At 37.2% G+C, this 72089-nt stretch overlaps 6 protein-coding genes across 7 annotated transcripts in view; 3 read left to right on the forward strand and 3 right to left on the reverse strand.

Moving 5' to 3' along the window:
* The first annotated feature begins 1003 nt into the window (after nucleotides 1-1003).
* On the forward strand, nucleotides 1004-5933 carry LOC104085887 (acyl carrier protein 2, mitochondrial-like). The gene is made up of 2 exons (XM_009590006.4): nucleotides 1004-1326; nucleotides 5504-5933. Exons 1-2 carry the CDS (start codon nucleotides 1117-1119, stop codon nucleotides 5678-5680), a joined length of 387 nt encoding a protein of 128 aa, XP_009588301.1. The 5' UTR covers nucleotides 1004-1116; the 3' UTR covers nucleotides 5681-5933.
* Nucleotides 5934-21901: 15968 nt separating this feature from the next.
* Nucleotides 21902-22255, forward strand: LOC138892092 (uncharacterized). Its single transcript, XM_070175786.1, has one exon. It carries the CDS (start codon nucleotides 21902-21904, stop codon nucleotides 22253-22255), a length of 354 nt encoding a protein of 117 aa, XP_070031887.1.
* Nucleotides 22256-31280: 9025 nt separating this feature from the next.
* On the forward strand, nucleotides 31281-32081 carry LOC138892093 (uncharacterized). Its single transcript, XM_070175787.1, has one exon. The coding sequence runs from the start codon at nucleotides 31281-31283 to the stop codon at nucleotides 32079-32081; it is 801 nt and encodes a 266-aa protein (XP_070031888.1).
* Nucleotides 32082-41820: 9739 nt separating this feature from the next.
* Nucleotides 41821-46325, reverse strand: LOC104085886 (uncharacterized). The gene is made up of 8 exons (XM_009590005.4): nucleotides 45947-46325; nucleotides 45769-45862; nucleotides 45549-45674; nucleotides 45291-45449; nucleotides 43625-43743; nucleotides 43333-43524; nucleotides 43038-43128; nucleotides 41821-42005 (listed from the first exon to the last, which is right to left on the reverse strand). Exons 1-8 carry the CDS (start codon nucleotides 46099-46101, stop codon nucleotides 41913-41915), a joined length of 1029 nt encoding a protein of 342 aa, XP_009588300.1. The 5' UTR covers nucleotides 46102-46325; the 3' UTR covers nucleotides 41821-41912.
* A 1557-nt stretch (nucleotides 46326-47882) lies between these two features.
* Nucleotides 47883-56439, reverse strand: LOC104085885 (phenylalanine--tRNA ligase, chloroplastic/mitochondrial). Its single transcript, XM_009590004.4, has 10 exons — nucleotides 56089-56439; nucleotides 53375-53565; nucleotides 52174-52380; nucleotides 51969-52086; nucleotides 51230-51306; nucleotides 49978-50157; nucleotides 49798-49842; nucleotides 49493-49597; nucleotides 48355-48468; nucleotides 47883-48252 (listed from the first exon to the last, which is right to left on the reverse strand). Exons 1-10 carry the CDS (start codon nucleotides 56273-56275, stop codon nucleotides 48202-48204), a joined length of 1275 nt encoding a protein of 424 aa, XP_009588299.1. The 5' UTR covers nucleotides 56276-56439; the 3' UTR covers nucleotides 47883-48201.
* A 5390-nt stretch (nucleotides 56440-61829) lies between these two features.
* LOC104085884 (uncharacterized) overlaps nucleotides 61830-72089 on the reverse strand; it is an 11128-nt gene continuing 868 nt past the window's right edge. The window contains exons 2-9 of one of the 2 annotated variants that reach the window (XR_011407743.1): nucleotides 68136-68347; nucleotides 66413-66694; nucleotides 66053-66175; nucleotides 64987-65137; nucleotides 64533-64862; nucleotides 63344-63615; nucleotides 62543-62579; nucleotides 62114-62257 (exon numbers count right to left, since the gene is read on the reverse strand). Coding sequence is in view for 1 of the 2 variants with exons in the window: in XM_009590003.4 (XP_009588298.1) it covers nucleotides 62139-62257; nucleotides 62543-62579; nucleotides 64633-64862; nucleotides 64987-65137; nucleotides 66053-66175; nucleotides 66413-66694; nucleotides 68136-68347 (1154 nt within the window). In the remaining variant the exon portion in view is untranslated. Of the gene's footprint in view, nucleotides 62258-62542; nucleotides 62580-63343; nucleotides 63616-64532; nucleotides 64863-64986; nucleotides 65138-66052; nucleotides 66176-66412; nucleotides 66695-68135; nucleotides 68348-72089 lie in introns of both variants that reach the window. The other variant, XM_009590003.4, reaches the window with a different exon arrangement.

Here is a 72089-nt window from a genome sequence, read left to right on the forward strand (position 1 = left end):
AAAAAAAAAAAATGATCAAAGAAGATGGCAATCGGCGCCCCGAAATCGAATGAAACTAGAACCTGACAATAATTGAAGGACAGACAAATTTATGCACTTTTACCATTGGGGATTTCACGGAACCATTCCAAAGTGAAGCAATAAAGAACGAAAATTTATCAATCTTTATTCCATTAGCACCTCTTCGATCAAAGTTACTTTTTGTTCAAATTCCAAATGACGAAGGGGAGCATACCATAGTGGTTGAAATATGCCAGCTCAAGTTGTAGGTAAAGACAAACAATTCATACTCCGATACTTTAGTCTCCAAATTTCTTCTCTGTTACTTCATTATGAGAAATACTTCATGGAGTATTTTTTCTAAAATTGAGGAAATTAGTGCAGGTGGAAGCATTGGCGGAGAGTAAGTATTTCTGGTAATGAAGTATTGTTTATGGAATTAGCGGTGGTGAAGCCATCGTTAGGTGGAAGCACTTTTATTTTGGGTTTTAATGATGGTGAAACAAATGTTTATCTTTAAGTAGGGTATTTGGGTCGGGTAATAGGTAAGATAATGGGTATTTTTTTTTTATTAGAGTCGGGTATTTAAAATTGGGGGTGGGTCTTTTTGTTCATGAGCTGCCATGTGGCACTCCGTCTAAATTAGGGGCAAATAAGTGTCAATAGTATAATGGTAGGAAGTTAATTGAACGAACAGTATAACAACGAATATATTTAAACTATTTTAGATAGTATAGGGATATATTTAACCCTTTTTTTGTATATTATTTGATAAATCTTCTAAGAGAATATTTCTAACGAGTCATACAATTATCGGACCAAAAATATATTTTCTAAATGCAATAAATAGAGATGTTAATATAAAATATTAGGTAAAAAGTAAGTAACTTTTTTAGATTGAAAGTTTATTATTATTATTATTATTATTATTATTATTATTATATTATTATTATTAGAAGATTAAAAAGTTTATTACATTTAGACCAAAACATAAAATTAGGGTAGAGTTGCAATCTAACGCCTAATTGCCAACCCCAAAACTCCATTTCCAAAACCGGTTTTGACAGCGCCCTTTGCCCTTGAAAACTCTTTAACATTGCGACAACTTCAATTTCAATGGCGGCGAGGAACGCATTGTTGAAGTACATGAGAGTGGAAGCTCGTTTACCACAACTCCAAAACCCTAGACTCATCGGAGGCTCATTCACTCAGCTGTTCAAACGTCACTTCTCGGAGGAGGTTAGGGGCTCATTTCTCGACAAATCTGAAGTCGCCGATCGTGTCATTAACTGTGTCAAGAACTTCCCCAAACTCGACCCTTCCAAGGTCCTCCCTCAACATTTCTCTTTTTGTTTTTTAAATGTTAGTCCCTTAAGTTCTAGCATGTTTACCTCGTTAGTCGTTTAGTTATTACTTGTATAAATGTGAGATTTATGGATACGGTAATTTGTGTATAAATTGGTTAGGATTTTAGTTATATACACTGACAGTAGGGGCATTATAACCCATAACTTTCGACGTGAGTATAAATTTATGTGTAATAATCTACTAAACAGATAATAAATATAAACCCATAACTTTAAAAATATAATGGGTTCAATGATAACCTTAAAGGTTGAAACATAGAGTTTTAATCATGGATCCGCTTTATGACAGAAAGTGTGATGATTTTTACACCGTCAGTGTATTAACCTATTATAACAGGTTACTTACAATTATTTAGGAATCAAGTTATATACATTGGCAATATGATGATTTTTACATCGTCAGTGTGTTTAACCTAGAGGAGTATCTAGAATTTAAACTTAATGGGTTCAACCTTGCACTGAACTCATTATATTGTTAAAATTATGTGTTCAGATCTAATATTTAATGAAATTTTAGTAGGTTTTACATATATATATCTATTTTCTTTGTCGAAAGTTCTAGGTTCATCAGAATCCGTAGCCAAAAGGCTACATCCACCACTGGTTTAACCTATTATAACTGGTTACTTGCGGTTTGTTCTAGGTTACCAATCAATGTTACTAAATAGAGTTACCTGCAATTATCTTTTTAAAGACATTTTTATGCATGTTTTTTTTGTGTGGGTTAAATCCGTTTTAGGCATGTGGAAGGCTTGTTTTAGACTTTCTTTTATGAGTTTGCTACATTGGTCCTTGGATGCTTATGTATTGTCTATTTGCGTGCTTGCTGGTCCTTTGGATTGTAGCGAGCTGATGTTTCCTTTTGATCTATAAATGAATCTACTACGTGCAGTTTTTTACGACTAAGAAATCTTTGAAGGACAGTGGCACACGGTTCAAAACTTGGTGGATGATGGCCCCACCCCTCTACCCTTCTCCACTTAACTATAGGCTTTTGATAAAAAAAAAATGCTAGGCTTTTGTTTGTAGTCAGGTTCGAACACGTGATGTGTGCCTAACCCACGCGCCATATGTTGGGCTCTCGATGCTTTTTTTTTTTTGATGAAATAAGTTGTATTTCATTAACAAGAAGCATCCAGGGGATGCATAGGTTACAAAAAAAAGGGAAATATCAGCCCAATGACAAAAAAACTATTGTAAGGCTAAGGAGCTGATAAATTCCAAATAAGAGTCAGGGTTATATACAGGTGTAAAATTAACCCAACTAAAAAGATTAACTAAACATTTGGCCTTGAGTGCATGGTTGGCAGTTGAAATGCCATCAAAACATCTTTGATTCCTTTCTGTCCATATGCACCACAAAATAAAAGCAGCAATCATAGACCGTATCCTTTTGATGGACTTACCAACTCTCCAGGCATTCCAACTCAAGAAAGCCTCCCTGGCATTGCATGGCATAGTCCAGTGCAGTCCAAAAAATGACAAAAACATGTTCCATATACTTGGCAATGAAGAAACAAGTGATTAATTGTCTCTGGGTTGCAAAGGCACACGTAACATCTGTTAGGTAGTTGAAAATTTCCCCTGATGAGATTGTCCTGAGTTAAGCATGCTCCCTTTAAAGTGATCCAGCTGAAACATGTGACTTTTGGTGGTAATTTTGCTCTCCAGACAAGCTTCCAAGGCCATTGATCAATTAAGTCTTTGTTGGAGCTTAACTGAAGATAGCTTGCTTTCACTGAATAAGTGCCTTCCATGCTATTGCCCCACTTGAGTTTGTCACTGCTCGGGGTGTTGAAAGAGCTGTTCTGAAGGCTTTCAAGAAGTGCAAATAGGTCTTCAATCTCCCAGTCATTTAGGTCTCTTCTCTGGTTCAGTCTCCATGTGTTGTCCTCCCTGTTTTGAGCAATAGTAGAATCTGGGTTGGTTGCAACTAGGAATAGTCTTGGAAAGGCCTCCTTTAGAGTAGTGTGTCCCAGCCATTTGTCTTTCCAGAATTGAATGAGTGCCCCATTTCCCACCTGAAGAGATGTGTTGCAAGAGAAGTCATCCCATAGTCTCATGATACCCTTCCATAACCCAGTACCATAAGGTGTTCTGACAACATTGGTACACCAATGACTATTAGCCCCATACATTGCTTGAACTATCTCCTTCCAAAGGCCAACATCTTCTTGGTTATACCTCCAGTGTCATTTCATTAACATGCTCTTGTTGTGAAGTGCTAGGTCTTTGACCCCAAGACCTCCAAGTGTTTTAGGAAGTGTGACTTTGGCCCATTTGACTAGGTGGAACTTGTGGCTAGAGCTATTACCTTCCCATAGGAAAGATCTCCTAATCTTGTCAAGCTGTTTCTGCACTTTGACTGGAATTGAAAAGAGGGACATGAAATAGGTAGGTATGCTATCCAAAACACTATTGATTAGTGTTAATCTGCCGCCTAGAGATAGGTACTGCTGCTGCCAAGAAGCCAACCTTTTCTCAAACTTTTCAACAACTGCATTCCATATTTCCGTTGATCTCTGACTGGCACCCAAAGGAAGACCAAGGTATGAGGTAGGGAAGGAACCGGTGTTGCAATACATAACATCTGCCAACTCTTCCAACTCAGGAACCACATCTCTGACCGGCTCTCGATGCGTTTTTTCACGGGAATTAGCAAAAGAAACACTATCCATTTGAGCTTCGCATAGTTGGGACATATATAAAGGAGAGGTGTGGTTGGTGAATGGATAGCAACAAAAAATGTTGAATTATGATGAGTTCCAAGTCATTGGGAAGTACCTACCTAAGCACATGATGAAATGAGGCTGAGTAGAGCAGAATGGATTTATGGGCTTCAAATAGCCAACACAACTATTAGTGTTGCGGCGAAGTTGATTGATTGGTTAATTAATTTTTTTTAAGTGGAGATCGCCTGACAGTAGAGTTGTTTGGAAGTGCGTAGAGGAAGTAGGAGCAGTAACGTAATTTATGAAGAAAGGAGGAGAAAATGGAATTAAGTCAAAATTATGTAAGGAATGTAGCAGAGAGAGCTGAAATGCTGATGATATGTTAGAGAAGTGAGAAATCCTATGATGCCTTAATTTCCAGCATGCCCGTTTTCTACAATTTGAACACTAATTTTAGGTATAAACCTTGAGATTTGAAGATGCATCTTTCTTCATCCCGCATCGTAAGTGTTGTGCCCAAATTCCCGAATTTGCCAGAGTTGAAGCAACGCTCATTCCTCCATCCCATATTTGACCTCTTTTCATGTGTACAATCTAGTAGTTTGTCTCCTAGCTCTTAGCAATTAGAAGAAGGATGGTGAAGGAGAGAACAACCAAAAAGCTTTGTTTGCTGGCTTGTCGAGGGAACAGCATCGAATTACTTGAATTACTCAGTACTTGTAAGATAGAGAACACCTGGTAAAAGAGTCATGTCTTTATATTAGCCTGACGTGCAGCACTTTGTAGTATATGAATTGGAAAAGACTTTGTGTAACTTTTTTGGTGGCATGCTATGTAATGTTTTGGTAGTTTTTAACATCATTTACCTGGGATTCTAGGATGTATACCTTTGCCAAGATATCTATCAGAGATGCCACAGGGACATCTCATATGTGCTGAATTTATTTGGAAGTATTCTGATTCACCTTGTTGCAGAATGGTTTCCGATTATGTTTTCTTACAAATTGGAAAAAAATTTCCCATTTCAGTTACTCAGAGCTTGTAGTGCGAAAACAAGAAGTGTTAGTACATATTCCACTTAGAGAACAGTAAGGATGTGAAAATCACAACAGCGTTTCTTCTTTTTCTGCTTAGAACAGGATCTTACCCGTTTCTGTTCACCCTTGTAATGAATTTGTTGACATTTACCATAGCAACTATTTCTGTGCAAGGAATTTGGTTGATTCAGTAGTTATAGGACAGATGTTGACATTACATTCTGTACCCCTTTGATTTACTCGTACTTAGGTTTGAAGTTGTATAGCTCAATTTGCTCCTTATGCTACTATAACCCAACCATATCATGCTGTACTTTTTATTTTATCCTAGTTATTCTTGGGAGTGGTTTCAGTTGCGCGCAGATTATTTTAGGTTGTTAACATTCTCTATACGATAACACTTCCAAAATGTTATTTGCACCTGCAGGTTACTCCAAATGCTCACTTCCAGAATGACCTTGGCTTAGATAGTTTAGACACTGTGGAAATAGTGATGGCCCTTGAAGAAGAGTTTGCATTCGAGATTCCTGACAATGAAGCTGACAAGATCAGCTCCATTAATCTAGCTGTTGATTTCATTGCATCTCACCCCCAGGCTAAATAAGGGCCTTGAGGTTGCCCATATCTGTTCTCTCTATTCAAGTAGGACCTAGCTCTTCCTTTTTAGACAGTGTTGGCCTGTGGTTAAATGCATGACTTCTGGTCAACTCTTTTTAAGTTTTGGATAGTTCATAATGATGACAATTTTATATTGTCATAGACTAAATGGGCTTAATTGCGTCATTGGCAATGATTTCTATAGGGATAAGAATTTCATCATTTGAAATAAACAATCAGCAGGATACCGTTTACTAAAATTAGATATCTATAAAGTCATCTGTGTGTTTCACTTGTGTAGTTAGAGATTTGGCAATAGTCTACACATGGTGAAATTAATTGCTGTTTTCAAGTGAAAGGCATCTAATTATTAGTGTAGAACAGGTCTAAAGGACCAGTTATTCCCTATTTATCCTTAGTGTTTTGACCTAACAATGTTTACTCTGATTTGTAATTTTTGAATAAACTATCAGACGTAGAAATTTTAAAATCAGTCATCGTTTCAGTTTGAATTATTCAATTGGTTCAATATTTATTTGATATCTCAGGTAGGAGTGATACGACCATTGAACAGAAGATAACGTCGCTAATCCCTGAACTTCAGCGTTTGTTTGAAGTTTGAAGCTTTCTATTTTGTCATGTCTCAGGGTTTGAATTTTGTTTTCCACATATTTGTCCGACTATAGCTTAATTGCTTGTACAGTATTTCAATTCAATTTCTTTTCATAGAGATCAGAAATAACAAGGGATAGAAGTAATTTTACGACCATCTTTATATTTCTCTTCCTGTCATTTTGCCATTTAATTTGGAATACTTGAACGGTTGAGAAAGCGGAGGAATGTCTCATTAGTTATAATTAACCATTCCTTTAAACAATTAGAATTTGAAATAAATATAGAATGAGAGATATGTATGATATAGAATCAAATATAGAATTGTAATAAAAAGGATTTCAAATGTCAAAAAAAAAAAAGAATATTCATTATTCCAGTTTTGGATCTGTAACATGAGCATAAAAGACTGCAGTTGCCGTCTTCAACTTGCACCAATTGGGTGCAATCAGATTTCATTGCTATCTGCTATTTCTGGGTTCATCATTTTCCGAAAGAAAAATAAAAAGATAGAGTTACAAGAGGACCTTCAGAAAATAGTGCTAGAACATATAACCCTGATTGTTTGTAGATTTTCATAAGCAGTGAAGCACAGATTGTGACTAACAGATGTACAACAAAAATGGCTGCATAGACGTCCCACAACGAAAAATTTACATTCAACATTGAGAAAAGATTTTTAGCTTTTATACACGATAGTGCAAAGAAATTTTTACACTATCAGCTCTCTTAAAAGACAATTATAGGTAACTTTCTATAGCAAGCATGAACGGCAACTCGCAAGATATGGTAACTGACCTGTTACAGTCGGTAAAACTGTACGATTGCTCAGTATTACAATAACAAATTGTGGTTCACCTGATATTTTTAACCTTTATATTTGACCAATTCATAATCTCATTGATTAAATCATTCAAGAAAATGATGTTTGACATTCCTTTCAAAGTCTAAAGAAATAAATAGGAGAGAAGAAATACTTATAATTTGCCAAATTTGAATCCAAAGACAAGCACATTTTCAAGCAAAGATGAATTTGTAATAATTTAGACAATGTGTATTGAACCTATATGGCCATCGTTGATATATTTACTTTTATATATTTTGACATCCCTTAACGAAAATTCTAGCTCCGCCACTGATCGAGGTACTGCAAATATGCAAGCTACTAGAGAAAGCCTCAAAAACAGAGAGAGGGGATGTCAGCAAATATGTTGAAATCATTTCAGCAAACATGATAAAATCAGTTTCCTTCAAGCAATATACAAGTCCATAAACCAAAGCAGAAAGGTTTGCATGGAGCTCATGTCAGCACATTCCCTTTTCTCAAGATAAAGAAGTTTGTCCCTAACCAACAAAATGAGAGACAAGTACAGAATTAAAAAAATCCAACCTAGATTAACTGTCAAGAAAAGCTGATTCCTGACCGCAGCAATGAAAACTAGAGGAAATTCTGAAAATGGTGAAACCTGTTCCCTTTTTTTGAAATTGATGAAGAGGACGACCTAAACACACCATACTTCTCTAAAAAATTAAACATCCATCTGGTCACAATATACATATTTGGCAGCTACTTGTGCATTTTAAATATTAATGAAGTCACATCTTACCTCATCAAAGAAAAAAATTCAATCTGGTCACAATATTAAGAATCTCGTAAGATAAAGACATCAAAAGAATTACTGTAAGATGGATTGTCATGACAAGGCATGGTATAGAATGGACGAACAGCCTGTGGATACTTGTGAAGTATATAGAACTCAGTTCCATACCTGAAGAAACAAGAAAAACAGAAAATGAGCTCAGAACTACCATAGATTAATAAGTACAGAAGCAAGAAAGAAAAGGTTGAATGGGAAGAAAATTTTAAGCAGCTTGCAAGGAAAATGGGAGCCCTTTGAACTTAAAATATCTATTGTGTTCGGGAGAGGAGATCAAAGGGAGTTGTATTTGGACAATGCTCAATTCATCTCTGATACAATTTCACTAACTCTGTACCTTGGCAGCTGCTATGTTGTCTACCTTCTGAACTCAATAGGCATGCCAAGTAACAAAGTGCACGCAGATGGATAATAGCATGCTTGCCTGTGAATCTTAATATTACAATTCAATGATTACTTTAGGAAACAACCAATTTAAGTAATTTGCTCGTTTGTTGCATATAAGTAATTGCCACAACACTAGGTTTCCCTCTTGACAAGAATAAGCAAAGGAATATATAATAAGAGCAAGTCCGTTTGTGGAAGTTAAGAAGTAGCATACTGATCACTGAAGCCGAGCCTAACTACCTTCAATGGTTCAAAAGGGTATCGCTTCCCAATGGCTTCAAGTTCCTTCTTGAAGTTCTCATTCAAGTTATCAAACATGGCTACAAATAAGTGGTCAACAATATCCATGACCTCAGAACACTACTAGAAATTTGGCAAAACCCGACCAAGGTCGATTGGTCGGTTTTTCAAAATATTTTTTATTTTTTTATTTTTTTATTTACGAAACCGACCAACTTTGGTCGGTTTTCTTTGGCGCAAAAATGCGGGAAATTATTTTTGAGTCCCGCGAAATTTATTTTTCAAGAAACCGACTAACTTTGGTCGGTTTTTCAATTAAAATAAATAAAAATTAATATTAAAAAAACCGACCAAAATTGGTCGGTTAATTCGGCCGGTCATTTTAAAAAACCGACCAATTTTGGTCGGTAATTTTATTTTTTAATAAAACCGACCAACTTTGGTCGGTTATTTTCGTGCGAAAATATAATTAAAGAGTATAAATCAAATAAAAGATAGTCTTAAAACAAAATGCACCAATAGTCTAGTGGTAGAATAGTATCCTGCCACAGTACTGACCCGGTTCGATTCCCAGATGGTGAATCTTTTGATTACATAAGTAAAAAACCGACTAACTTTGGTCGGTTTTTTTGCAATATTTGTTTTTTGAATTTAATTGACCGACCAACGTTGGTCGGTACCAACTTTGGTCAGTATGCCTTTCCGACCGTCAAAATACCGTCCACACATAAATGGTAGCTTTTGGTCGGTAATTAGCCATAACCGACCAACTTTGATCGGTTATTTTGGTCGGTGTTTAGCAGATTTCTAGTAGTGACTTACGGGTTCAACTGAACTCATAACTTTCGACGCAGAGTAAAAATTTATATGTAAATCAAAAATAGTAGATGTGAACCCATAACTTTAAAAATATAATGGGTTCAATGTTAAAAACATTAAAATTGAACCCATAAGATTTAAATGCTGGATCCGCCTCTGCATGACCTGCAATATACTTCATATTTTACTAACAGAAACGGTTGGCAATCTTCAAGGAGGTTCCAGCATGTCATACCTCTGAATAATGTTCCTTAATCTCCATTTCAACATCAAGACCTGTAAAGGAGTCTTCTGCTCTGAAGATAGGGCCAATTTCAAAACTCGGACAAAATCGCCACATATTGCCATTTGTTTGTGAAGTTGAGGTGACTGCGCCAGACATACAGGTTGGCCTTTATAATCTTATCTGAAAACAGCTGAACCGCCTTCACTAGACCCTGCAATTAATTTTGGGGTGTGGATTCCTACCAATCCTTCAGATAGCAAAAACTGCCTAAATATCTGCATTTAAATAGAGAAAATTAGCTCATCAGCTATCATTTGCAAGGACTCAATACAAATGTAGGAACAATCTAGTAACTTCTTTGTTTTTGTCAACAAGTTCTCTTCTATTATAACCAGAAAGTGACTGCAACCAAGTCTACTAGCAATTTGAATCACTTCTACTAGAAAGATGACAAGAATAAAAATATGAAACTTTGAAAATGTACAAGCAAGGGAATTTGAACCAAGGCACCACGCACAATAGAAACAGTGAAACTGCTTCTGGTGCATGGTTGACAGAGATTGGTAAAAGATTACTAAAAACATCTCAAAAAAAACTGAAGCTACCACTTTGCATCTAGAATCCTCATGAAATTAGAAATTCATATCAAGCATAAGCAAAGAATACGTAAACAAGATGAAAACCAAAGCAAGAAAAAATGAAGTAGTAGTTCATATAAAGACAGTTGGATACACCCTTTTTTTGATAAGGTAAGACAAAGTTGGACATACCTGGATGTCAACGAATATTTCATTTAAGAGACTTGTTAATGATTTTGTTTTGGGGAAAATAAGATGTTTCTTCAATATTTATAGCACCTAGTAGGTGTAGTAATGGCTTACAAGTTACATTCCCAAGAATGAGAAAAACTAAATGAAATCCTCCAAGTGTACTTCAGTATATCTTGTTTATACCAACAAATTATATGGTATAGGTCTGTGCACTGTTGATTCATCGTTCTCAAAACACCTCTAACTTCTCTCCAGCCATATGGACCAAATTATGCAAAGGCACTGTTCCCCACTCTTTTTAGACTGTTTTATGTTACTCTACACTCTTTCCATGCAGCTAACATTTCTTTATCTGTCCTAGGCATCAACAAATTTTGTCCAAAACAGAATGTAAAACATGTTTTGCACTAGACATCTTTCCCACAACAAATAGATGAAATGGAAATATAGGATGGCATAATGAACATTTTCAACTTGACATTGAATGCGGAAGATTCCTTGACTTGCAGGGGTGCGCATGTCTTCCCAGCTTGGAGTGAATTTTTCTGGTAATTTTGGCCATTCTTGGGGACGAGTGTCACGGCCCAAAATTCAACCAGTCATGATGACACATAACCCAACCCGCTAGGTAAGCCAATTATCCATAAACACAATCCAAATGAGATTAACAAGAAATAAATGATGAAATAACTAGATTCTTATACAATAACCCAATGAGCTTCTAAGACTTAGAGTTACAAAACTGATAGGAAAATGATACACCATCTGTTTGAAATGTACATAAATAGAATCTCTAATCTAGAACTACCAAAAACAAGTGGTAGCGGTAACTGGAATGCAGGCACATCATTAATGCCATCTCCCTCCATTCACCGCAACGTCAGCTCCAAGGTCTGCACAAAAGGTGAAGAAGTATAGTATGAGTACAACCGACCCCATGTACTCAATAAGTAACAAACCTAATCTCAGGTTGAAAGCAATGACGAGCTCGGAAAACGATCAGAGTCTAACACGAATAGCCAATAACAACTCGTAATAATATAATGAAGGCAGTAAAAGTAATAACTCAAAGATATTATTTTCGGTTTGTTCGTAGTTACGGAAAAGTAAACATGCTTTCAAGGTAAAACAGTAAAGTCCAAATCTTTCACCGGAATCACCAAAATATGAGTATATCAAAAAACTGTGATTTTTCCCAAACTTTCACCAACAGATAAGACATTTCATTACCAGATAGCATGAGTAAAGTACATCTCTATACCCACACGTCAATATGTATGTCAAGTCATCAATTATCATATATCGTCTAGCATGAGGAATATACATATCTATGCCTACATACCAAGTATGCATGTCATATAAATGATTTCACGGTGATATTCCCAGGTACTCTCACCCTAAAAAATACTTAAGTTGTCTGTCTTAAATGTCCACTTCATACACACACAAAAAATCACACTCAGCACCGTACGAGTTCCTGGCTCATAAGCCCCTCACCAAAGCACGTGTATATATATCACTGTGTCTGCGCTCACTACTGGTATGTCAGACTCCGGAGGGGCGGATCCTTCCCAAATGCTAATCAAAAGCCTATAAGGTCTGCTGCGGCGTGCAACCCCATCTACAATAATAATAAGCCAATATAGCATGCTGCGGCGTGCAACCCGATCCACAATAATAATAATAGTAATAAAGCCAATATGGCCTGCTGCGGGGTGCAACCGGATCTACAAAAATACTCTCAACACGGCTCTAAGGCCCACCTCAGTCATCAACTTCTCAAGTCTCAAGGGCTCATAATCTCATACCACTCAGTCCAACAACTTCACATATGGTAAAGCAATGATAACATGCGATATAACGATGAATGATGAATAGAAATTGAGATATGATATGAAAATGATGAATCAAGAATAAGTATAATTACAGTTAAATCAGATAACGCACAACAACATAAATAGTCTCATCAAGTCTCAATCAAGTAGCCACATAGCATAAATATGATTTTTAGCATGAATCCTTGCTCATTTAATCTAACATGTAGGAAAAATACGGATACAACAAGACATGATAGCAACATAGTCCAAAAGTCAATCCGGATCATGATTTTTCCGGTGCACGCCTACAGGTCAGTCACCTAGCATGTGCGTCACCCAAACACATCACAAATAACATGGTTCCTAAGGATAATTACCCTCAACAACAATAACAATAACATACCCAGTATTATCCCACACCGTGGGGTCTGGGGAGGGTAGTGTGTACGCAGACCTTACCCCTACCTTGTGAGGGATAATTATCCTCAATTCTAAGTTTAGAAATGTTACTTACCTCGAACAAGCCAAATCAAATACCGAGCAAGCCAAACAATAATTTAGAAATGCCATCTCACGTGTATCAACCTCTGAACGGTTCGAAACTAGCCAAAAGCAACTCCAAAATATCAACTAATGCCATAGGAGACAAACCCAATCGATAAAGGACGACTCTTTAATCAAAAATTCTAAGTCAACCAAAAAGTCAAATCCGAGGTCGCACCTCGGAACCTGATAAAACCTACAAAATCAAATAATTCATTTAATTACGAGTCCAACCATACTAATTTCACTCAGATCCAACTCCGAATCGATATTCAAAACTCAAAAATTCACATTAGGAATGTTTAGACAAAACCCCATAATTTCTCTTTAAATTTCATAATCCAAATGCTAAAATCGGATATAGATTCATGAAATATAATCAAAATCAAGTAAAAAAAATACTTACCCCCCATCAAAATTGAAAAAATCTCCTCCAAAATCGCCCAAATCCGAGCTCCAAAACTATGTGAGAAAAAATGACTAAATTTCAGAACAAGTAAAATAACGCAGCAGCTGATATAGCTCGAATCAGATCCTAGATGACCCCCGAAACTCATATTTGATAATTCCAACATAATCCTTGCGAGATTACAACAAAGATAGCTTTTTGAATCACTCAATTTGGCCTTAAAATGACGGAGATATGATATTTTAAAGTTTTAAAGGAAGTCTGAAAATTTAACAAACAAAAATGACATTTTCGTAATTATTTTACACCAGAAAATCATCAACAAAAGAATCTTCGTTTTAGCACCCAAAACTCATTCGGAATCTCTCGGATACAAACCATATATGCATTTCAATCATAAAACACGCTACGAACCTGCTCGCGCACTCAAAATATTAAAAAGAGGTCATCTTGACCCGATATTGACCATAGTCAAACTCCAAATCCTTAACTAGTTTCTCAACCAATTATGCAAAATACACCCGAACCCCTTGGGACCCCAATCAATCATACCAACAAGTACAAATATATTATCCAAAATTATCCAAAGCCTCAAAATATCCACGGGAATATCACAACAAAGAATCGAGGCTTAAACGGAATAGAATTTCTCATAAGATATTAAATCTTCATTCTTTCAAAAGAGTGTCCAAATCACACTTAAACACTTCGGATTACTTTCAAATTTTGCACACAAGTTCAATTCAACTATATAGACCTATCCAAAATCTCAGAACACCATTTGAAATCCAATAACATCAAAGTTAACTCTCGGTCAAACTTATGAACTCTTAAGTTCTTCAAATTGCCAACTTTTGACAAATAGAGTCGAATCCTTCTAGAAACCTCCAAAATCGAATTCGAACATACGCACAAGTCCAAAATCATCATACGAACCTATTGGAATCATAAAAACTCGATTCCGAGTCCGTTTACCCAAAAGTCAAACCTTAGTCAACTCTTCCAACTTAAAGCTTCCAAATCGAGAGTCGTTCTTCCAAATCAATCCCAAATCACATAAAAATTAAAATCGACAATACACGCAAGTCATAATATATCATATGAAGATACTCAAAGTCTCAAATCATCGAACGGAATACTAAAGCTCAAAACGACAGATCGGGTCGTTACATTCTCCCCCACTTAAACATACGTTCTTCCTCGAACGTGCCAAGAACTATTCCCAAGCCATCAAATCACTGTGTAAACTCACTGTATATATACCCGTGGATGATCCCACATCACCAAAATCCATATAAGCCTGACCACACAACTTAACCGAAGGTTTTTACTTTAACCTTAGTCTATAAACCTTAGAATCAAATCCCCAATCTCCGGAATCCATTAGAAGACCCTATTTTCATATCTATACACTGTATAAGTCTGAACAGGCTGAACCACGCCATAATCACAACCCAAAAGTAATCACATGATATACCACATAGCTAAGATACTCATAGAAATAAATCTCGACCACCATAGCTGCTCAATAACAAACCCGGTACCTGTAATAAACCTCATATAAAATAAAACCTTGTTTTGAACCTTAGCACACTGCCAATGATGATAGGAACACGCAGAAACTCATAACCACCCATCAGATCAACAAGTCGTGGAGCTCTCGTGCCCGACAAGGACTATAGCCAAATTATACGTAGATTAGTGACATTATTCTTCCAAACCTACTGTAATCAAATCTGATAGCACCCATTCTAGGTCCAATGACCTCAACTTGTCAAATACAAGCTGCTCCACTGACATGCTACACCAATACAACCCAAGACCACAAACCGTGCAATCCGCGCACCCATAAGCAACAACTCAAATGTACCCAAAAGTGAAAAATGAGTCAAATGAGAGAACCGTTCCACAAGCTCAACAGATACCACCATAAGCACAAAGGATCATATCCTAACATAACTTCACCGCAGTGCGTGGCCCACTCCAAACACTGGTCCATATGAAATACCTCGAGCCATAATGCTCAAAATCAACAACCATACGCCAATCAATCAATAAACACACGAAGTGCATGACCATAGCCAAGGAGAAACCTATAGCACCATATACCACAAACAGGAAAGACCATAACTAAGGCACAATCAACTATTCAACATCCCAAGAACCATCTCGCTCGAATTTCGCCACACGGCCAAAACATAACACATCATGTGTGCAAATGCTCAATAACCTCACAATTCATTATAGCATTGGAGAGAAATACATGGAATCCAATAGACACGAATAAGATCAACTCTAACCGATGACACATACTTCACCATAGTTGTGCTGAGTAAACAAATCTGATCCGGTGTAGAATACACATCCTCATCAGGCCTACCAATGGGCCCCAAATCAGTTCCGGTCATCCACAAATAGATAAATAATCCTCCAAGAGTCCACAATAACCTGACCATAACATATACCATTAGCTGTCTAACTCTGGCCACATCTTCATAGTCCACAATCAAGGGATAGTCCACCACTAAGACTCTCAGTCTCCAGATCACCGGAATACAAAAGAATCATCATATCTGATCCCATCTCGACCACTCGAATGACTATCTCATCTCTCATACCCGATTTTCCCAGAGGAATATTCCCATAATTATTTCGTGCCACATAGCAAAATCTGAACATCAACGGTCAATCGACCAGGCGAGTATCGCAATATCAATGAAGCATCTGTAAGTCAAAACACAGTGCGCCTTCTGAAATGCATACCCTTCTGAGGTAATACCAATTAGTACTAGCATTCATCTAAACATCTGAGACCGTCCATGCTGTCTAAAATTTATAACCTTCCCTTCAAAACTGAACCGCAACCTTGTACATGTAAACCTCGATCCCACACGTCGCACCGCATATATCATGCCATCATATGAAAAGCACAAGAATCTCATTAACAACTCTGAATCATAAGCACGATACATACCCCATCATCCATAAGCCTTCCACTTGATCTAATACAAGAGAAAATCACAACATGCAACGCATCCTCATACCAGTAGAAAATACGCATCTCAAGTCGTGGTAGAAATCATCGAGAACTCTTCGAAAACCATTAGCACAAGACCAAGCCATCAGAACTGAATACCCTACCTCAACCAAATCACGTAGGTCTCCAGACTTAAGAGTATTGCCACAAAACACCGGCATAGCCTTACCACATCTTAAGAACCCAAAGAACTGATCATATCCATTACCGTGTCGATCCAAACTACTACCAAGTTATCTTATTTCTCCAAGTTCCTTCCGGATTTCCTTCAAGACAACACTTCTCCCTACTAGAACACCACGATCCTTACCCAAAGCTCACCACAAGAGACCCTAGCATGAAACCATGTCGTCCTAAAGCCCATAAGCCACTGTATTCCCTTTTAAGCACTCAAAGTACCGCATCTGAGATACTCACTATGAAGTGACCTTATGTGAATCTGAAGCCATTTCCTTAATCTATCTGATACTAAAATATAGAATCCATAATGATAAAAAAAAATCGCGAGTACCGACACCATCCAATGCAAACCTCAGATCTTAGTCATATACAAATTCAGAAAATACTCAAATGCCACATATGAATCTTGAACTCTATAGAACCTTCTCAAAAGTCATCCACCCTATTCAAATCTCAAATGCACTGCCCAAATGAACTGGACTACATGTGCTCTATTTGCGCACCAATGCCCCAAGAAGTAATCCATACCTCTTGGCAACCGAGTGAATCCCTTTTCTTAGTTCATTACATCCATCACGAGTAGCAAACCTAAACCATTCCAAGACTTTCACATATCCATAAGGTGTATTAAATCATGTATCTAGAAATTTCCTTACCCGAGTCATCCCCAAAACCAACTTCTTTAAGTCACAACTGATCCTCAAACATGCCTCAGATCAAAAATATTACAACACATAATCATGCACTCTAATTGTTGATAGCAGACTTCCCCACTTGGCTCAAAGCCATATGACATGATATCTGATATCCCGTAATACCCTTATTCCATAACTGACATAATCACATATTGTAATTCAACAAAATCCTTCATGAACCCACGTAGCACTAATCATACAAATACCTCGAATCATCTGTTAAACTCACATTCTTCCCTGTGAGAGTCAAGACAACTTCCTCAAGCGATCCAAACTCAAATTGCAACACATATAACCCATCGGTAAGAGAAAAACTCTCCACAGAAACATCATAGGGATCATACCACCTCAGAACATCCCGCATGAGATAACCCACCTGATTAGCCTCAAACTGGTACCTCCTTATGCCCTACCATAGTCAAAACCACTGTGTATTCACTAAATCTCATCGAGTCTAAGCTCGTCAACAAAACATAAGAATTACTTCACCCCGCACATGAACAACATGAAAGATCCCTAAACATGCTCATAACTCGAGATTGTACAACACATCAAGACATAAATCAAGCAACCAATAGCCCTTTCCATATCCCAAGCAAACTCTTCTCGCCACATCCAAACAATTTGAATGCGTACTGCATTCACGTCATACTCATCACATAGCCATCCAACCACTCACCGAGCCATAAGCCTTACTACCAGGGACACTACCGGACATCTAAGTCCAAAAGAACATGCTCACACAACTGGAACTATCGAGCCCAAGCTACAATCAAAACCCGGACTCAAGTCCTCCAGATTGGACTATTACCCAAAACACAGAAAGCACGTCTCGCACACCATCCACGGAATCACAAGATGTCAGTGCACAGCCGATACTGAGTGCTCACATAACATAATCCGAGTGAGTGTAAGGATTCAAATAGATACGCTTCAAGCTGAATAAATAACGCATGATAAGGAAATAATGATGGGATGTCTATCCTAAATGCCCTGCAGCCTCTCGAAGATAGATATGTACGTTATCATACCGATCCGCAAGACTACTAGACATTTGCTCCTGACTCTTAGAAACTATGAACCTAGAGCTCTGATACTAACTTGTCACGACCCAAAATTCAACTAGTTGCGATTCCACCTAACCCAACCAGCTAGGTAAGCCAATTATCCATAAACACAATCCAAATGAGATTAACAGGAAATAAATAATAAAATAACTGAATTCTTATAAAATAACCCATGGACTGGTAGTATAAATCATGAACTTCTAAGACTTAGAGTTACAAAACTGATAGGAAAATGATACAACATCTGTTTGAAATATACATAAACAAAATCTTAAATCTAGAACTACCAAGAATAAGTGGTAGCGGTAACTGGAATGTAGGTACATCTTCAATGGCAATTGCCGTCATTCACAACAACATCAGATCCAACATATGCACACAAGGTGCATAAGTGTAGTATGAGTACAACCGATCCCATGTACTCAATAAGTAACAAACCTACCTCAAGTTGAAAGCAGTCACGAGCTCGAAAAACGATCAGAGTCTAACACCAATAGGCAATAACAACTCGTAATAATATAATGAATGCAGTTAAAGTAATAACTCAAAGATATTATACTATCTTGTTTGCAGTTACGAAAAAATAGACATGTTTTCCAGGTATAACATTAAAGTTCAAATCTTTCACCGGAATCACCAAAATATTAGTATATCAGAAAACTGTGATTTTTCCCAAACTTTCACCAACATATAAGACATTTCATTACCAGATAGCATGAGAAAAGTACATATCTATGCTTACATGTCAATATGCGTGTCAAGTCATTAATTATTATATACCGTCTAGCGTGAGGAATATAAATCTCTATGCTTACATACCAAGTATGCATGTCATATGAATGATTTTATAGTGATATTCCTAGGTACTCTTACCCTCAAACATACTCAAGATGTCTATCTCAAATGTCCACTTCATCATATACATACACACAAAATCACTTAGCACTGTACGAGTGCCTAGCTCATATGCCCCTCACCAAAGCACGTGTATATATATTAGTGTGCCTGTGCTCACTGCTGGTATGTCAGACTCCGGAGGGGTGGATCCTGCCCGAGCACTAATAAAAGCTTATAAGGCCTGCTGCAGCGTGCAGCCTGATCCACAATAATAATAATCCAATAAGGCATGTTGCGGCATGCAACCCGATCCACAATAATAATAATAAAGCCAATATGGCATGTTTCGTCGTGTATCTCGATCCACAATAACACTCTCATCACACCTCTAAGGCCGACCTCAGTCATCAACCTCTCAAGTCTCAAGGACTCACAATATCATACCACTCAACCCAACAACTCCACATATGGTAAAGAAATAATAACATACAATATAACAATGAATGATGAATGAGATATGATATGCAAATGATGAATCATGACTGAGTATAATTACAATTAAATCAGATAACCCACAACAACAGAAATAGTCTCATCAAGTCTCAATCAAGTAGCCACATAGCTTAAATATGATTTCTAGCATGAATCATAGCTCAGTTAAACTAACAAGTAGGAAAAATACGGATACAACAAGACATAATAGCAACATAGTCCAAAAGTCAACCTCGATCATGATTCTCCCGTGCACGCCCACACGCCCGTCACCTAGCATGTGTGCCACCTAAACACATCACAAATAACATGGTTCTTAGGGATAATTACCCTCAATTCTAAGTTTAGAAATGTTACTTACCTCGAATATGCCAAATCAAATACCGAGCAAGCCAAACAATACTCTAGAAATACCATCCCGCGCATGGACGGACCCACATAGGGTTAAGAGGGTTCATATGAACCCGCTTCATCGAAAACTAATATTGTGTATATAGGTATATTTTTTCTGTCTTCGAAAAAGTAATGGTATAAAGATTATTTTGAACCCGCTTCAAACAAGTGAATCGCCTAGTCCGCTGGTAAAAAGGGTTCAAATTTTTCACATGGTCGTGAGTTCGAACCAGTTAGTCACAATACCCTCTATTTTGGTTTTTTAAATATACGTTTCTTTTCTACTCCAAAAACGACGCCGTTTAATTTTTTAAAATATCCCCCAATTCTCCAAATCAGAAAAATATCCCCATATTCCCCAAATCAGAAAATGATCGGTTCTAATCCCAAGCCCTTCGATGCCTCTCTCTCTCTCTCTCTCTCTCTCTCTCTCTCTCTCTCTCTCTCTCGTTCAATTTAAAAAAGAATCGCTTCCATAGTATCTCCTCCGTTAGCCCCTGCCCAGAAGGTCGTCTCTCTCAAAGACAAAGGGCTTCATCTTGGTATCTAACTAAAACTTCAGGTGATCAATAAGAACCAATTCTAGTTTTCCAATTTTCAGTATTTATTCCTCTTTTGCATAATTATTTAATCCCAATAAATTTCCTTCACCTCTATGTACTTTCTTCTCTTTGTTGTAGTTCAATTTCAAAGAACATTGCTTCATGGTCGTCTCCTCCATTAGCCATAAGCCTCTGCCGCTTCTCGTTGGGTCGCCTCTCTCCGTCTCTCGCCGTCAGCCTATCAATTATCACTATTAGGTTTCTCTTTGATTTTTAATCCTTTTTTTTCCTTTCAGTTACAAAGCTTAAGAACGGCAGGTTTTTCAATTTTCTAAATGTATATGCTTTCTTATCTATGTGCTTGTGCATCTCCAGGTAGTTTAACTACAACAGTGATGTGTGTCGCTCACTCTATTGGTTAATCTTATGGCTAAATCAGTTGTAGTCGTAGCCCCATATAAGGTTTCTGTATATTTGAGAGAAATTGATGCTATGGAATGGACATAGTTGGTCTTGCATTATTGTTAGTTAAATTTGATGCAATGAAACTGAAAGTAGTATGGAATTAATGAATAGCCGAGAGAATTTTGATGTTATGGCTGCTGGCTTGCTTATGGACATCTCTCCAACTATCTAGGAAGATCACCTTTGCTGTTATCCATGAATGAAACTTTCATTGCAATAGTTCTGTAATTTGATTACTAATCTTTACTTGGGTTGTCTTCGGCCACATTAAAAAGTTATAAACTATAAAGTAAGCCAAATCAAAATCTCAGAATAGGACTGAAGTTCCAAAATCTTAGCGTATTCTTTTACTTTTAATTCTTATTTGCCATGCTAGTTTAAATTTAAGGTTAAACATATATAAAATTATTCTTCTAATTCTAATTTGGTAATCCAGTTTGTGCTACAATGAAGAAATTTTACCCTCCAGTATCTTCCAAGTTGCCACAACCAAGTTCATCCTCTCCAATTGCTACTCCCGTGGAACAAAATTTGAACCAATTAGAAGAGCAACCTCAATCCTTTAAAAGACAAAGACAAGGATTAGATCTTGATTCTTTACCAACTGATCCAAAGGAGAGAATACCCATTAGAGATTATCATCCAAATGAGCGTGACGAGATTAGAAGAGAAAATCTCCGAAGAGGTCCTTACCAACCCCGATATCATAAGTTTTCTCAAAGAGATTTTTCGAGCTTAAAGCGTCGTTTTAATCCTAAATGGTTTGATAAATATCGTAATTGGTTGGAGTACAGTGTGATAGAAGAGGCATCTTATTGTTTGTGTTGTTACTTGTTTCAAGATGAAAACATTCATCAAGGTGGAGGCAATGTATTTTCAAGTTTAGGATTTAAGAGTTGGCAAAAAAAGAAGAGATTCGTGTTGATCTCGACGTAAAGTTGCTGATTATACTATTTTACATCACTATCGTGTTGATATATTTTTTAAGATTATTGATTGGCAAGTTCAAGAACTCAATGCTTGTTTTAATGAGGTGACAATGAACTTGCTTGGTGGAGTAGCTTGCTTAAATCCAGTTGATTCATTTTCCAGTGTTGACATAAACAAGATATTGATGATGGTTGAATTGTATCCTGACGATTTTGATGAGAATATAATGGTTACGCTCAAGAATCAACTTGAAACTTATATTGTTGATGTTCGTGATGTTGATGAAAGGTTCTCAAATCTACAAGGACTTGTTGATCTTTCTGAAATATTAGTTAAGACAAAGAAGCATTTAAATTATCCATTTGTGTTTCACCTTGTAAAATTTGCTTTACTTCTACCAGTTGCCACTGCTATAGTTGAAACAACTTTTTCGGCGATGAAGTTGATCAAGAGTGAATTGTGAAACCGAATGAATGACGAATTCATGAGCAGTTGTTTGGTACCTTATGTAGAAAGAAAAATATTTAACACCATTTATGATGAGACTATTATGAATACGTTTCAGGAAATGAAAACTCGTAGAGGACAATTGTAATAATATATTTTATTAATATATAGTTTTTGTTGACCTCTTTGTATATTTTCTTCTTTGTATTTTGAACCCGCTTGATAAAAATCATGGGTCCGCCACTGATCCCGCGTGTAACAATCTCCGAACGGCCAAAACTAGCCAAAAGCAACTCACAAACATCAAATAATACCATAGGACACAAACCCAATCGATAAAGCTCGAATTTAATCAAAAACTCTAAATCAACTAAAAAGTCAAACACAAGCCCGCACCTCGGAACCTGACAAAATACAAAATCAAATAACCCATTTAATTACGAGTCCAACCATACTAATTTCACTCAAATCTGACTCTGAATCTATGTTCAAAACTCAAAATTTTACTTTAGAAAAGTTTAGATAAAAACTCATTATTGCTCTTTAAAATTCATAATCCAAATGCCAAAATCGGAGATAGATTCATGAATATAATAAAAATCGAGTAAAAAAATACTTACCCCAATCCAAATTGGAAAACTCCCTTCCGAAATCGCCCAAATATGAGCTCCAAAACTATGTGAGAAAAAGTTACTAAATTTCGGAACAAGTAAAATAATGCAGCAGCTGATATAGCTCAAATCAGATCCTAGATGATACCGAAATACATATTTGATAAGATCAACATAATCCTTTAGAGATTACACCCAAGATAGCATTTTGAATCACCCAGTTTGGCCTTAAAATGAGGGAGATATGATGTTTTGAAGTTTTAAAGGAAGTCTAAAAATTTAACGAACAAAAATACAATTTTCGTAATTATTTTAACAACAACGTACCGAGTATTATCCCACATTGTAGGGTCTGAGGAGGGTAGTATATACGCAGACCTTACCCCTATCTTGTGAAGGTAGAGAGGTTTTTTCCAATAGACCCTCGGCTCAGAAAAATATAAGCACCACATTAATTAAAAAGATAGTCAATTAGGGGCAACACCAAAAAGCCATGTAAAAGTAGCATAGAAACAACACGATAATAAGATGATAAAAATGAAAGAAACTGACGGGTATTCATAGAAACCTACTACCAACTGAATATGAGAGTACATACTAATCCTATTGGTATGAACAATCTACCACCTACCCTACTACCCTAATCCTCGACTTCGACACCTTCCTATTAAGGGTCATGTCCTCGATCAGCTGAAGCTGCATCATGTCTTGCCTAATCACCTCTCCCCACTTCTTATTTGTCCTACCTCTACCTCTCTGTAGGCCCTCCAATGTCAACCTCTCACACCTTCTAACCGGGGTATCTGCGCTCCTCCTCCCCATATGTCCAAACCACCTAAGCCTCGCTTCCCGCATCTTGTCCTCAATGGGGGCCACACCCACCTTGTTGCGAATAACCTCATTCCTGATCCTATCTAACCTGGTGTGCCCGCACATCCATCTCAACATCCTCATCTATGATACCTTCATCTTTTGGATATGGGCAATCTTGACAAGCCAACACTCAGCCCCATATAACATAATCGGTCTTACCACCACTCTGTAGAACTTACCTTTAAGTTTTGGTGGCACCTTCTTGTCATACTAAACACCAGAAGCGAGTCTCCATTTCATCCATCCTGCCCCAATACGATGTGTAACGTCTTTATCAATCTCCCCATCCCCCTGAATAATAGACCCAAGGTACTTAAAACTACCTCTCCTAAGGATGACTTGCGAGTCCAACCTCACCTCCCCTTCCCCTCCCTGAGTCTCACCACTGAACTTACACTCCAAGTATTCTGTTTTGGTGCTACTCATAGACTCCGGGGTCTGCCTCCATACCTCTAACCTTGTATTCACACCGCCTCATATCTCGTCAATCAATACAATATTGTCTGTAAATAACATGCACCACGACACCTCCCCTTGGATGTGGCGCATCAGAACGTCTATCGTCAGGGTAAACAAAAAAGGGCTGAGTGCCGACCCCTGGTGCAAACCCATCATGACCGGAAAATGGTCCGAGTCCTCTCCCATCATCCTCACTCGGGTATTTGCTCCATCATACATGTCTTTAATCATCCTAATGTGGGCAACGGGTACACCTCTATCCTCCAAACACCTCCACAAAACCTCCCTCGAGACTTTATCGTACACCTTTTCTAAGTCAATGAACACCATATGCAATTCCCTTTTCCTCTCCCTATACTGCTCTATCAATCTCCTAACAAGGTGAATGGCCTCTTTAGTCGAGCGCCCCGACATAAACCTAAATTGATTCTCAAAAATAGACACACTCCTCCTCACCCTTAGCTCCACCACCTTCTCCCAAACTTTCATAGTATGGCTAAGCAACTTGATACCCCGATAGTTATTGCAATTTTGGATATCACCCTTGTTCTTGTATAAAGGAACCATCGTGCTCCACATAAACTCCTCGGGCATCTTCTTTGTTTTAAAAATGACATTAAATAACCTAGTGAGCCACTTGATCGCGTCCAAATGCACACCTCAAAAGAGGTATAAAATGGTCATTTGCAATAATAGAAACCCAACTAAGAGCCGGGGTCGAATCTATAGGGAGCTAAGATGGGAGTTATGGGTATCTATTTCAATGTGAGGGATTGAATTATCTAGAATTCACTTCCACACGAAGATTTGTTTTCTATTTATAATTTTACTCTAAAGATTGCAAAATAAAGAAAGAAGACTAGAGATAATTGTTTTTGAGGTTTTTCCAAATTGATAAAAAGCCTAAGGTTGTGACCATTATCTAGGTATTTGCCTGATGAGATAAAAACTTTAATGTTTATTTTATTGATTGGGGTGTATTATAGCTATTACATAACACGTAATTCGGGATTTCATAACCTCAGTACCAAGTTTAGAAGTGTTACTTATCTTGAACAAGCCAAATCCAATACCGAGCAAGCCAAACAATGCTCCAAAATTGTCATCTCGCGCGTACCGACCTTCGGATGACTCGAAACTAGCCAAAAGAAACTCAAATGCATCAAATGAAGCCCAAGGAAACAATTCCAAATGATAAAGGTCGAATCTTTAGTCAAAAGCCCAAAGTTAACCAAAATGTCAAACCCGTGCCCGCACCATGGAACCCGATTAAACTCACAAAATCCGACAACCCATTCAATTATGAGTCCAACAATACTAGTTTCACTCAAATCCGACTTCGAATCGATGTTCAAAACTCGAAAATTCACTATATGAAACTTTAGGCAAAAACTGCCAATTTCTCTTTTGAAATCATCAACTAAATGCCAAAAACGAAAATAGATTCATGAAATAAAATCAAAACCGAGCAGAGGACACTTATCCCAGTCCATATGGTGAAAATCTATTTAAAAATTGCTTCAATCCGAGCTCCATAGCTTCAAATATGATAAAATAGCTGAAACCCCCGAAATAGAGTACTTTATAATTCACTGGACAGTCATATGCATCGCGATCGCGGAACAATCCACGCAATCGCGAAGAAGAGAAAATGGCACTACTCAAAATACCCAATGTGTTTGCGAGACATACCATGCGAACGCGCAAACCACTGGAATAAAGCTACGCGAACGCGACCTGATACACGTGAACGCGACCTGATACACGCGAACACGACTTGATATACGCGAACGCAAAGACATCTCTGCCCAACATCCATGTTGATATGCGATCGCGTTAGACAAGCCGCTTGACCTCCGCGAACGCGGTCCTACAATGGCGAACGCGTAGAAGAAAGTGCACCAGCTCCAACATTGTACATTGCGATTGCGTTTCTTTCCTCGCGATTGCATAGAAGGAAAATCAGCACAGCAGCCCAGAACACACCAGCAATTAAACATGAAGGAAAAATGCTCTGATTCCACTCTGAAACTTACCCGAGCCCCTCGAAACCATGTCCGAATATTCCAACAAGTCCCATAATATAAGACGGACCTACTCGAGGCCCCAACTCACGAATAACAACATCGAAATGACGAATTGCACCCCAAATTAAAATTGATGCACTTTGAACTTTCAACTTCCAAAACTCGCGCCGAAACATATCAAATCAACCCGGAATAAACTCAAATTTTACACACAAGTCCCAAATGACATAACGAAGCTATTCCAATTCTCAAAACCATAATCTGAACCCGATATCATCAAAGTCAACTCCCGGTCAAACTTATGAAATTTTCAAACCTTCAAATTTTTTAACTTTCGCCAATTAACGCTGAATCTTTCTAGAAATATTTAAATACAAATCTGGGCATACGCCCAAGTCCAAAATCACCATTCGGACCTAACGGAACCATCAAAACTCCGTTCCGGGGTCAAACACATAAAAGTCAAACTTGGTCACTCTTCCAATTTAAAGTTTCAAATATGAAATTCATTCTTCCAAATTACTTCCGAATAACCTGAAAACCAAAACCGACGATTCATACAAGTCATAATACATTATACAGAGCTACTCATTCCCTCAAACTACTGAGCGAAGTGCAAATGCTCAAAACGACCGGACGGGTCGTTACATTCTCCCCCACTTAAACATACATTCATCCTCGAACGTGCCAAGAGTTGCTCCAAAGCCGTCAATCATTGTGTAATCTTACCATGTACATACCCGGAGGTGATCCCTTGTTACCCTAATCCATATAAGTTGGACGACACAACCTAACAAAAGATCTTTAATTCAATCTTAGCCCATAAACCTTGGGATCTAATTTCTAACATCCAGAATTACCTATAAGACCCGAATTTCGCATCCACGCACGGTATAAGCAAGCTGCATCAAGCCATAACCATAACCCAAGACACAATCACATGATATACCACATAACTCAAATATTCATAGCAATAACTTCCGACTGCAAGAGTTACTCGACAACCAACTCGACACCGGTAACAAACCTCATATCAACTAAAATCTTATTCTAAGACCTTCGTACACTGCCAATGATGAAAGAAACACGCAGAAACTCGTATTCACTTATCAAATCAACAAGTCATGGAACTCCTCCTCCTTCGACCAGAACTATAGCCAATTTCTAAGACGACTTCTGATATTATCCTTCCAAATATATCGCAATCAGATCCAATAGCACCCATTCTAGCTCTGACGACCTCATCTTATCAAATTCAGCCGCCCTACTGACATACCACACCAATACATTTTAGAATCACAACCTGTGCAATCCGTGCACCAATAAGAAACAATTCAAATGCACCCAAAAATGGAAAATGACTCAAATGAGAGAATCGTTCTCCAAGCTCAACAAGTACCACCACAACGTAATGATAAGTATCCATCACACACAGTAGAACCAAAACACCCGAGTCTACACAAAGGATCATGTCTTATCATAACCCAACTGCAATTAAGTGACCCCATCCAAACACTGGTCCATATGAAATACCTCAAGACATAATGCTCAAAATCAACAATCACACGCAATTCAACATCATGTGCACGAAGTGCATGACCATAATCATAGATAAGCAAATAACATAATATACCACATCCTGGAGAGAACATAACCAAGGCACAATCAACCATTCAACACCCTAATAACCATCTCGCTCAAATTTCGGTACAAGGCCCAAACAGAACTGCACCATGTGTGCATGTAACCAATAAATCATAACCCTTCGCGGCATAGAAGAGTAACGCATAGAACATATCAGAACATGCATAATTTCAACTCTAACCAAATGACACACCCCTCAACACTAACAGTTCTGAGCAATAAATCCGACCCGGTGTAGGATACACACCCTCATTAGGCCTACCAATGGGCCCCCAGATCAACCCTAGTTATCCACAAATAGATAAATAACCCTCTGAAAGTCCACAATGACTTAACCATAACACATACTATTGTCTGCCTAGCTCTGGCCACATCTTCACAATCCACAACCACGAAACAATCTGCTTCTGAGAACTCCCAGTCTCCAAATCCACAAAACACATGAATCCCTATATCTGATCCCAACTCCACCGCCCGAATATCTAACACATCTTTTACACACGATCATCCCATGAGGAATACTTCCATAATTCTTCCATGCCACATAGCAAAATCTGAATATCAGCAGTCGATCAACCAGGCGAGTACCGCAATACCAATGAAGCATCCGTAAGTCAAAACTCAATGCGCCCTTCTGAGATGTGCACCTTTCTCGAGAAATACCAAGTAGTTATATCATTCATCTTAACATCGAAAACCATCCATGTTGAGTAAGAATTTATGATCTTCCCTTCAAAACTGATCTGTGGCCTTGTACATGCAAATCTCAATCCCACACACCACACCGCAGCTATCATGCCATCATATGAAAAGTATGGGAATCCCATAATCAACCCTGAGTCACAAGTAGAATACATATCCGATCATTCATAAACCTTCCATTTAATTCTATCCAGTAGAAAATCACAATACTCAACATGATCCTCACGCCGGTAGGAAACATCCATCTCAAACCATGGTAGAAACTATCGAGAACACTTTGAAGTTCGTTTGCACATAACCAACCCATCGGAAATGAATCTCTCTAACTCAATCAAGCCACGCAGATCACCAAAAACTCAAGAGTATTGCCAAAAATCACCAGCAGGGACTCACCACATCATAAGAACCCAAAAGGACCGAGAATACCATTACTCTACCTAGGGCAGATTCATATGGGAGGGGGTGGGTTCACGTGAACCTATCCTGCTCTCCCTAAACCCGGTATAGCACAAGTAAATTTCAGCACAAATACTTAAATTTGTATGGGTGAACCCAACCTCAAGTGAGCACTATAGTGCGCCGGTAGAGGAGTGCACCTTCCATCTACTAGGTCAGTTGTTCGATTCTCCACACTTTTTCTTTTGAAATTATCCATTATTTTACTTTTTAATTAATAAATTGGGTACAATCCCCATGCTCCTGGGCCCCGCAGTTTAAAGTTTCCCTGCTCCTTAGTACACACGTTCTTTGTTCTTCTTTTTTTCTTTCCCTCTCTTTATTAGTACACAACTCATTCTTTAGTTTTTTAGTTGACTTTCAAAATCCCTAAATTAAAAATACCTCTCCACACAAAACTCTCTAGCGCTCTCAAGTCTTCTGCAAATCAGCAAAATACCAACTTGTTTGAAAACAAAGGTCACATAATTTTCCAATTTCTTTATCAATCTCACTTCTTCTTTTGTTTCTTTATCTTTTTTCTTTGATTTGTGAAGTTGGGTCGGAATATTATTGATTATTTGAATATTTAAAATTTATTTTGAGAGTCAAGAATGGAGAAAGTGTTATAATCAGCATTGAGAAGCTTTAAATCGGTTGTTGTCTTCACATCTTTAAAATTGGTATTGCTCTTCACTTCTTCTAGCTTCTTAGAGTAATGTCAAATATTTTGCCATTTATTTTTTACATACATCAGACTATTGAAAATTGAGAATCATGTACAACAGATTTTCTAGTAACTTCCAATTTTGGTCAAAGCATTAAGTTATTATATGAAAACAAAGGAAAGCAATTTAATCTCATAGACTTAGGAGCTTTAATTAAGGGTGACATTTTCTTGTCAATGTTACTCTATCCATATTTGCTTGAATTTTTTATTTTAGAAGTACTGAAACTATTGATGGCTTGTTGCTGCACTTCTTAAAAAATGACAGTAACTTCCTAATTCCCAAATAATTGTCTAATACTTGTAACTTGTAATTTTTTTAATTATGAACTTGTGATTTTTGTGATTGTGATTATGATTGATTTGTACTTTAATAATTTTATTTGGATTCGGATTGAATAGAATTGTGAAAATTTGATTTTGTAGGAAAGGTAATCCTAACATTGAAATGAATAAATTTCTCATCAAGCTAAATGATGGCCAACCAAGTTCTAGTTTTTGTCGGCCATCTGCGAGTTCACAAATAAATCTGAAAGTTCAAAGACAGACACATCCTTCTCCACTATTAATAGTGGATAATGTGCTTGATTTGGAATCTCTTGAAGTGGGTCACAAAGAAAGATTGCCTATTTCAAATTATGGTCCTAATATTTGAGATAAAGTGAGAAGATATTATATTCAAATGGGGCCTTGTAAACCGATAGGTCATGTCTTCCCTAAAACTAAGTTTGGGAACAAAATGCGTCAATTTAGTCCCACTTGGTTCAACGGACCATATTCTCAATGGCTGGAGTATAGCATAAAAGCAGATGCTTCATTTTGTTTGTGTTGTTATTTATTCATGAACGAACTCCAAAGTCGTGGTAATGGGGAAGATGCATTTACAAAAGATGGTTTTAGGGGTTAGAACAAAGGTGTGGAAAGACTCAATGCACATGTTGGTGAAGTGAATAGTATCCATCATAAGTGTTTTAATAGGATGCAAGATTTGATAAATCAACGTCAATCGATTCTTTCTTCTTTTGACAAGCAAAGCGAAAAAGTAAAAAGTGATTATCGTATGCGCTTAAAAGTCTCAATAGATGTGGCAATGTTTCTCTTAAGATCGATATTTCCATTTCGTGGATATGATGAAAGTGAAGATTCTGAATATAAAGGCCCTTTTCTTGAACTTTAGGAATGGCATGGTGATAGGCATCCCGATATGGGAAAAGTAATATTACGTCATGCTCTACTAAATGATATGATGATTTGTCCGACAATTCAAAAAGGATTGTGGAAGCTTGTGCTAAAGAAACAACTAAAGCTATCATTGAAGACTTGGGTGGTAATTTTTTTGGAATATTAGTTGATGAACCAAAAGACGTCTCACATAAGGAGAAAATGGCTATAATTTTGAGATATGTCAACAAAAGTGGAATGGTTATAGAGTGATTCTTGGGTATTGTCCATGTGAGTGATACATCTTCTCAACCATTACTAAAAGAGATTTATTCTTTGCTTTTCAAACATTCATTAAGTCCATCCAAGATACGTGGACAAGGTTATAATGGTGCTAGTAATATGCAAGGGGAAATAAATGGCCTCAAGTATTTGATTTTGCAAGACACTCTGTATGCATATTCTATTCATTGTTTTGCTCATCAATTTCAACTAGCACTTGTAGCTCTTTCTAAAAAGCATCCGGATTGGGATAAATTTTTTTGTGTTGTCACTAATATTTTGAATACTATTGGAGTTTCTTTTAAGCGCAGGGATTCACTTCGGCAACATCAATTGGATAAATTAGAAGAGTTGATTAAATATGGAAAAGTTCCTACCGGGGAAGGTTTGAATCAAGAACGGGGCCTTCAACGACCGGGTGATACTCGTTGGGGGTCTCATTATAAGACCTTGGACAATTTCATATTTTTATTTTCTTCAATTGTCAATGTGCTTAAAGATATGAAGCGTGAGTGTCTATATCATCTTGATAGATTTGCCGCACAATATCTTTTGAGCGTGATTCAAGAATTTGCATTTGTGTTTATGTTGCACTTGATGTTTAAGGTGTTGCTATTGACAAATGAATTGAACAAAGTTCTACAAAAGAAAGATCAAGATATCGTTAGTTCTATGGGAATGCTTTACCTTGCAAAGAAAAGACTACAAACAATGAGAGAAGAGGAATGGGACTCTTTGATGGAGGAGGTTTGCTCATTTTGTGGTAAACATGACATTGTAATTCCTAACATGGATGAAGACTATGTTATTGGAAAGTCAAAATATAAGAGATCTGAAGTTTCATATTTACATCACTTTTGTATGGAAGTATTTTATGATGTTATTGATTTGGAACTTCAAGAGCTTAATAGTCGTTTTTGATATAGTGACTAGTGACTTACTCCTTGGTATGGCTAGTTTGAGTCCGGTTGATTCATTTGCAAATTTTGACAAGAACAAGATAATGAAATTGGCCAAGTATTATCCAAGTGAATTTGATGATAACAAGCTTCGGGAACTTGGTTTTCAACTCGATAGCTTCATTGTCTACGCTCAAAAGTGTGATAGCAAGTTTCTTAACTTAAAAGGAATTAAAGATCTTGCTAGAGTGATGGTTGAGACAAAATTAAAGATCAGACTTGGACACATGTATATTTAATTGTGAAGTTGACTTTGATTATACATGTTGCTACCGCAAGTGTGGAAAGAGCATTCTCATCGATTAAGTACATCAAAAATGATCTACGCATTAGGATGGATGGAGATTTCTTAAATAATTGTTTAGTTTGCTATATAGAGCATGGGATATTTAAGATTGTAAGTATTAATGGTATTATTGACCATTTTCAATGTATGAAATCTCGTTGAGGACAATTGTAAAGTGAATAATGCCTTTTTTGTGAATATAGTATTAATTATAGTTTGCTCATGAACTTGTTGTCATCGTAAAATTATACTTGTTGTTCTTGAACTTGTTGTTCCTATAATCAGACCAATATCTATAAAATAAAATACGGTGTACCCATGCTCTTGAAATTCTGGATACGCCTTTGTACCATACTGATCGAACTTACTGCTAAGTTGTCCTACTTCTCCGAGTTTCTTCAGAATTGCCTTCAATTTGATACTTCTCCTTGCTAAAATACCACGATCCTTACCCAAACTCACCACAAGAGGTCTTAGCATAAACCACACGCCCTAAAGCCCATAAGCCATTGTATTCCTTCTTAAGTACCCCAAAAGTACCACAATCGAGATACCCACTCTGAAGAGACCTTGTGTGAATCTAAAGTTGTTTCCTTCACCTTTTCGATACCGAAATGTAAAATTCATAATTATATAGAAATAACACGAACCTCGGCGCCATCCAATGTAAATCTCAGATTCTAGCCATATACAAATTCTAAAAAAATTCTCAATTGCTACATATAAATCTTGAACCCATTAGAACCTTCTCGAGAGTCATCCAATCTGCTTAAATCTCAATTGCACCGCCCAAACGAGCCGAACAACATATGCCCCATTATCACGGCAATGCTTAAAGAAGTAACCCCCACCTCTAAACAACCGAGTGAACCCCTACTCCACGTACATTACATCCGTCACGAATAACAAACTCGAATCATTTTACGATTTTCATATACCCATAAAGGGTAATACATCATAAATCCAGAAGTTTCCTTGCTTAAGTCATCCTCAAAACCAGACACTGCAAGTCGTAACCGATCCACAAGTACTCCTCAGGCCAAAACCAATACAACACATAACCATGCAATCAAATCATCGATACCAGACTCCCCCACTTGGCTCGAAGCCATAGAACAAAACACTCGATAACTCATAATGCCCCTACTCTATTACTGACATGATCCCGCATCGAAATTCAACTCAATCCTTCATAAGGTCATGTAACACAAACCCTTTAATACCTCAAATCATCTATAAACCTCGAATCCATCCTTGTGACGGTCATGTCAACTATTACAACCGATCCAAACTCAGATCCCACAAATATAACCCACTAGTAGAAAAGGAAGCCTACACACAACATCATAAGGATCACATATCCGTAGATTACCTCGCAGGTTATAACCCACTTGCTTAGTCTCAAACTGGCATATCTTTATACCCTTTCGCAGCAACTACTATGCCATCACTTAAATCTTTCTAAATCTGAACTCGTCAAAAAAACATAAGAATCTACTTCACCTCATAATGAACAACGTGAAACTTTCCTCAACATGCTCATAACTCAAGACTATATGTCACATCAAGGCAGAAATCAAGCACCCAATAGTCCTTTCCACATCTCAAGCAAACTCCTCTCGTCACATTCAATCCATCTGAACACATCCCGCAGTCACATCATACTCCTCATATAGCCATCCAACCACTCATCGATCCATAAATTCCACTAATAGGGACACTACCGGACTTATAAGTCCAAAGCACGTGCTCACACAACCGAAATCCCTGTGCTAAAGCTACAGTCAAAACCCGGTCTCAAGTCCTCCAGACTAGCCCATTATCAGCATACCAAAATCACATCTCGCACCTCATCCATGGGATCACAAGCCATCGATGTACAGTTGATACCGAGCGCTCACATGCGCATACGAATGCGTGGAAAGAATTCAAAGAGTTACGCTTCAAGCTGAATCAATGTCACACGATAAGGAAAGAAAGATGAGAAGTTTATACTAAATGCCCTATAGCCTCTCGAAGATAGGTATGGACGTCATCATACCGATCCGCAAGATGCTACTAGACACTTGCTCATGACTTGTAGAACCTATGAACCTAGAGCTCTGATACCAACTTGTTACAACAAAAAATCCAACTAGTCATGATGGCACCTAACCCAACCCGTCAAGTAAGCCAATTAATAACTATCCAATTTAATGAGATTTATTAAGAAAAGAAATGATAATACAACTGCTTTTATACAAGAATTTTCCAAAGACTGGTAGTACAAATCATGAGCTTCTAAGAGTTAGATTTTTACAACAAAACTGAATCAAAATAAGTACAACATCTGTTTGAAATGTAAATGAACAGAATTTCGAATCTAATGCTACCAAGGAGAAGTGATAGACATAACTGGAACGCAAGTACATCTTCAAATCCAGCTCCCGTCGTACCCAACAATATCAGCATCCAACATCTACACGCAAAGTGTAGAAGTGTAGTATGAGTACAACCGACCCCATGTACTCAATAAGTAACAAACCTAACCTTAGGTTGAAAGTAGTGACGAGCTGGGACAAGGGTCAGAGTCCAACTTCAATAACCAGAAATAGTTCATAACAATATAATAAAAAGGGTACATGAAAATAACTCAGAGGTAAGATGCTTAACTCGTTTATAGTTACGAAAAAATAGACATGATTTTCAAGTATAACAATAATTCCAAATCTTTCACCTAAAACCCCAAAAGCATATAAGTTTGAAAACTGTGATTTATCCAAAAACCTTTCAACAATAAATAAGATGTTTTATTTTCAGATAGCATGAGAAAAATATATCTCTATGCCTACATGTCAATATACAGGTGGAATCATGAACGTCACCAAAATCGGGTAGCAGAAGGGAATGCATCTCTATGCATGTATTTCAAGTACGCATGTCGAATAAAATGTATTTAAGTGATGAACTCATGTACTCACACTCTCAGAGTACTCAATCTCAGTGTCTCGTATTCTCTCTCACCATACTCAATACTCAGCACACTCGGTCACTTAGCAATGTACAATACCTGATGCTGCATGCAGCCCGATCCATATATAGCCATAAGGCATGTTACGACGTGCAACCCGATCCACATATATATAGCCATAAGGCTTGTTACGGCGTGCAACCCGATCCACATATATATATAGCCATAAGGCTTGCTGCGGCGTGCAACCCAATCCACATATATATAGCCATAAGGCATGTTCCGGCGTGCAACCCGATCCACATATATATAGCCATAAGTCTTATTGCGGTGTGCAACCCGATCCACACATATATATAGCCATAAGGCTTGTTGCAGCGTGCAACCCGACCCATTCAACCCCCCCCCCACACACATATATATATATATATATATATATATATATATATATATATATATATCACTCACATCATGACACCCAGGCCCCAATTCAGTCACCAATCTCTCCAGTCTCTCGAGCTCACAACGCTCATACTAAGCAGCCCTAATCAATGATACGAGATGTGAAAATATACAATAACAGAGACTGAGATATGATATGAAATGATGAATGCAACTGAGTACATAACTGCAAATAACTTAACAGCGAAGAACGACCATTGTGGGTCCCAATAGTACCAGCATATAGCCTAAACATAATTTCTAGCATAAATTATAGCTCAAGTGCTCTAACACATAGTGTATAGTAAAATTGTTCAGATAAGATGGCTACATAGTTCCATGGAATCGACTAAATCATAATTCACACGGTGCACACCAACACGCCCGTCACCTAGCATGCGTGTCACCTCAACATCAATCACACAACATGTAATTCGGGGTTTCATACCCTCAACACCAAGTTTAGAAATGTTACTTACCTCGAACAAGCCAAATTTAATATCGAGCAAGCCAAACATTGCTCCAAAAATGCCATCTCGCGCGTACCAACCTCCGGACGAATCAAAACTACACAAAAGCAACTCAAATGCATCAAATGAATCCCAAGGAAACTATTCCAAATGATAAAGGTCGAATCTTTAATCAAAAGCCCAAAGTCAACCAAAAAGTCAAACCCGGGCTCGAACCTAGGAACTCGATAAAACTCACAAATTCTGATAACCCATTCAATTACGAGTCCAACTATACTAGTTTTACTCAAATCTGACTCCGAATCGATGTTCAAAACTCAAAATTTCACTCTATGAAACTGTAGGCAAAAACCGTCAATTTCTCTTTTGAAATCATCAACCAAATGCCAAAAACAAAGATAGATTCATGAAATAAAACCAAAACCGAGTAGAGGACACTTACCCTAGTCTGTATGGTGAAAATCTCTTCAAAAATTGCTTCAATCTGAGCTCCATAGCTCCAAATATGATAAAATGGCTAAAACCCCCGAAATATAGTACTTTATAATTCACTAGACAGTCATATGCATCGCGATAACGGAACAATCCATGCGATCGCGAAGAAGAGAAAATGGCACTGCTCAAAATACCCAACGCGTTCGCGAGACAAACCATGCGAACGCGCAGACCACTGGAATAAAGCTACGCGAATGCGACCTGATACACGCGAATGCAAAGACATCTCTGCCCAGCACCCACGCTGATACGCGATAGCCTTCCCAAGCACATGACCGTATTACACATGCCGCTCAACCTCCGTGATTGTGGTCCTATAATGGAGAACGCGTAGAAGAAAGTGCACCAGCTCCAACATTGTACATTGCGATCGTGTTTCTTCTCTCGCGATTGCATAGAAGGAAAATCAGCACCAGCAGCCCAAAACACACAAGCAATCAAACATGAAGGAAAAATGTTCTGATTCCACTCCGAAACTTACCCGAGCCCCTCGAAACCATATCCGAATATTCTAACAAGTCCTATAATATAACACGGACCTACTCAAGGCCCAAAATCACGCATAACAACATTGAAACGACGAATCGCACCTCAAATCGAAATTGATGAACTTTGAACTTTCAACTTCCAAAACTCGCGCCGAAACATATCAAATCAACTCGGAATGAAATCAAATTTTGTACACAGGTCCCAAATGACATAACGAAGCTATTCCAATTCTCGGAACCACAATCTGAACCCGATATCATCAAATTCAACTCCCGGTCAAACTTATGAACTTTCCAAACCTTCAAATTTCAAACTCTCGCCAATTAGCATAGAATCCTTCTAGAAATATTCAAATGCAATTCCTGGCATACGCCCAAGTCCAAAATCACCATCCGGACCTAACGGAACCATCAAAACTCCATTCCGGGATCAAACACACAAAAGTCAAACTTGGTCAACTCTTCCAATTTAAAGTTTCAAACATGAAATTCATTCTTCCAAATCGGTAATGACCCGGCCGATCGTTTTGAGAGTAATAGCCCTGATCCCCTATTTACTATTTCCCCCATACCCTTTCTGCTTATGTGACTTGCCGGGAGGTTTTGTTTTTGGTTTCGGAGTGTTTTGGGACACTTAGTCCCTAAAACGGGAGCTTAAGTCTTAGTATTTTGATCGTAGTCGGAACTGTGTGAAGACGACTCCGGAATGGAGTTTCGTCAGTTCTGTTAGCTCCGTTGGGTGATTTTTGACTTAGGGGCGTGTCCGGATTGTATTTTGGAGGTCCGTAGCCCATTTAGACTTGAAATGACGAAAGTCGAATTTTTGGAGATTTCGACTGATAGTGGAAATTTTGATATCGGGGTCGGATTCCGATTTAGGAAGTTGTAGTAGGTCCGTAATGTTGAATATGACTTGTGTGCAAATATTGGGGTCAATCGGACTTGGTTTGGTTAGCTTCAGCATCGATTGTCGAATTTGGAAGTTTCAAGTTCTTTAGGTTTGAATCGAAGAATGATTTGTGATTTTAGCGTTGTTTGATGTGGTTTGAGGGCTCGACTAAGTTCGTATGGTGTTTTAGGATTGGTTGGTATGTTTGGTCGAGGTCCCGGGGCCTCAGGTGAGTTTCGGGTGCTTAACGGATTGAGTTTGGGACTTATGCAATTGTTGGAGCTGCTGCACCTGGTGTAATCACACCTGCTCACTTTGGGCCGCAAGTGCGGCGCCGCAGAAGCGGTTTTGACCTTGTTCAGCTGGGACCGCAGGTGCGGCCATAGATCTGCAGAAGCGGACGCGCAGAAGCGGCCATTGTTCGCAGATACGGACTCAACCCCCTTAAGTGATTTTCGCACCTGCGATGGGATTTCTGCAGGTGCGGTACCGCAGGTGCAGTTGAAGGATCGCAGAAGCGATATTTCTAGGCAAATTAGAGAAAAAATCGAGGGTTTGATTCATTTCTTCATTTTTGGACTTGGGAGCACGAGAATTGGCAATTTTTCGAGGGATTTTCAGGGAGAGCTTTGGGGTAACGATTTTTAACTCGTTTTTGGTTGTATTTCATTAATTTATAGTTATTTTCTCCATTTAATTTCGGATTTGGATTGAAAAGTTGGAAAAACGGGGGAAAAGATCCCTAACCGAATTTCTGATTTTTGATTGGGATTTAGACATCGGATTTGGATAATTTTGGTACGAGTGAACTCGTGAGTGAATGGGTGTTCGTATTTTGTTACTTTTACCCGATTCCGAGACGTGGGCCCGGGTTGACTTTTTAGGATGAATTTCGGATTTTTTGTTAAAATATTGATTTCATTAATTAGATGAGTCTATTATGGTTGTATTCATGATATGCAATTGTGTTTGGCAAGATTTGGGCCATTCGGAGTCGGATGATCGAGGAAAGGGCATTCTTACGGATTGATTGAGCTTGACTCGAGGTAAGTGGCTTACCTAACTTTGTGTGAGGGAAATCCCCTTAGGATTTGGAACTATTGTGATATGTGAGTGCCGTGTACGTGAGGTGACGAGTACATACACGGGCTAGTTTTGGTAAAACCCGATTTTTCTTACTGAGCAGCAACATGTTTTCCTTTTATTTTGAGTTATACCATTTTAATGAGTATCTATTTTCATTCTTAATTGAGTTATTCCAATATGTGTAGATATCCTGTTTAGTCTAATATCGTATGTCTACGTGCTTTAACTGCTTACTTGAACTCTGTGAAGCATGCCTAGATGATTTCCTGCTTTTTCCTTGTTCTTTATCAGTATAGCCGTAGAAATCTTATTGTTAACTGTTGTATTTGTCGTTTGATCTATGTATTTACTTTGGGACTACAGAACGGTATTCCGAGAGATCCCTCCATGTCTTGCATATTTACTTTGGGACTACGTAACGGTATTTCGGGAGATCCACCTGTCTTGTATATTTACTTTGGGACTACGGAACGGTATTCTGGGAGATCTCCCCTGTCTTGCATATTTACTTTGGGACTACGGAACGGTATTCCGGGAGATTCCCCTGCACATTTACGTTTGTGACTACGAGACGGTATCTTGGGAGATTCCATGTTATATTTCTGTGTATTGAGTTGTTACCTTCTATGAATTTTTTTCTTGTTAAATTTCAGTCTTTATTTTACTGCGATATTTCATTCTTGCCTTGCTTTATTATCATATTACAGTAAGGCCCGGACCTGACCTCGTCACTACTATACCGAGGTTAGGCTTGGCACTTACTGGGTACCGATTGTAGTGTACTCATACTACTCTTCTGCACATGTTTTGTGTGCAGATCCAAGTACTTCTTATCAGCCCCGCTACTAGCTGAGAGTGCTTGCTGCTGTACGGAGACTTCAAGGTATATATGCCGCGTCCGCAGACCTCGGAGTCCCCCTCTATTCCCTCCTATGTCATTTACCTTCCTTACTTCTGTTATTAAACTCTGGTGTATAGAGATACTAGTTTCCTTTTGTAGCTTGTGACTTATGATGTTCCGGATTTTGGGAATGCTATGTAGTATACTAAGGAGTTGGTTATTGTACATGCCAAGCGGCATGGTATTCAGTTATGGTGTTATTGCTACAGTTAGTTGTTGAATTTATGTTTCCATCTCATTATTCCGCAAATGTTAGGCTTACCTAGTCACGGAGACTAGGTGCCGTCACGACGTCACACGGAGGGGAAATTGGGTCGTGACAAAATCACTTCCGAATAACATGAAAATCAAAACCACGATTCACACAAGTCATAATACATCATACGGAGCTACTCATGTCCTCAAACTAGTGAGCGAAGTGCAAATACTCAAAACGACTGGTCAGGCCGTTACAATTATTTTAAGCTATTTTTTAATATTTTATAGCAAAGTACAAATATATACAACTAATCCCTCAACCCTATCTTTTCTCCCTCAAATCTCTCTCCCTTTCCCATCTCTCTTCGGCAAGGTCGTCGTCTTCTCCGGCGACTCACCGCCATGGCCAGATCTGTTCATATTTCCGGCGACTTTGTTTAGATTTTCTTTTCTCCGGCTACTATGCTTCAGATTTCCAAAAGCTCAATCTGTAGCCATGGCCAGATTTGTTCTCCTACTCCCTCTTCGTTCAGATCTACCCATGGCACGATGTTAGATTTGATACACTGTATTCAATTTACTCAAAACTACAAGTTTCAGATCTATGTATCATTTGAAAAGTCAGAGGCGCGATGGAAGATTTGAGGGCCGAACTTTTGTTCGTATTCATTTTTAGTTTTAATACAATGTATACAATATTTTGCTTGGCAGGAAGACGCCATCTCCGACGAACTTTCTTCTCTTCTTTGCTATTGAGTCATATACAATGATACAAATATATTGTATTGTGTATAAATACACCCATAAATTGTATTTTTGCATGTATTTATGTATTTCGAAGGTTATTTTTTGTTGCAGATCCCTGTATTTTTTTAAATTTTGTTGTTTGAATACAGCCAAAATAAATACAATAAATTGAATACAGTGTAAAAGCATCTACGAATGACTATAGTGAATTGAATACAATCGAATATCACTATTTTTGTGATGTTTTGTTATTTGAATACAATCGAATTGAATACGGTAAATTAAACACAATGTATAATAGTTAAGAATGAATATAAGTGAATTGAATTAGTGTATACAGCCGAATTGAATAGTGGTATACACTCTATTTCTTGATTTTTTATTGTTTGAATACAACTGAATTCAATATAGTAAAATTGAATAAAATTCAATATTGCGCTTTCCGTTATTAAACACCTGTAATCCCTACATTCGCGCGAATACATGGAATACAAAATTAAAGAACAGTAATTCCTATTTTTTAGGCGGATTACCTCACTGTATTTATAAATACAGTCGCTTGAATACATGGAGTACATCACAGTAGTAACGAAATTGTAACTACGGCCAGTGAATGTGGATATTGTAGCTATAGCACGTTAATAGTCACTTAATTATAGTGGTTTCTGAAAATTTCTCTAGATCTATCCCCTTCTAGGGTGTCAAACTATCAAAGCTTCTTGTTCTATTCTCATTTTTAGGCCCAAAACATGACTCCAAGATTGCCTTGCTTAATTAAAATCTCATGTATTGTTGGGTATGTAAGTATTGCATTGTATATATTCAAATAAACATTTCTCGTTTTATTGTCCCTGTACAGCTATTGAAATATCCAGTGGTTCTCCGGGAGCAGGTTCAAGTACCTTTGCATCTGGTAGTTCCTTTGACAAAAGTTCCTGCATTACAAAGAAACAAGTCGCAAGCCAAAAGAAAAAATTCAGAAAACTAATCAATAAGTAGCATGGACAACAATTCTTTAAAGTTCAACGAATCAATAAAGCATAGTTTTCTTTATGTGGACACAAATAAGGGAGACCTGTTAATCCAACTGCGGCTAGTTATTAGTAAACCCCATTGAAACCAAAATCATATAACTATCCGTGTAAAGATCTGGATCTACAAGGGAGGTTATAACTAACTTTGTGTAGTGATAAAGCTCTAACATCTATATGAACATCTTATTTCATGACAGCGTATTGCCGTTATCACTATTCATTCAGATAGGGGATAACTTCATGGTAGGCACTTAGTGGACTTTACTGAATAGTAAACTGAATTTAACAGACAGCAGTAAAATATAGACTGCTCTAAATTCAACCTTGTCAGCAGTATTGCAGAATGAACACATTCTAGCAATAAAAATCCTTGATTTTATCATCTAATGCCATCTCAGGGACTTTATTCAAGTTTTCTTTGATCTTAATGTTGGTTAACTGACAAGGCAAATTGTACAGAATGCAGCTTACCATCTGTTCCCGGCAAATGGACAAGATGGAATAGGCATTGTTTAGCAGAAGATTATTACAGCCTTCAAAGTGAAGTATTTATTTTGCCTCCAGACTCTTATTATGATTTTTACGCAAGTTGCAAACCAATAATTCTGCACCAGCAGGAGATTTTATTTTTCAGTCTGTTTGTTGGTTTTGGAGGTCTTGCTGCGCACTTTTGACTTCTTTTCACTGATATTTACAAAACAATTCTTTGTTATGTATAAAGAAACGCAGAAAGGACTAAACAAACAAAAAAGTAAGGTTGAATAAGTAAAGAAAATCATTTTCGTAATTTCTTTATCATATTAGTCCTGCAGTCTAAGTTAAATTACCAACTGTCCTGTAACTAAACCACCCTTGATTGTTCTAATGATGTGTAAAGGATAAGGCAGCTAAGAGACTGCTAAATGTGCATATGATGAAGTTATAGTAGAGTACCTTGAATGATTCCATTGTTCCTTCAGCTTGAACAATACTAGCAAGAAACCCTTTGCTGTCGAGGTCACCATTCTTCATCGGCACGACAAACCTATAAAGAAAAGCAGAATGTCAGATGTTTACTTAGAAACATTATTGCATGCATTTCTTTGTTGATTGGAGAAACTGAGAAAATGAATTCAAGCACACGTTATTTTTCAATTTTCCCTCTCTTAACATGAGAATTTTTCAACTTCAACTCTAATAAAAAAAATTGTGTTAGCACAAGCTGGCTTTAGATTTCAATAGTACATACTTTGCAGAAAGAAGATTTGCAAGTTGAACTGCATCTTCTTGTCCGGAAACCAATGTAAAGTTTGGTAGAAGTTGCTTTATGACAGGAGTAATAACAATGTCTGCCTTGTATTTTTCTAAGAAGGTCTTGTTATAGACACAGTGGGGCTCATAGTAGAGAGTAAGAGCACCTTTTGGAGAAGTGACAAGATACCTGGAGCACATTATTAAAAGAGTTAACTGCAAACTAAGTAAAAGTTATCATTGTCATGGAGTGGAAAGGAGAAGAAAGATAATGGCATAATCAAGTCTACCCATTCTCGGGTCGCTGCCAAGGAGGTCCAAGAACCGGCCCTGCAGTAGCCTTAATATTAACCTGGAAGCCGTTGCTCACTTCAATCTCAGAATCCTGGCCGGGTTCCAAGTAGATGACCTAAAGATTTAGAAGCAAAAGTAACTTTTCAGGAAACATCTTGTTCATTGTTCAGAAAACAGATTACATGACATTTATCATATGGAGCGACGAAAAATTTACACAAGTGCACGATGATTTTTAGTTTCTCGATCAATAAATTGATTATAAGAAATTCATTACAGCTTCTGTGTGGGCCGAAAAGAGCAGTAGTTTTTCTTCCCATCTAAAATGAGGGTTGCAGATTGCCAAGATGAATGTTGAAGTCTTCAAATTGAAGTGTCAATATATAGTTCTTTGATGTCTTGTTACATAAGTTTTCTAACATCACAGTTGTCAGCCTGCGCAGACCTTCTTCACTGACCACTACTGGAAATATCCCCTCACTATCTCATTATCCAATTTATGATCATGATACTTCCCAGAAATCGAAATTCTTGATCAATGGAAGAACAATATTACGCTAACTTTAGCTTACTGTTGATAAATACTGTCCACAGAGAAGCATAATATTTTCTGTTGCACTTAATAGTGCTAACTGTGTCCAACACCTCTGATAGGATTAGCTAGCAATTGAGCCAATATTTGGAACATAAATGAACAAAAATGTAAAAACCATAATTCATATTCTTACAAACTAAGGATTAACTTAAGAGGGACATTTGACTGCTCTTAAGCACAAGTAACTGCTCTTTACATCTCTTCACCCTATTAATTTCGTATTTTTTTCCTATCAGCAAGGAAAACGTACTAGATTTCTTTGAATACACAAGTCAAAGAAATGGATTTTAGGTTTTCTTTAACCTAAAATATTTGTGTCAAGTAAAACCATCTCAAACAAGCAAAACAACCCACATCATATATCTGTTACTCAAGATTTTGCAAAATCATCAACTACCCGTTTCCCTCTTCTAGGTTCCAGTAGAACGAGAAGTAACTAAAGGAAAAGAACGCTGAACACCCATCAGATAATAAGTAACTTAAGAGTAGAGCGTCTTCTATCCATATTCTTTTGTTAAAATCATAAAATTTATGGAATGTTCAGATTCTCTTTTTGAGCAACTGATTAACCATCATATCATGAATTTATCGGGTCAAGGAATTGATTTTAGAGATCATAAAAGGAACTATTGCTGTTACAGTGCATTTTGTTTCCAACCTTAATAGATGCTGCACTGAAACATTTATACATACAGTTCCTCCTGATACCTCGGTAGGTATTCATTCTCTTATCTAGCAAGCTTGCTCAATCGTTTTGCTATCTTAAATAAAGCTTAAATGACCACTAGGTGCCATAACTTTTACTGTCAAGTTGTTTTATATAGAAAACATTCTACGGCACTCTCAGTCTTCTTCCAACAGCTATCTTTAAGTCCAAGTGAAAATACCAGTTTTAGTCAATAGCTGATATGTTTGACTTGTTATATGCTCTTAGGCTCAACTTCATGGTCCAAATTGTTTTATCATATCAGCGCCCGATTTCTCATTCTCAGTGTTCTGGAAGCAGACCAATGTACAATATATGTTACTTTTTCTCCTTAGGAAAAGCTTAAAAATATATCACATACATTGTTGAAGAGAGGATCCAGCAGTGTTTTGGCATTGGGAGTTGCTATAACTCTCAGGTTTGGGAACTTCTTTGAGAGAGGCTTTAATGTCTTGAGATGACAATGATCATCGAGGCTTTGTGTAATGAGCAAGCAGTCTATCACTGGAAGGTCATCAAGCTGCTCTACAAACACCATAAGATCCCAGACTATTTCAGTATATGTAGATAAATAGTCAATATAGAGCTATTTAATGGGAAAATGGCCCATTCCACTGACCTGGAAATTCTTGAGAACTTTCTTGGCAGCATCATAGAGCCAAGGAATTCCAAAATCCAAGTTACCCACCAAGATTGGATCAACCAGAAGTTTGAGTCCTCCCACTTCCCACAACCAGCTATTCCCCTAAACACACAAATAGAATTAACTTGAGCACAATAATGATTCTGAGAGAGCAGCAAAGAATAATACAGCAATATAATCAAGATAGAAAATGCACCTCCAAGTAAGTCAATCTGAACATATCGGTACCAGAATAATTAGACTCTACAGCTTTCTTGTCAGAAACCAAGGCAGAGATGACTGTGGGCAACCTATAAAGCAAGTTTCTAACTTTTTCAGAATTGCAGTGTATATTTATTGTATACAAAAAAGAAATGAGGAAAAGATAAATAGACCTGGGAGCTGATGAGAACTTTAATTTGGTAGAATCAACATAAAAGAGAGCCTTTTGGGTTGCAGGGAAAGGGGCAAATGAAGAGAACGATGATGAGGGTATCTCTTTACTAGGCCTGCAGGTGAAGTATGGAACAAAATTGCATTGAATAGCCATGGATGCTCAAGTACAATTGAGCTGATGTTACTGATAATGGACCTAATTTGGTATTTGTTCCCGCTAATTCGTTGTGGATATATATGATTCTCAAACCAATCCAAATGCTCTCCAAATTTCAACATAAACTCCCCTGGGAACACATGGTTCAGGTTTTGCCATTTGGCGGAGGCTGCTGCATAAATTTGTGAGGTTCACCCATATATCATATTCTCCTTCATATTGAAAGTTGAAACACCATCCTTATATATCTAATAGTGTGTGCGTTGCACCGTCCAAATTATCAAAAAAAATTACCGTGTGTATGCGGCAATCCATTAATTAGCTTAATCTAAAAATTGACTTAATTAGTTATTTTAAATAATAAACAAGTATTATTAGAGGGTAAATATTCACCCGGTTAAAAACAAAAAAAATAGAGGTTGGATAAAATCATTTCTGTCAATTCTCCTTTTACCTCCTCTCTTCCAATAATGGATACTACACCTCTCAGTAGCGATTTGCTTCATTAAGCTTCATTGTGATCTTGATTTTTCCCCAATAACCTTCGATTGCTCGATCTTAATTTATTTTTGTTCGAGATCGGGGATTAAAAATTAGGATTTGTTAAAAAATCTAGGGTTCATTGGGGTTCTGGCTGAGTGAAGATTATTGGTAAAAATTTGAGTTACTTTGAAGAAGATAGTTATGCACTAATACTATTTCTTTAAAAACTAACTTCTTTGTTGCAAAATTATTGTATAAATTTGCTAGGAAACATCAATTCAATTTTACCATAAAATTAGATCGTTTTGGAGTATGAGTTATTGAATGAATATTTCTTCTTTTAAACAAATTCGGGTAATAAATAAAAAAGAATAAAACGAGAAAGATACAAAATAGATTGAGTAATAACATAGATGGATAATTTCATATGGAACCAGATGGAAAAATGAAGAAGAAAGGTGAAAAAATAAGGAAGAATGGTTAAAAAATGAGAAAGAAATGTATTAGGAGAATTTTTTTTAAGAAAAAAAGATTTGAAAGAGTGTAGGCTAATTAGCCTTTACATGTTGTCAAGTGGGGCCCTTTTGATGGCTTTTTCAACCATTACGTGCTCAATAGCGAGTTATTACACACGGTTTGCCAGAAATACAATGAGGGTGTTTCAATATTAAGGAGAATAAAGTTTAGGGCGATTTTGGGTGACACCAGATAGTTTAAGCAGGAAACTGACAAAAATATGATAGTTTAGGGTTATTTTAGGGTGTTAACTCATCATATTTTGGTGGGCAAAGTGCACCAATAACCACTTTTAAGCTTCCTTGTTAAAATATATTCATAATTTACGATGTATTTAAAGATTAGCCAATTCGCCTAAACTTCAGGACTAAATATCTTGAATTTTTGTATCCTGAATTTTTGAGCTGCTGATTCGGAATTCAGGACATACGATTAGAATTCCTAGACATAATTTTCGAACTTTATGACACGATGTCTTGAGAGGTTCAAACTTCATTGAGCGAATTGACCAATCATTAAATACATTATAAGCTGTGAATATATATTAAACAACATGCTTAAAAGCAGCTACCTGATGCCATTTCTACTATTTTGGTGTGCTCTAAGCCTCTACTACAGATGGTAATTTGCATGGGTTAGAAATTCCAATAATAAAGATTCTGATGAATTCAAACAAGGAGCTATTCTGCCTTTTTTTTCTACAAAGATGAAAACCTTGAAATAAATAGGTTCTATTTTGTTTTGGGGGGGGGGGGAGGAATTGGCCTCAAAATGCCAAATGACAGCAAATAAGCAATTTGACTTATACAATCAAGAAATCATGATAAACGTATAACTAAATGCAAATAATTACAAGGCGTAAGCTACAAAAACAAACATTTGAAATAGGGATTATTTTCATGGTATGACCTTTTTTAGGCCACTCTTTAAATTTTGTCCCATGTTAGCCCGGTGGACTAAACTTTCCCTTTAAGAGTAGTTGAAAGAATTTCTCCTCTGTTTTTTTATTTCTTCTGGCAGACAAATTTAGCCCAAACGCGGACCGAATTTAAATAGGCCTCGGAAAAGGCCATTTGTGCAAATGCCCCCTGAAATAGCTCATCTTAGAACAACTTTTAACTTGCTCTCCACCTGTTCTCGCACTTTCCACTGCATCCAAATAATATTTAAAAAACACCTTTAGTTAATGGCAGGAGAAAGATGGTAAATAGGCTAATAGCCTAGTAGAGATTCATCTGAAAGAAGGTTTACCTGCAAATCATTTATTTCCTCGTCTGTAAGTGAACGCTCCATGGACCGATAAGCTATCCTGTAGCAATGGCTCGTCATTCCTTTCTTATTGGTGAAGTTGTCGATCAATTTCACCTGACATTAGAATTGGCAGGAACGGTCACTAGACGAACTCAGGTTACAAACACGACCCTATAAACCTACTGTACAATTGGCCAAAGCTGTGGTGATTGGCTTCACTAGACAAACCCATCACCCCTCTCCCATCCCAGGGTATGATGCGAAAATCACTTAACTTGAAGCTTCAGATAAAAGTACTTGAGTCAGCATAGCTTACTTTTTACTTTGGAGAAATGAACTAATGATATCAATGAATAGGTGCTTTCAAACACGTTGAGTTAGAGAAACATTTCAAATATTCAGGAAATCTAGCAGGATAGATACTCATGAATTTGAATATTGGGGTATATCCAAGGAAACAGCCAGAGGCGGATCCAGAATTTGAAGTTTATGGGTTCCTATAACGATCTCAAGTTAGCGACTGGGTTCCCAATCAAATATTTATAGATATTTAATGAATTTTTAAATACATACAAGGACTGTGCAAAAGCTACTAGGTTCCCGGGAACCCGGTCCGCCACTGGAAACAGCCTCTCTACCTTCACAAGGTAGGGGTAAGGCCTGCGTACACACTACCCTTCCCAGACCTCACTTGTAGGATTACACTTGGTTTGTTGTTGTCTTTTTTTGTAGATAAGCATCCACAGTGAAATCTTTTAAGTTTTAACCAACATTAGCTGCCAACATCTATTGTACTGAAGAATTTGAGCTTGAATTTATTAAGCTAAATAGGATTTAGGTTTCCACATTTTTACCTTCAAAGAAACCAACTTTTATATGAAACTCATCTAAACAGAATGTTTAATGACCATTGCTCTACTGTGAATGTCCCTCAAAAAAAATTACTAACTGTAGACGTGTCCCCGACAAAATATAAAAATGAATAACTAACAGTAACAAAACAGAAAAATTTTAAGACCTGGAAAAAATAATAATTTAGTATTTTAAATTACTAATAAGAGTCAAAGACACATTAATGAAGGGACCCTCATATCTACAAGTTGGATTGGCAGAAAGTAGAATCATCATGTGGACATACCTCCTCGGCAAGGTCTCCAGCAATTCCTCTAACAACTTCACAGAGATTGTTCTCAGTAAACGAATCACTGATCCAGAAGCTCATGTCTTTATAACAAGGTGGATACTGCAAAAATTAAGGAACTTCAATCTCTTAAACACTAATAGATCCACAAACAAAATTATGCAGCCAAAAGTGGATCCCTTAAGTGCATTCTTCAAATAAAAAGCTGCACTTAAAGAAATGAAATGCTCAAAAAAACATATAAGAATTGGATTCTTCAAATGCTTAAAATCCCCATAAAAGCAGTAGCAAACAAGTCCTACCTTAGAAAATGGCTTAAACTTCAACCCCAGCAGGCCGCTAGAAAACTACATCATGATCAAGAAAAGTTATTGATAGCTACGAAAATCCAATCTGGTGATAGAAAAGGGGAGAGGTAGGAAGAACTAGCTGAAAAAGCAGAACAAGAAGAAAAATGAAAACATGACAGATGAAGAAATTACTTGAGAAGTGAATCGCTCATCAGTTGACCAGAAAAGTCGAATATCTGGAATATCAAATAAAACCATAGCCAAGCGCTCCAATCCAAGCCCAAACGCCCAAGCAACATTGTCCGTTCTACCGCTTCTTTTCAATATTTCTTGTTCTGTCACTCCACAACCCAAAACTTCCATCCACTCATTCTGGAAAAGGATTTAACAGTAAGTAGATCATAATAAAAATTATACCAGAAGGATGAGTCCATCTCCTATCTATTTTCAATAGCTCAAATTGGTCTTTGCTCTGGCTTTTCTCTCGAGGTTTCATCTCTATTTATTGTACTTTCTGCAATACGTAAGTGCTTTCCAATTCTTTTTTGGGTAATAAATGCATACATTACTTGTCAAAGAATAAGGTAGTATTATTGACGTTCTTGCATAATAATATCTTAGCTCAAGAATTACGGAGAGAGATAAAACACCAATAATGCTATCAAATATCACTAAAGTTTAGCTAAAAAGTTTCTCTTTTTGTGCTTCGCATGAAATGGTAGTGTTCTGCAGTACATAAACTAACAAAGAATCATTTTCTTTTTAGAGAAGAAGAAATAACAATTTGTATATCGATTTCCTCTATGCGTATGAGTTCAATATTCGGAAGGCTTACGTGTGCTTGTATATCCTTTTTATTTTGTGATTCGATGAATTGCTGTGTGAACTTCTCTTTGTCAAAATAGAGTCTCTAACGAGGTCTCTAGTCCTATGTAAAACCTTAATCTTCCTGCTTTATTTTTCCAACAAAATTCTATTTTCTCAATTGAATTCAAAGTAAGGACAGCTAGCTCACATAATTAGTGAATGGCATATGATGTGTTTGTCTAATGCATGCTTGACACTCTTGAGCCCCAGCAAAAGAGATTGTTTAATTAGGCGATACAATCTTACTCTTTTTTACTGATAAATGAAGGTAAAATACCATTAGACTTCTATAAGTTATGTTAAGTTAAACCAAAGGGACTTTACCCAAATAGTAAAATAAGAGGAAAGGGAAGGTGAGGAGGTTACATATGAGGCTACTCTAGCTTGGTAACAACTACCCCCCCCCCCCCCAAACACGCACACACACATCTATACATTTTATAGCATCTTATCAAACGATCTGATGAGACCACAAAAATAACTCGCATATTCTCCGAATTTTAACATCTAGAGAGGAGGGGCATAAAGGGAAACAAAAGCATGTATAAGTCTGTCATAAAGTAATGCAAAAGTATACCTGAAAATATATCTCCAGTTCAAATGATGGATTAGTAAAGGGGAAATAAGTGTCAACCCAGCGCATTTCCACACCACCTGAAGAACTAGAAAGATTAGGTTGAAGATTCATAAATCTTTGTCACTTAAAAGAAATTTTGCAGTAGAAAGATGGTTTCTGAAGATTTCTGAGAAAGAGGACAAGCTATAAGATTTATACACGATAGAAATGAGATACAGGAACATCGTCAATGAAGTGAAGGTCGACAAAATAAGGAAAAGCAGCAGAGGATTGGACCCCTCCTGAGTCCACTGATCTGCTGGAAATTTAACAGGGAAGCAACCAACTACATTATAATATCAGATACGATCTTCCATAGGTATTGTTAATTCTTACAGTGACTTCAACCTATTATCTAGCAGTCTACTTAGCTCTCTATAACTATCTGCCCTAAAAAAAAGGTGCTAATTGAGACACCTAAAGTATTAAGAAGATGGAAAAAAGCAAGAAAGAATAATAAAATAAGCAACTATCACCCCCCATCACACCTCTAAGATGAGATGAGCATAAATAGCTGGCATCCAAGGACCACCTGCTAATGATGTAAGGAAGTCATAGAGTAAGAGATTGGTTGCAATACTGATATTTATATGGTAAATAATAGTCAAATCATCATGACTCATTATTGGTTGCAATCCCAATATTTATATGGTAAATTATTGTGAAATCATCATGACACATTTTAGATCAAGAATCGTACCAAATAGATGTCGTGCCAAACCCTCAAGACATTTCTTTAAATCTTCTGCGGCATGTGACGTCGCATCAGCACCTGAACCCTCCCAATCATGTGGAGCAAAGACCCGTACACCCTCCATCTACAAAGTATGGCAAAAAACCATTAAAGGATAAATCCACACAACAATCTGCATGTCCAGAGAAAAATATGTTTGCAGGTAGAGAACCTGGTGGAATACAGGGTAGTGAGTTGCGTCAATCGAATCTCTACGGTACACATCTCCAGTAACGAGAAAATGGGTGTGTCCATTCCTCAGTAGCTCAGCTTGATGTGCGCTTGTGTGGCACCTTAGAACAGTTTGAGAATCCACATAATAAGTGTCATTGTAACTCCTGCTAACATGATCAGCAGGTACCAAGACTTCATTAAAGTTCTGCAGGTAGGAAACCACAAATCGCAGTAAGAGAAAGAAACCAAAGTTAATAACTTCTTGCCAAGATAAACGAACAAAAGGGAAACATCCAAGTGCAGTATATGCATATCCTATCATTAAACATGGATGAACGCCGAAGACGAATTAGTGTAATAAGAAACAGCAGTACAGCTTTCAAAACTATATTGAGCAGAAGGTGAAGTTTACATTATGAATCTAGATAAGCTTTTAAGTAGTTAAGAGCTCATGATTAGGACCATATTTTGGTCTATTGGCCGGGGTCTGTGTGCTTCTGGAAAACACAAGATGCACAAAACAATTATGGTGTCTAAAGATACTTTTTCTTTTTCTTTGGGTTGAAACTCAGGACATTCAAACAATACAATAATAATCCATTATAAGTTTCACGGCTAGATTTAACTCATTCCCTAGGGATGAAAATTACAGCTATATAAGCTACACCTAACATCCCTTCTCCCAGATTTTCTCAATCAAACAAGATTCTCAAAAATCTAAGATTTCCAATGCTAATAGGTCTAGGTGCTGCATTTCTAAATTATAAGATATACTTCAAGTCCTACCTGCACTAGTTGCATTCCAGTTAAGATTAAATATGGAACCAACAAATAATGACCACTCTCTATAGGTCGGTGGCTGAATGATCGATGTGCCTGACTCATAATTGATGGGGAATAGTATTCTTGGCCTTTAGAGCTAATAGAATTAGGCCTTCAGGAGTAGGAGGGTAGAATTAATTACTGGACTCAACATGAGGTACCCTATAAATAGGCAAAAAAGAATGACTTGTTGGGACCCTAGTTTTAGTGGAAAATTACAGAGATGCTAATGCCAGCTTTATGAATATAGAAAAAATTTGATCAATGAGATAAGAAAGGACCATAATTCTAGCACAGAAAGGCCAGAAAGCAAATATTATTGAGAAGACAAAATTTTGAAGAGTGCAAAAATGCTTCCTTAACCTTTTCACACCAACCTGTCTAACAGAAACAATTGGGCACAGATCATCAAACTTGTCAAACTTGTCCGGATAGTTTGTGTCAAAATAATCATAGATCGCATTCTTAAGGATGCCAAGCGGATGCTGGTTCCTCCTATGAAGCTGCATTCCGAGCTTTGCAAATATTGTATCTGGAATATTGTTTGTGGGGTCATCCCTTACTATTTCTGTAAATTAAGTGATCACGTTAGTACCAACTACCAGGTGATGGAATAAAATATTCTCTCTGTTAACAGCACTATCAAGGCAACAAAAGATGTACAAAAGATGAAAACAAGCTTTACTCACAAAAACACAATGGATATGCATAACGCCATGGTTATAAGTGAAGATAGAAACTGTCTACACTTGAAGAGTTACAATTTTAACAAACTACAAAAGAGAAAAGGAGAAATACAAAAGGTAAGACATATTAAGACTGAGCTTGGTTACTTTTCTTCATGCCTACAAGAGCTTTCTGGTATCCCCAGAGGGCCAATTCTATTTGATATACAGAGGACACGAAAAAGGAAACAAACTCAAACCTTGTTTGTTCATAGGAAAATCTGAAGAAAAGATATTAATTTTGTTAAGCACTAAGTGGGCACCTTCCCATACAAAATAGTCTACTAAACCACCCTGAACAAGGACTTGAAATTACAAGAGAAGGTCCTATAGCAAGAGTCTGACTACATATAAGCGACCTATTCAAAAGGCCAAAAAAGGAAAATAAAAGAAGAAAAGTGTTACTATTTTGTAGAATTCTCATCTCACGAAAAGAAGGAAAGGGAAAAAGATCCACCAAAACTAGCCTTGAAACTGTAAAGGCTTTAGTTAGTCCTTTTTCAGCATCTCCTTGCTGCTGGTTTATCGCTAAAATTACCTTCAACAATTAAAAAAAACTAGCCTTGAAAGTATGAATCTGCACTTCAACCCCTCGGAAGTGTTATCTACTCCTCTCCATCCATACACACCAAATAAATATAGTGATGGTTTCCCACACCTTTTTGCGGTTACTTTTGCTGTACAACAGTACAAACGCCAATTGAACAAGAATTCTCTAATATAACTTGGTTAGTTGGCATGGTCCACTGTATGCCTCCGACAAAACAAGTGACCAGCAATTCATCTCCCAAAAGAAACAGCATTGCGCAAACAGATAGTTAACCATCTATTCAGTTTTTCACAAACAAGTACCTTGTTACTGGTAGTGGAAGAATTAGCATTGATGTGTCAATAAAATTTTCTAAAAGCCAAGTTGGACCGGTCTGGTGATCAAATAAGTCAGGTTTTTAAGTAACCACACAGCAGCTAAACAACAAATTTAACAAGAACTCAAAATAGTTCGATGGCAACAGCACAGACACTGAAGCTACACAGAATACACTTTCTGAACTTGTTTATTTCTTCTTGTATTTGTGAATGGGTGATTCTGAAGTTCATTACAATTAGAATTTGCAAAAATATGACCTAGCCAAATAATAAAGTAAATCTGCAAATTTTAATACACCTGGGTCATCAGAATTCAAACTTGAATAGCCTCAAATGGTGGGCAAACTACAACATTCCAATATCACTAAATACCCAGATGAGAAATTTACATTCTAATATCAAAAGCATTTGAAGTTCAGTAGCACAAGTCATGTAAATAAAATTGAAGTGAATACACCAAGGTATAGAACTTGAACCTTCAAATATGCACCCAAGGCATCAAATGGAAACTTTTTTCTTTTTCTTTCGATAACCGAGAAATCCCCAGGAACGGTGCACGGTTCGAAACTCGATATATATTGAGCTCACCCATCTACTATTCTCCACTTAAATACCATACTTGTGTTCCGCAGCATGTTCGGCCCGTGGCGTGCTCCTAACGCTCTTACCACTAGACCAAAGCCCTAGGGGCTCATCAAAATGCAAACTTTAATAGCCTCCACTGGGGAGCTAACTACAAAATACCATTTCATAAACCACCCAGAAGCTATTACTATAACTACTACGTCTCAATCCCAAACTAGATTAAGGTACAAATCCTCAATATCGATTGCGCTCCTTTAAAAGAAAAAATTGTGCTCCATTTGGACCCAATTAGACTGACCCAGATGAGAAATTAAGATTCTACAATCATTAAAATTCAAACTTTTCTACATATCCAACGAAGAAATTCAAACTTTACTAACCAAAATCATCTAAATTGGAAATTGAAGTGAATAACAATAACAACAACAACAACAACAACAACGACAACGACAACAAATCTAGTGTAAATCCCACAAGTGCGGTCTGGGGAGGGTAGTGTGTACGCACACCTTACCCCTACCTTATGAAGATATAGAGGTTGTTTCCGGTAGGCGCTCGGCTGAAGGAACAGTGAAACTAAATCAACAAACAATTGCAACAACAAGGTAATAGGGTAATGGAAATTGAAGTGAATATGCTAAGAAATAAAACTTGTTATTACTACAACTACTACGCCTTAATCACAAACTAGTTTAAGGTTGGCTATACAAATCCTCAATATCAATTCTGCTCCATTTGACCCCAATTAGACCGACCCAGATAGAAATTTCAGATTTTACAATCATAAAAATTCAAACTTTACTACTTATCTAAACAAAAAAGATTCAAACTTTACTATCCCAAAATCATGAAACTGAAAATTGAAGTGAATATACAAAGAGATAAAACTTGTTATGCCCCGTAAGTATACTGACCATCTTTAGAAATCTTGACTCCACCAAGCTCAAGAGCAGAGACTACTGTTTGCCTCCTCTTGGGAAGAGCAGAGGAAGTAGAAAATGAAGAGAAGGGGAGGAGAAATCCAAAGCCTCTAATGCCATTCTTGGGAAAGTATAAAGTGGGGTTGGAGAGGAAAGTGGATTTAGCAAATGAAAGAGCCATTGCGTTTGCTCTCAGCCTCCACCCAGTGGCGCCGGTTATCCTCTTTCACGACGACCCCTCCCTCAAAAAAATAAAAAAAATAATTAAAGATATACAGTTCGCCTTTTTAAAATGCGACTTACAATTTACTTAGCCTAGCATACAAAACAAGTGTGACAAATTTTGGTGCCATGTATAAAGAAAAATGTCCATATTTATGCTTGTACTATTAAAAATAATCTACATTTATCCTGCATTGTATTTTTTTTCTAAATTTATTCGCACCGTTGAAAAAGTAAATAAATTGCCCTCATCCTTAACGATTGTCCAAAGTGGCACCCGACCTCTTTAAAATGCTACATTATTGTCCATGTCACCATAAACATACTTTTAAAATTAAATAACTAAACTCACTTAAATCTAATCACCCCACTTGAATCTATTCTTCTCCATTAATAAATCATCATTGCTGAGGAATCACCCGCTTGAATCGATTCTTCTCCATTAATAAATCACCATTGCTGAAACACTAATGTTCGTAAGAGGAATCACAATTCAAAACCTTCAATATGTCAATAATGATTTTCTTGATATATAACCACCGAATTCTCATAGCTATTTTGTTTCAAGCTCAAAAAGTGATTCCCACTTGGTTTTTAAACTTCAAAATACCCTAAATTCTTAAATCTCATAATTGAATTTTCATACCAAACTAGTTCATGAGAAACATCTTTGTTGTGAATCAAGATAATTCTGCAAGGGCCTATGTGCTCCAAGAGGTGAATGAGACTAAGTCAATTGGGATTATTGGACTGAGTAAAATATTGGAGGTTTTATTTGGGATCTAGGCCCATTTAGCAAATGGTTAAAAGAGACTAGTGTTATGAATACATTGAATTTGTGAATGTCCAACAACTCATCCATGAACCATTTTAGATATACATGAATATGTTTATTACATTCATTTATATCTTGTAACTCTCAAGTAAATTGTACACTATATATACGGTATTTCTAATTCTACAAAAGACATCAATAAGATAGACTTGAATACAACTTGATAGAAGAAAAGTTTTATCTATTTCTTGGCTTATATTACTATAATTTTATAATACGTTATCAGCACGATGTTCTAACCAACTGAGGTTATCTGCTTCATCCGAATTTTATCTTCTTCCTAAAAGAGGTAGTCAGTTTCTTTTTCGATTCAAGTATACATTCCTATGTTTATAACGTTTCTATTAGGATCTTCTTTAACCTGCAATTTAATTACCATATGCATAACTTGTTTTGAATATGATTATAATAATTGCATTGGTATGAAAACAATAAGTTCCGATTAAATTGTTATTTCATTATATAAACTACGAAGAAGTTTAATCCTACACATAAATAAATAAGTATTAAAATTGAATTACAGTAATTAGACTAATTAAGGCCACATCCAAATATTCTAATAGAATATGCATTTAGAAGGAATTCTTACAAAAAAATTCAAAAGGTTTAAATGTGTCTTCAATAAATTTATCACCTAAGTGTACAAACTAATTAATGACTTTAAAATTAACGACCGAACTATTAGATGAATCGTATTGAATGTTGAAACTTGTCAAAATTGATATCATCTAGTTTTATGCCTACTTAGCTTATTGAAACGTATTCTAAGTAGAACAAAATTATACTTGTACATATTAATTCAATTTATTTATTCTATAAAAATATACTTACATGTCTAAAGTTTTTTGTGGGTAATATTAAATACTAATTTATCATCGCACTACACATAATTATTTGTTTGATAATTTTACATATAGAATATTAATACACGATTATGTACTGCACTGAATTGATAATAATTCTTGTCATTCTAATTCACTTATTTCTATGATAGTTTTCACTATGTCGAATTTGTCAAAGCTTGTATGGCACTTGACATCTCTGGGAATAACTATTTGTCATGGGTACTTGATGCTGAAATTCACCTTGACTCTAAAGGTCTTGGTGACACTATTAAAGAAGGAAATGAAGCATCAAGTCAGGATAAGGCGAAATCCATGATTTTCCTTCGCCATCATCTCGATGAAGGATTAAAAAGTGAATATTTAACCTTGAAAGATCCATTTCAATTATGAACTAGTTTGAAGGAACGATATGACCACCTAAAGGCCACGATATTGCCAAGAGCTCATCGTGAGTGGATGCACTTACGGCTACAAGATTATAAGACCATAAGTGAATATAATTCTACTGTATATAGAATAATTTCCCAACTAAAATTATGTGGGGAACCTATAAATGATGAGGACATGCTGGAATATTCTGAGTTAATTTCATGCCTTTTGATGGCTGAACAACATAATGCTCTTTTAATAAAAAATTATGAAACCCGCCCCACTAGATCAGCTCCATTTCCAGAAGCGAATCTGGGAACGATAGATCCAAAGTCTGAAAAAAATAAAATAATTATCGTGGCCTTATAAATATACGTGGGCGTGGCAAAAGGCAAAATAATAATTGCCATGGTGGTGGTCGTTATAAACAAGAGAACAATAAGGGTTCTCAGAATAATCCTTCAAAAGGAAAAGGTAATGTTTGCCACCGATGTGGTATGAAAAATCATTGGGCATGAATTTGTCGTACACCTGAACATTTTGTCAAACTTTATGACTTTATCAAGCATCTATAAAAGGGAAACAAATAAAGTTGAGACTCACTTGACTTTTCAAAATGACGTTGAGGCGGGCCCTATGAATAATCATGATAAAGTTGAAGCAAACCTTGCCTATAAAGATGATATTTTTGAAGGCCTTGCAGATATTACTCATTTAGAAGCTGGAGACTTCTTTGAGCATCATAACTGAAGACTTATTATTGGGTAAAATAATAAGAATAAATGTATTTCTTTTTATGAAGTTCATATTTTGAATAAAACTTTTTATGTTGTCAGTATTTAATTTCATAAATGTAGTTTCTTTTGTTCTTAAATTTTTCAATATTACTTATGATGTATTTTTTTCTTCTTCTTGAAGAATATGAAAACTTCCCAGTCTTCAGTTGGCCGTATAAATAATAAAGAAGAAATATGTCTTTTGGATAGTGCTACGACGCACACCATATTAAAAGATAAGAGATATTTCTCTTATTTAATTATGAAAGAAGCCAATATCATAACAATATCTGGTAGTACAAAATTAATTGAGGGCTCTAGAAGAGCGACTATATTACTACCAGGAGGAACTATATTGTTTGTTAATGATGCATTATATTGTAGTAGGTCTCAAAAAAACTTGTTGAGTTTCAAAGATATTCGCCAAAATGGCTATCATATTGAGACCACCAATGAAGGAAAGGTTGAATACCTTTATATTACTATAATAAAAGCGGAAAAGAAGTATGTGCCTGAAAAGCTTCCCGCATTTTCCTCCAGATTATACTACACTAATATTAGTGTAGTTGAATCACATCCTTCGGGACCTCAACCAATAATTCCAACAAGTCATATATCACTATCTGAACTTAGTCGAACCTCCGGAACACCCAAAACAACACCAAAACACCAAATCAACCTCGAATTCAAGGCTAAGAACTTCTAAACTTCCAAAATTTGCCAACAACGTCGAAACCTATCAAACCACGTCCAAATGACCTCAAATTTTGTACACACGTCACAAATGACACTACGAACCTACTCCAACTTCCGGAATTCCATTCCGATCCCAATACCTAATTTTCCACCGTCGACCAAAATCGTCAAATTTCTAACTTTCGCCAATTCAAGCCTAATTCTACCACGGACCTCGAAATTATATTCCGGATACATTCCTATGTCTAAAATCACCCAATGAGTTCGTTTATTCATAATTCAACTTCCGATTGATTTTTCTAACTTAGCTTTCTAACTAACGGACTAAGTGTCTCATTTCACTCCAAAATTACTCCGGACCCAAACCTATCAACTCGATACAACTCAACACCGTTGAACAACACATAAAGAAGCAGGAATGAGAAAAATAGGGCTATAACTCTCGAAACGACTGGCCGGATCGTTACACCGAGTGAGCAATAAACGAGGAGCTCGACTTATTTTGGGAACTGTGGCCGCTGAAGCATTGACGAGCTCATCATTTAGCATTGCAGGGAGTGGGTGTATCTGCTTCATTATCTTTGTCGTGTCATTCAAGTCATTTAATGGCCAAGTCATTTAGTAAATAAGTGAATAATAAAATATTATAAAAGATAATGACATTGACACTAATTGAGGGGTTGGGTGCCATTGTAGATAGCATTTGCAATTTTTTTAAAATGCTATGGATGATTTTTGACAAAAAGTTTTACGGAGGATAAATGTAAACAGCTTTTAATAGTACGGAGGTAAATCTGGACCTTTTCCCATGTATAAAATATAAAATTTAAGGACACTTGCAAATTCTTATTTGCTTGAGAATGGAGCATGTATAAAAACCCTTGCTACTGTGAAGGCCTATTGTGGAACTTAATAATCTAATTACTAATAACTTAATGAATAACGAGTTGGTTACACACTGTCCACTAATTTGTTCTGAAAATCTGTTTGATCCAATACAGACGTGGTTCAAGAATAAAATAAAAAATACTACGACTTATTGCTTGTAATAATTAATAATTTCCGTCTATTTTTTTCTATATGCTTTATCCTTAGGTCACATCCTATAAATGTATTTTATATATTTTTTATATTCACATATCACTACAATTGTTGAGTAAAAAAGAGTACATTTCGCAGAAAACGATCAAAATACCGGGTTGCTTGAATCATATTATAGGAATATTTATTGTAAGTTACCCAGTGTCAAATCCTGGAATTTGGTTGTTGCTAATTAATCATTGTATATTAATCTTGACATTAGTTGTGCTGCAATTGGCATATTGGTCTATTCCCAAAATTAATGTAGAATAACATTATGATGATATGGGCATCGGTTGTTTCACATACTTATTATGTGGGTATTATAACGAGAGATTGTTAAGCATTGATTAATAATAGAGGGATATATGATTGTTATACATAAAAACTTTAAAATAATAATTCTGTCTTTAAATAGTTTAAATCTCACATTGCTACTACATGTATCCTCAACTTTGGTTGTCCACGAGCAATTTATGTTGAATTAACTCCTGTGAATTGATATCCAATTTCTTATAAAACCATCATACTTAGGTGGTCTGATGGAAATTTGAAATTTAAACATTGAATAAATCATGAATCTTTTATGGAACGTTACCAGCTAGAGTTTGGACTTTTTAAAGTTGAGAGAAGGCTCTTTTGAAGGTAAAATGCGCTGAAATGAGTGCATTTTTGGTAAAAAGAGGGATATGTAAAAAAAATAATAACAATTGGTTTAATTGGTTTGTTTAGATTATAAAGGAAATGGGAGCGTATACATGTCTAAACAGAAAGTTCTATTTTTATATTTGTCTTTTCTACTTTTCTTGCCTTCACTATAACTTTGAATTTAAATGGAATAATGAAGAAAAATTCTTTTACTTCTCTTCCAATCATGGGATATGACAAGGTGAATTAATACTTCACCTCTAGTTTGATCAAACTATTTTAATTTAATAGAATAGTCGTACATTTGTTATGTATCTACACCCAACGTATTTGTTTGTCACCATACATCAGTCTTTAATCACATTGAGTCAACAAATCAAGACACTTGAGATATAGGAATCAGCTTCGTCACTGATAAGACATCACCTTTCCTCCTTTCTCTTTTTTTAGGTGAAACAAATATATGGGAGCTCGTACAAGCTAAAGTAGGGATATACATATAATCACCAAATTATTTTTGATTGTTCAAGATTTATTTATCAAAATGCTTTTCGTTGAAAAACAAAAGATCCCTTACTCCAAAAAAACTTGAATTCTGTCCCCCATTGTATCCTGAAAATCCAACAACTGTTTCCCTCCCTCTTCTAAAGTTGCATCATCCAACAGAGCTTTGATGTTTACACCTACCAATGCTGTATAGAAAAAATACATGCTAAACTTTTCAGCAATACGTTCATAAATAATTGACTTTCAAAAAGCATTGCCAACCACTTAAGGGCTCGTTTGGTACGAGGGATAAGGGATCATTAATCCTGAGATTAAATTTCAGATGAGTTTATCCCACGTTTAGTTGGAATAAAATCGTGGTATAACTAATCCCGGGTTCCCCATGGGAGGGTGGGATAACTAATACCGGGATAATTAATCACGGGATAACTTGTTTTCCAACCAAATGACCCCTAAGAGAACAAACATACCTGGAACTATGTTTGTGATTCCTTCCAAAAATCCAGCCTGAGGAAATGAGATAAGTGTTCAAAATTTTAGAAAACCATTGATCTTGATGCAACAAATAATGACTATACGCTTCCATGCTCCATAATTGATCATGTATAAAGATGAACCTTAAGAAACCACATAATGCTGAGGAGAACACAAACATAAAGCTAAATAAAAAAGGTACCTCATATGTTATCTTGTAGATACCTCCCACAAGAAAGACAATATTAGTGACACAAAGAAAAGGTTCCTAAGTTAAAGCACATGAGTTCGATCTTCTCTAGTTAAGAAATGGCTCTGGTGCATTCCTTAGGAGCTCATAACTGCTAAAATAAGTATGGATCCAACAAAATGGTTGGAACACGGTTTGTCGCCAATATCAGTTATTCAAAACGAAGGAATTATTGTCTCTTAAAAATGAAATACTTGCAGTAAAACCTGGAATCCAGAACTTCTTGGACATATTTACTTGCAAAAAAACATTTTGACACTATATTTGATATCAAAGGCGAGGAGTCTTTTCACATAGCTTATAATGTAGATGAAATGGCATCCCTTATATTTAAAGCATTTTCTTTAATTATTGGCCTACCAAAGAGAACACCTCTAACCTGTTACAGTCATAAAGCTCGTGAACATTCTATAGCCAAACTAATAACCCATTTTATAATTACATTTGCTGACACTCTGGGGATTGACCCCCCTCCCCCCTAAATGAGTTCACTGCCACCCAGGCGGGTGTTTCAAACTATTTCAGAAAGAAAAAAAGCAGATCTTACAGTTTAGCTGGTTCACAAAGCTCGAGTATAATGCTTGAATCCATGCAGCAGAACAATTTCGGTGGGCAGAGTACACATGTTAGCATTACAAGGTTTAAATCAACAAATCTTCAAAGTGATTTACCTAACTGATCTCTCTTGAAAAGTCATTGTTAAATTGTCTTATTCTTTATCTTTTTTGGTACCTCGAGACAATATCAATTATGCTAATGCTAGTGTGTGCCCTTCAAGCATGCATCATAAACTGTAAATATTCTCTTAAACATTAATAGCTTTTGGGTGTGTTTGGCAAGAAGTTTTTCAATTTTTCCATGTTTGGTTGGCTTAAATGTTTTGGAAAACCTTTTTCTTATGAACTCATTTTCCTCCCAATTGGAGGAAAATATTTTCCTTATCAAGAGAAGAGAAAATATTTTCCAAAACTTCTTCTCAACCTTCCCCACCCTCACCCACCCACCCCACACCCTCACACCTACCCACCTAACTCCACACCCTCTCTCCAAAAAGACTTTTTTTTTTTTCAAATTTCATTTTTTTTTCCGTCACTACCCACCTTACAACCCGGCAAAAAAAAAAAAAAAAAAATTTTTTTTGGTAATTTCAAATTTCTGTTTTTTCGTTTTTCTGCACCACCCACCTCCACCCCACTGCTCCCCACCCCGCACAAAAAAAAGTTTCTTTTTTTACTTTTTTTTTGTAATTTTCAAATTTCTGTTTTTTTTTTCTGCACCACCCACCCCCTCCCCCACCCCGCACATTTTTTTTTTTTTTTACTTTTTTTTTGTAATTTAAAATTTCTGTTTTTTCGTTTTTCTGCACACCCAGGAAAAAAAAATATTTTTTTATATATTTTCAGTTTTAGTTTTTTCATCTTTCGGTTTACAGATTCGAAATTTTATAAGTTCCAAAGTTATGAATTCGGAGGTTTATGTGTTTGGAAGTTTACGGGTTCGAAATTTTGCGGTTTCGAAAGTTTAGCGGTTCAGAAGTTTATGAAATTTGTGGGTTCGAAAGGTTGTTGGTTCGAAAGTTTATGACTTCATGTTTATTGTATCTAAATTATTTATGAATACTCTTGAGAAGTTATTTTCCTTAATTTGCGTACCAAACACCAGAAAATGAATAAGATTACTACTTGTTTTCCAAGAAAATATTTTCTTGGAAAACATTTTCCGTTATACAAACACACCCTTTGAGTTAACTAATTTCATATACTTAATAGCTGAAAATAAAACAAATAGCATATCATTCTCATTCTCGAAAACAATAAGAGTAAGAGAATAACTTACAGGAATTCTGATATCTAGCTTTTCGGATCCATCTCTTCCAGTAATTTTTACTCTTAATTTCCGAGACCAGATCCCTGAGAAATTTCCTTTTGCACCCTCTCCAGGAAATTTGTCATACACCTCAGGAATCAGTACCTCAACAGGGCTCTGTGGTATTTGACCCCTCTGTTCTGTATCAGCTGGGATGCCAGGTTGAACACCATACTCGTTGCTTCTTGATGAGAAATTGCCTGAAATTAAAATGTGGAAATGGGGTAAAATAAATGTCTTCGGATCTGTACTAAGAGGATCTGCACAAGACCTGAATCCAAATTGACTTTTCAAATACTTAGCCTATTTGACAACTTTGCTCACCTTTCAGAGAAGGAAGTTGGCTGCTTGTTGTTGCATAACGCTTCTCTTCTTCATAGTAGGTATTGAAACCTAGAATTTCTTTTAGCTCTTCAAATGAAGGCATGCTTCCAGGTGAAGGTATCCGACCTCCTTTAATGGCAGATAGTGCATCCTGAAGATGTCAGTAACTGGTTAACAGAGCAACTCTTTCTTTTTTTTTAAATGTCGTGCAGAAGAAATTTTTCTAGGCCAGCTGTCATGGGGTCTATAACTCAAGCCAGTCGTTGGCAAAGGATTAATTTTTTCCACTTAAAAGCTAATTGTGTGGGGAGATATGCAGCTATTTTTGTTTCAAGTTTTCTTTTGTCCACATCCTGGAGAAATTGCAGGATGAAAAAAAAAAATAGAATTAGAAACAATATAAAGAAAACCAATGACTGACTTCTTACACATGATGACTTACTCAGTGAAGCCCTTCCACGCCTCAGAAAGATATGCTTGATTTAATGGAAGAACAGCAAGCTAAATGCATCTTGCTGGTCTATATAAAGAGTCCTCTAGAGAGAGCCATTTCTTTGCATGTTGCCTAAATACTTCTTCCACGGTAGAACAATCGGGGAAGGGTATTTTGATTGTTTGCTCAACACTCTAAACCACAAACTACATAAACATTTACTATAGCTTTATAGCCTCTCACTGCATAGTACTCTGCTGCTTATATACCTTGTTCTCAATGCTTGCTCCACATTGTCCAAAAAGTGCAACTTCTCACAGTATAAGAAACGTTGAGATGACTAAATCTAAAAAATAAAAAATAAAAAGAGAAAAAGAAAGAAGAAAATATATTCCTCAAGTAGGGAAGCAGAAGGGGCAGTTTGTTGGTAAGTGATTTCCGTCCTCAGAAGTTATTCTCATGGGGCCACCGTCATACTTGCTTTAAGGGTGGAAAAGGAAATTCTGGGTTGATTTGATCTATAGCGCAGTGTATTGTTTCTATGTGTATACTCCAGGATGCACCTAACTGTAAAACCTGAATGAAGAAGCAAAAATGCTGTAAGAAAAGATAATACGAAGTACAAAATCTAACCTGCATTGCACATATTGATACCCCCATCAAGGAAAGTGGATATGCCACAATTTTGTATCCAAGTTCCTCAAGTTCAATAGGAGTGAGTATTGGCGTTTTACCACCACCTTCAAGCATATTTGCCTGGATGCAATTGTATAAGCCTTATCAGAAATGTTTGAACCAAATGGATGCTGGAAGTTTCTCCTGTATAACAAAACTCAAAGCCCCGACCATGAGAAAGATTGATCACAACTACTTCATTCTGAGACAGAGGCATACGGACACCACCAAGTAGAATAGATATATTACAGTGGAGCTTTCTATATTAGAACAATATAAACATGCTACCCAATGCAAAATCTGGGAAAGAAGGCATACCATCTTCGGAACCAGTGGATAGACATCACAGAAAGCTTTCATCTCTTCTATGGAAGCAAGAGCATCAATGAACAGAACATCAGCTCCAGCATCAGCAAGAGCACGTGCCCGCCAAAGTGCTTCCTCAAAAGAGACTGCTTGACGAGAATCAGTACGTGCCACAATCACAATGTCAGATCCACTTTCCTTTCGAGCATCAACAGCCGCTTTGATTCTCATTATTGCTTCCTCTCTAGAGACGACCTTCCTGCCACGTGTATGACCGCATGCTTTGGGAGAAACCTACAGAACAGCATCATACACGATTAAGTCCGAAAACAAGGTAGAGGTGGGAAAAGGGGATTCACAAAAAAAAAAACGAATTTTCAGGCTTTCAGCTATATGCTGTAAAGGATTTAACTTTTGACATAAGTATTAATTAAGCCAAAAATACACAAAGCAGGGAGAAAGTACAACTTTTTGGATGAATAAAAGTATTAGATAAAGCCGGGAGAAGTATAATACATGAAGTTTGAATGTTAATTACAATTCAGTAAATTGCAATTCTGCTCATTGCTAAATGCTTCACCTTAATTTGAGTCCTAAACAAGGGAAAGCGGCCATCTCTAATAGCATGTACAACAGCTAAAAGTCAACCACAGAAACGTTAAGTTTGGCAAGAATGTCGTTCTAGCACAGTAGTTTTTGTCTATATAGGTCTTATAAATTATAATCTGTACTATGAAACCTAAAATATTTACATCCTGGAGCGCTAGCTTAGATTTATAATCAAAATCCGAAATTTTGCAGTTTGTGAGATGACTCATTTGAAATCTTTGGAGTTAAGTCCATGAAAATCAATATATTTAATATCTATAACCAAGTTATCTAAAGTCGATTGACTTGTGACTTGATTACTGGACATTTCTAAATACGAATGTACAACTGTTATTTACATGAATGGTAAGAGAGAGAAAAAAGAAAGGAAGAACATGAAAACTTATTCATGATACTAACTCAATAACCAAAAAGATTCAGCAAGAGGTACGGCAGAAAGAGGAAATGACAATGGTGGAGGGTGGGTGTGAAATATATACATTTCTTTCTGTTGTTTGGATTGAATAAAAGATGGGGAAGGAGGAGGTTACTCATTTGCTTTCTGATTCAACTAAGTAAGTGTGTCCAATAGAAGTTACATTCTTTGACACAATGTTCCTTACAAATCATACACGAGAAAGGAAAATTCTGAAACTCCAGGTTCCTTTTTACTACCCCCTCTCAAATCAAAGTGTAAAGAAACAAGACCATTAGGTGAAGCTAAGCATGCTGAGTCAATCTCTCTGCTCGTGGAATTCCAAAAAATTGCCAAAGCAGTAGAAATCTCTTGGAGACAGAAGTTCAGATTTTAAGGAAAAAGGAGGGAAACATGAACATGAAGTCTCTCACTAAATGGAAAATGCACATAAGAGATGCAACCAAATAGACAAGCTGAAATTTAAATGGCACTTCTATTGACAACCCAGTGGAAATCAAGGAACTTGTCAATTTCTATAACTTTTATAGAGGAGAGGAAAAATGGGGTCCAGCCTTCAAAAGAGACAGCATTTACAGATTAATTGAGGAGGAAAATGAACATCTGCTAACACCATTTCAAGGGGAGAAAATAGAAAAAATCATAAAGAGTGAAATGAAACAAGAATACTCAGGCAAACAGTAGAGGATAAAAAAGCAGACCGACACAAACCTGATCTTCGAGGATTATTCCTCCAAAACCTGCTCTAATATATCCTTTCACAGTTCTCTTGACATTCATGGCGTTACCATATCCATTATCTCCATCTCCAATTACTGGTATGGACACTGCTTGTGTGATTTCTTGACCTTGAGCCACCATCTCTCCATAAGAAATTAGTCCTGTATCTGGCACTCCTAATCGTGTGGCAGATATTCCAAAACCTGACAGATGTTTTACAGATATTAGCTAAGAAAGAACATATTATAAGTATTTGGCCAACACACTATAAATCCATTCTTAGTTAAAGCAGAAGATTGAAACACTAATGCAGTGAATCTTCTAATACAACACTTAAGTTAATTTCCAGTACCTACAGTCTGTAGAGACAAGACACACCTCAACGCCTCCACGAGCTGCCCCAACAGCAGAATGGTTGGAGCTGAGATTCCGAGGTACTGGATGGACAAACTAGCAACACTGTGAAGCCATTAACCAGGCAGTATGCCTAAACCTAGCAAGAACTACAAAAGATGCTTATAAATTCTTTTAATTCCACAATTAACTTAAGAGCAAAAAAGTCTCACCCTAGGCTTATCTCATGACTTCATATTTTACTAGCTAATTAAAAGAAAGAAACTTTTGTTACACGACAAGATCCACTTATACGGGCTTGGGCATTTTATTTCACATGAGAGAGGTAGTTTTTAGACAGAGAAGAAAGAATGGACAGTTTAGCGAGGAAGCTGCTCTTTTCACACCCTGCATTACCATTTTGAGATTTTTTATATGAGTTGCTTGAGCACTTTTGGAATTTGTTTACGGACTAGCCATAAATTGCTTGAGCATTGACAAGTAGTTTGAGCTCTTCCTTACTGGAGAAACTTCCATCAAACTAAGCAAATTAAAATATGCCACAAAAAATTTCATGAAATTCAATAGGGAGGACGAATTTTGTAGCAAAGTTCTGACTTTCCCTTGGTATTTGCTCATCACTATCATGAGAAATTCATATCAACTCCTGAAAGATATCAGAAAATCATTCTGCAGCCAAGAGGTTAATGGCTCTATCTGTTGTCTTCAATATCCAACAACAACATACCCAGTATAATCCCACAAGTGGGGCCTGGGGAGGGTAGAGTGTACGCATACCTTTCCCCTACCTGGAGAGGTAGATAGGCTGTTTCCGATAGACCCTCGGCTCAAGATAAGGTGGAAGAAGATGAAGTTCCGATAGACCCTCGGTCAAGATAAGGTGGAAGAAGATGAAGTTCCGATAGACCCTCGGCTCAAGATAAGGTGGAAGAAGAAGAAGAAGAAGAAGAGGGGGAGAAAGAAAGACGAGGGAGACAAAAGACGATAAGGAAAAAGAGGAGAAAAAGTAGCATCAGATAGTAACAATCAGGGAGCAACAATTTCCAGTAAAAGGGAGAAAGAGTAGCATCAAATAGTAATAATCAGGGAGCAATAATTTCCAGTAGCAATTTTAAAAAATAATGGACGAGGTTGCTAAGTACCAGATATAATAACAAACTAAAAGGAAGTAACTTTCAACCAACAACAAGAATATTACTAGTACTACTGGTAAACCTAAGAAAAACTCACAACTACTTGTCAACCCACCACATTAATCCTCGACCTCCACACCTTCCTATCGCTAGTCATGTCCTCGGTTAGATGAAGCACCGACATGTCCTGCCTAATCACCTCTCCCCAATACTTCTTTGGCCTACCCCTGCCCTTCCTCAAGCCTGCCATGGTCAACCTCTCACACCTCCTGACTGGGGCATCTATGTCTCTCCTTCTCACATGCCCAAACCATCGCAGCCTCGATTCCCGCAACTTGGCTTCCACGGATGCCACTCCCACCTTATCCCTAATAACTTCATTCCTGATCTTGTCTTTCCTGGTATGTCCACACATCCATCTCAACATCCTCATTTCAGCTACGCTCATCTTCTGGACATGGGACTTCTTGACGGGCCAACACTCAGCTCCATACAACATAGCCGGTCTAACCACCATCCTGTAGAATTTTCCCTTAAGTCTAGGCGGCACATTCTTATCACATAAAACCCCCGAAGCTAGCCTCCATCTCATCCAACCCGCTCCAATGCGGTGGGTAACATCCTCGTCAATCTCCCCGTTGCCTTGGATTATAGACCTAAGATACTTGAAACTATCTCTCGTGGGAATGACTTGGGTATCAATCTTTACTTCCACTTCTTTTTTATGCCTCTCATCACTGAACTTGCACTCCAAGTATTCAGTTTTCGACCTACTCAACTTGAAACCTTTAGACTCCAGCGACTGTCTCCAAACTTCCAACCTAGCGTTAACACCCCTCGCGTCTCGTCAATCAGAACTATGTTGTCAGCAAATAACATACACCATGACACCCTCCCTTGTATGAGTCGTGTCAGCACATCCAACGCTAGGGCAAACAAAAACGGGCTAAGGCCTCATCCCTGATGCAACCCCATCTCCACAGGGAAATGTTCCGAGTCTCCTCCCGCAATCCTCACACGTGTCTTAGCACATTCGTACATGTCCTTAATCACCCTAATGTACGCTACCGGGACTCCGCTAACCTCCAAACATCTCCATAGCACCTCCCTCAGGGCTGTCATAAGCCTTCTCAAGGTCAATGAACACTATGTGCAAGCCTTTTTTCCTCTCCATATACTGCTCCACCAATTGTCTCACAAGATGAATGGCTTATGTAGTTGACCGTCCCGGCATAAATCCGAACTGGTTCTCAGAGATAGATACACATGTCCTCACTCTCTGCTCCACCACCCTTTCCCAAACCTTCATAGTGTGACTCAGCAGCTTGATACTCCTATAGTTGTTGCAGTTCTGGATATCACCTTTGTTTTTGTACAACGGAATCATCAAACTCCACCTCCAATCTTCGGGCATCTTCTTCGTCTTGAAAATGACGTTAAACAGGCTAGTAAGCCACTCCAAGCCTACCCTACCCGCTACTTTCCAAAATTCCACCAGGATCTAGTCAGGCCCAGTCGCCTTACCCTTGCCCATATTCCGTATTGCCACATCAACCTCCTCACACTTAATACGCCTACAAAACCCAAAATCTCTCCGACTCTCTGAGTTCTCCAACTCGCCCAGCACGATGTTCCTATCCCCCTTCCTCGTTTAAGAGTCTATGGAAGTACTCCTGCCATCTACGCCTGATACACGCCTCTTCCACCAATACCTTACCATTTTCGTCTTTGATGCACCTCACTCGATCCAGGTCCCGAGCCTTTCTCTCCTTAATCTTGGCTAACTTGTATAACTTCCTATCCCCTCCTTTGCCCCCAAGATCCTCATACAATCTTTCAAAAGCTGCAGTCTTAGCCGCCGTAACCACAAGCTTCGCCTCTCTCCTTGCCTTCTTATAACACTCCCTATACAACCTCTGCTCTTCCTCGAATGTGCTCCCCCCTAGCTTCAAATACGCCGCTTTCTTAGCTTTCACTTTTCCTTGGACCTCCCAATTCCACCACCAGTCCCCTTTGTGGCCACCCGAGTAACCCTTCGAGACCCTAACACCTCCTTAGCAGCTTCCCTAATGCAGTTCGCTGTCGTTGTCCCCATATTAGTCGCGTCCCCACTACTCCTCCAGGCCCCCATAGCCAACAGCTTCTTCCCGACTCCTGAGTCTTTCCCTTAGTCAAGGCTCCATATTACTATTTTCATAGTGGTCTGAACAAGAGAGTCATTTTAACATCAACATTTTCAGCACATACAATAGGCTGATAACATCAAATCCATTACTTTTACGATTTCCACGCAAACGAGGTCAAGTGTCCCATCTGACACAACATGACGTCTCCTCCTTTGTAATCTTCAGGTTCACACAAAACAAACCTGCACCTTCATCCTGCTTTTGTCAAGTTCAGAGATGGTGAAAATCCAAATTGTCTTTTACACCTTAATATACCCAGCACTCAAAATTTA

This window comes from Nicotiana tomentosiformis, chromosome 5 (genome assembly GCF_000390325.3).
Source record: "Nicotiana tomentosiformis chromosome 5, ASM39032v3, whole genome shotgun sequence".
Classification (NCBI taxonomy): domain Eukaryota; kingdom Viridiplantae; phylum Streptophyta; class Magnoliopsida; order Solanales; family Solanaceae; genus Nicotiana; species Nicotiana tomentosiformis.

Excerpts from the sequence above, each read along its gene's own strand:
- LOC104085887 (XM_009590006.4), top strand. The coding sequence starts at position 1,117 with ATGGCGGCGAGGAACGCATTGTTGAAGTACATGAGAGTGGAAGCTCGT. Across the intron at positions 1,327-5,503 it reads CCAAACTCGACCCTTCCAAG|GTTACTCCAAATGCTCACTT; the intron begins GTCCTCCCTCAA and ends TTGCACCTGCAG.
- LOC138892092 (XM_070175786.1), top strand. The coding sequence starts at position 21,902 with ATGAACTTGCTTGGTGGAGTAGCTTGCTTAAATCCAGTTGATTCATTT.
- LOC138892093 (XM_070175787.1), top strand. The coding sequence starts at position 31,281 with ATGCAAGGGGAAATAAATGGCCTCAAGTATTTGATTTTGCAAGACACT.
- LOC104085886 (XM_009590005.4), bottom strand. The coding sequence starts at position 46,101 with ATGGCTATTCAATGCAATTTTGTTCCATACTTCACCTGCAGGCCTAGT. Across the intron at positions 45,863-45,946 it reads AAGTTCTCATCAGCTCCCAG|GTTGCCCACAGTCATCTCTG; the intron begins GTCTATTTATCT and ends CTTGCTTTATAG. Across the intron at positions 43,744-45,290 it reads TGGATCCTCTCTTCAACAAT|GTCATCTACTTGGAACCCGG; the intron begins GTATGTGATATA and ends CTAAATCTTTAG.
- LOC104085885 (XM_009590004.4), bottom strand. The coding sequence starts at position 56,275 with ATGGCTCTTTCATTTGCTAAATCCACTTTCCTCTCCAACCCCACTTTA. Across the intron at positions 49,843-49,977 it reads ATGAGCGATTCACTTCTCAA|TTTTCTAGCGGCCTGCTGGG; the intron begins GTAATTTCTTCA and ends ATCATGATGTAG. Across the intron at positions 48,469-49,492 it reads CTGGAGACCTTGCCGAGGAG|GTGAAATTGATCGACAACTT; the intron begins GTATGTCCACAT and ends TTCTAATGTCAG.